Source organism: Marmota monax, unplaced genomic scaffold (genome assembly GCF_021218885.2).
Source record: "Marmota monax isolate L192 unplaced genomic scaffold, Marmota_monax_Labrador192_F-V1.1 WCK01_AAM20220418_F8-fsc00415, whole genome shotgun sequence".
Classification (NCBI taxonomy): domain Eukaryota; kingdom Metazoa; phylum Chordata; class Mammalia; order Rodentia; family Sciuridae; genus Marmota; species Marmota monax.
In genome coordinates this window covers 5992-66939 of record NW_026694342.1, presented here as the reverse complement: position 1 = coordinate 66939, position 60948 = coordinate 5992, and the positions used below count along the sequence as shown (strand labels likewise).

Below are 60948 nucleotides of genomic sequence, written 5' to 3'. Positions count from 1 at the left end.
CTCCTGGGAATTATATTTACAGTGTGTATGTGAGTAATTCCATTCCCCCCTCCCCACGCGCCCTGGGTAAGAAGCTCCATAGCCTTAATCACCATCACCACCACTTCTTGAGGATCTATTATGCCATGCTCAGCTCTTGACATACTTTATTACATTTAATCTTCAGGGAGACTGGATAGGTTACTATTTCCACTGTACTAAAGAAGCAGTTCAAGTTTCCAGAGGGGTAAGTCACTTGCTTAGCATCATCTCAGAGATTTGAACCCGGGTCTATCGAATCCTACAACCCTGGCTCTAAATAATCAAGATTACTTGGGCTTCTCAAAGAGATCTGTGCCCCCAGAAGATGAACCGACAGCAACATCCTATGGCCGGGGTTCTAATTCTCTGGGGACTGTGGGAGCATGAGACCTGGGCAGAGGTGGAGGAAAGAGCTGGTGAGCTGGCACAGGACAGCGCCCACGCCGGCAAGGGCTGCTATTTAGAGCTGCTCTGGAGCCCCCAAAGGAGGGTAAGGGGGCGGGTAGGGACGAGCAGTTGTAAGAGGAGCCGGGAGGGGGTGGGGGCCATCTCCTCCCCCAGCCCTGCTGCCTCCAGCTCACCCTGTCGCCTGATGTCTAAATAAGGCTTAGAGGCATACTCTAGGCAGCTAAAAATAAACTCCCGCTCCCCCTCCTGCCCTTGGGCTCTGGCGACCTCCCCAGCCCATCGGGGCTCCCCTTGGCAGGGCCAGCTCCCTGAGCTATAGAGTCGTTCCCGCAGGGACACCGATGGTGGGAAGACCTGGACGAGAAGACAGGACACGAGGGTCCTACCCTTAGCTCTGCCTTTCAAACTGGAGCGAGTCCCCCATTTCCCTCGGAACCTCAGTCTCCCCACATGCACAATGAGGACGTTAGAAGTATGATGTCAGGCTCCGGCTTTTCACGCTGGGGTCAAACTTCAACAGAGGGTGCCCAGTAGGGTTTTTAGGGTAGGTCAGTTCTACAAACCCATTTTTAATTTTTTAGCTCATGCACAGTATTTAACAAAGATTTGAATTAGGCGCTCACCCTTACAATTTTGGAGAGGTCACACAAAGTCTAGATGTTCAGTTTTTTAAAAAAACGGATTTGGCCACACTGGCTAGCGTGTCTGGCAACGTCAGCCGGAGTTGTGCAGCGGTCTCCCTCTGATGGCAAAAGGCATGTACTACAGGTGGCAGCAGGCATCTCCCCTTTCCTCCCAGCCCTGTGGTCAACAGTCTTAAGCTGCTGGACTCTTTGCATATCTGAGTGCAGGTAGATTCTGTTTTGCATTGCAGAGTCTGGGACACCGGCAGTGCTGTGCCTGGCGAATTTTTGTTGAATGAGTGAGTGACACAGTGCCCTGTTAGTCTCTGCCTGAATCCAGGTCCCAAAGCCTGAGAAGCCTCAAGGTTCCCATACCCTCAGATCCAATCCAACCATCTGTGGGAGTCATCGTACAACTAAAGTTCTCTTAGGCATTGCCTGGCCCTCCCAGGACATCAGCGGTACCGTTCTTGGGTGGAAAATCACAGAAACATTCAGGTCTGTTTAATGTACACAATCCTCATGAACCACGTTGGAAACCAGCAGAGGGGCAGGAAAGAAAAGAGGAGGGAGGAAAGAGAACGGGTTTCTGATGAGCTTCCTTGGATTCACCTAGTTCCTCTTGGGCAACTTATCAGAGCTAGATGCTTTATTGAGTTCAAGAATGCTTAATCTGGGCTGGGGATGTGGCTCAAGCGGTAGCGCGCTCTCCTGGCATGCGTGCGGCCCGGCATACAAACCACATACAAACAAAGATGTTGTGTCCGCCAAAAACTAAAAAATAAATATTAAAAAAAAAAAAAGAATGCTTAATCTAGATTGGTCCTCAGACATAGTGGAAAACAACCCCCTCACATTCAGTGGGGTGAAAAGGCATAAGGAGAAGAACTGGGAAGAAGTGAAACCTTGCCCTTCCTGTCCCATTTCAATAAGCAGAGAGGGAAGGAAAAGTTTCCCAGACACCTTCCTTGGGAGGAAATAGTGACTCCGTCTGTATCCCACCCCTGCCACCTAGTGACAGGGACTTTGAGTCTCCTCTGAACTCTTGCTATTGTAGGGGCTGAAAGATGGGATACCTTTCTTCCCCATCATGAGGGGCAAAGCCAACATCCCATAACGAGACAAAAGCATAGTACATATATTTAGTCGAACTTTTATGTGACTTGGGAGCCTTCAGATTGAAGAACTGAAGACCCAGCGGAAACCATCTATGCTTAGATTCAATAGAGAATGGACAGCCATGTAGAAATGAGATTGGACAAAAAGAGTGTGTGACCCATTAGTAATAGATTCAGGTGGGGCAGGGAACCCAGGAAGTCCAGCCTGCTTGGATTCTTCTTGGCCTCTTTATTTGGCATCCCCCCCTACCCCCACCCCCAGGTACAAGATCCCTTCTTGAATGAGGGTCTTATGATCTATTAGACAACATAGGTCAGAGAATTGCTTTATGGCCAGCTCCTACACAAAAAAGTGGGGGAATGGTAGAGTAATATTTCTAGGTCTTATGGCTGGATTTGGAAGGAAAGGGATTCTGGTTTTTATGATTTACCTTGGAGAAAGAGGAATTTTTAGTTTTGAGGGACCCTGCCTTGGGAGGAAGAGAAGGAGCAGGAGCAGGAGAAAGAAGAACAGGGAGTCAGAAAGAGACTTTACATCTGAGGCCCTTCCAGTATTCTTCAGTTCTAAGCACCCAGAATGCAAAAGTGTGATACTTTGGGATATCATTTCTGAGCCCCAACAATTCTCAAACTGGTGTTCTGCATGGATCTCAAGGGAGAGCTAGTTAAAAATGCAAATTCTTGGATCTCTACTCTAGACTTGATGAATCATTATCTGCATTTTAATAATCCAGGAGCTTAGCATGCACAGTATTGCTTCAGAATTATGGTTCTCAATATTAGTTGCACCTTGGAATCCCCTGGGGGACTTTAAAATATGCTAATTCCTGGGTCCCACCCTAATGTGCAGCCTGGAACTGAGCATTGTTTAGAGCTCCCCAGGTGATTCCTCTGGGAATCACAGGCTGGTGAAATATTCTAATGAAATGAGAGTCTTTGGGAATCAAAGCAACGTTTGCTTGCATAGAGGCCTCACATTTTAACCCCTCAAACCAAGCTTGGTGGGGAAGATTGTTCCCAAGGAACCTCCCCAGCCCTGCCTGGCCTGCCTGACCAGTTCCAGCGCTGCTCCCTGGGGCATTGTCAGGCCTCTAAGTGCTTTCAGGTTTCAGACTGGTAAGTTGAGAAAGGGATATTTTTCCTATCTTCTCTGCAATCCTGCCCAGAGCTGTGGATCTGAGCTAGAAAACCTGAAACTTGGGCCCCCCATCTCACCTTTGATTGAGCAAGGCAAGTTCTGTTTCTCTCAGAGCTTCAGTTTCTTTTTCTCTAAAGCAGAATAGTCAGAGACTATTCCACTGAAGAAATTACTAGTTTTCCCTCCACCTTTTTATTTTTCCCCTTGTGGTGCTGGAACCCAGGACCTTATGCATGCTGGCCAAGTGCTCCACCACTGAGCCACATTTCCAGCCCCCTTCCTGTTTTATACATATACAGATACATACAGACTCTCAAAGTTAGATGGGACTTTGAAAATGATCTGATTTGACCTTACCTTCTAACAAATGGAAGCACCGAGACCTAGAGAGATTACAGACTTTACCTAGTCAGTTGCAGTGGAACATGCCTGTCATCCCAGCTACTCGGGAGGCATCACAAATCTGAGGCCAACCTCAGCAATTTAGCAAGATCCTGTCTCAAAATAAAAAATAAAAAAAGGGGGCTGGGGTTGTGGCTCAGTAGTAGAGCACTCGCCTAGCATGTGTGAGGCACTGGGTTCGATCCTCAGCACCACATAACAACAAATAAAATAAAGGCATTATGGCCAACTACAACTAAAAATAATAATAATAAAAAAAATAATAAAAAATGAAAAAGGGCTGTCGTTCAGTGGTAGAGTGTCCCTGGGTTTAATCCATGGTACACGCACATACATATACATACAAACCACACAAAGACTTTGCCTAAAGTTAGAAACTCCTTTGTGTTGTAGAGAAAATAATTTGACTTTGATGGGAAAGTGTTCTTTGTCTAGAGCATACCCTTTCATATTATCTGCTTCTGGTTGTATGGGGGCTCTGTGTCTTTCATTGCCTCTGAAATTATTAGATAACGCAGATCAATGAAAACTAGTCTGCCTATAGACACGCAAAGTTTTGATTTCTTCAAGTTTAAATTGTCTTCTTCTATTGTAATGCTAGATTCGTGGGACCCCAATAGACCTCCAGGAGCCGAATCCCGATGCAATCACTTGAGCCTGGACTCATAACCGTTTCAGACGTGAGTCCCGGCCCTTAGTTCAGTGAGGATTTATATATATATATTTGGATATTCTATGCGTCACAACATCACACAGCAAATCATTTCATACCGTGAGAAAGTCAAACAACTCTTTTTTTTTTAAATATTTATTTATTTTTTTAGTTTTCGGCAGACACAACGTCTTTGTATGTGGTGCTGAGGATCAAACCCGGGCCCCACACATGCCAGGCGAGCGCGCTACCGCTTGAGCCACATCCCCAGCCCAGTCAAACAACTCTTAACATTGATTAGCACATTCACTGGCAGGAACAAGTTGGGTAGGGGTGACTGGTTAGTACAAGAGGGGGATTCATTTGAACTGATTGGTTTAGGCTGAGAGGGGTTGCAAGAGTCTATATGCTAAACTGCAGGGTGGCCTAATCACCACCTAATCACTCAAACTACTGGGAGGGTCACCTGGCATTTCAGAGACTGTCCCTGTCTCATGCTGCTTGTTGGTTGCTAGGGGATAGCTATGGGTTCTCACCTAGCGAAACTGAGTCAGGGCCACCTGGCTCCTCCACAGATCTCTCCTGTTATTTGTAGCAAACAACTCAGCAGGGTGGCTATGTGCCTAGGGGCACTCTATGGGTTTTTCCAAGGACAAGGTGATGCCCCCTCCCTCTGGACAGGCCTTGAGGTACAAGGTGGGTTTTCAAAAATGGAGTCACATCAGTTTTGCAATTTCATGGAAGAGGTCAGTTTTGCCTTCACATTTTTAATTATTCCTGATCTAAGAAATCTGACAAATCAGGTCAGGCCACTTTTCCCAAAAACCAAATATAAAAGGCAATGATACTTTAGATTTCCCTTGAAATGTTTGTAACATCTTACAGGTTCCCTCATTGAATGAGCTATATAAAATCTTTAATGTGTGTTCATTTTATCTCCAGATAAGAGCTATGATTTTATCTTCTTTTTGAAAACTGACTTTTAATAATGAGAGTAGCCAAGATTCAAAACCAGAAGTCCTAACTGAAGTTGGGCATCAAAGCCTCACAGAGACTAGGTGATAATAAAAGTGGGTGGTGCTCGTGGAGACAGGGTTTACCTCAAGGGTGGTGGCAGCTCCGTTTTAAGGCTCTTTCAGCCAATGCTGGGAATCTATATTGTAATGGGAAATTACTTTAAAAATTATACAATAAACATAAGTGAAAATTCCTAAGACACAGAAGACAGACAACTGCGTTTGAGGTTTTCATTACATGCAGCCTCTACATCTGAGGTAACGGCACCCTTTGAAATTAGAAGTTCAAAACCATTTTGGCTCTTGAACTTCCTCCTGTGGAGAATGGAAACTGAGACTCTAACCCCCAGCCCTGGCGAGCACCCAGGAAACTGAATCTGTGACATACTTCTAACTAGCAATGGCCTCGCTAAGACTACAGATATATTTCCCCTGCTTTTGGTCCCACTGTAACCCCTCAACTTTTACAAAAGCTTTTCATGCCCCTAAGCACCCGAAGATGGAGATTTGACACAGAAAAGGCCTCTTCTCTATTCCTGGGGGCAGAATTTTGAATCAACCTGTTTTCCTTCCCCAGCTTTAGCGGAACTATCACTAGAGCCCTAGGCAGAGACCTGACTCTGAGGATCTAATAAGTCAGGCATGGCCCCTCTCTCCAAAAACCAAAAAGAAAAGGTAATGGTAACAACATGAAGGTAGCCACACGAGGAAAACAAGTGACCCATGTGTTCCGTGCTGTCTTTGAAGGGCTGATAATGACTTCATTTTGAGGTTTTATAAAGAGAGAAATGAGGACATTTCATATTTCGCTGGGGGTTCACATAGCTGGAGGCTTTGCACAGCTCCAAAGTAAGTGATCTTGATCAGGTATGGTCTGTCTGTCTTTATCTCTGGATGGGTCAGGTGGGGACTTGTCCATGATAAGTGGCTGTTGCCACTTACATCATAAGATCATAAGATCAAAGATCAGACTTTGTTCTTGGAATTCAAGGTGACTCAAAGCAAAGGAGACAGATGCAAGTCTTTAATCCAGTTTTTATTCACTCATTAGACATTTGCAGGCAAAAGTGAAAGAGTCTTAAATCCTTGTTAAAATTCTGCTGTATCTTTTGTTCATTTCTCAATCTTGGGGTGAAGGATATGATTACCTATCTGTCCTCCCACCCTACCCTAAATGATCCCCCCCACCAAAACTCCTCCCAAGACCTGGTCCTGCCCCCTGCCTGCCAAAAGGGTCTCCCAAAAGTAGCTAACTTCTCTCATGGCCTGGCGTTGCTAAGGCTGCATATAAAACCCAGACCCTCAGGGTGGCACTGTGGCCATTTTGCCCCCCACCCCAAAATGTGCCCCTCTGGTGCTGAATAAAACATTTGTGGTCCATGAGGTTTGCCTTCATTTCTTCTTTTTCTTTTTTTACTTCCTTCCATGTACTTTCATGGGTAATTGGTATGGTGGCCAATCTGGCTTTGCAGGTTTCTTGGCCTTGTGGGGCACATCTTTGCACTGTAACAGGGGGTTCACTTGCTGCTTTGACTATACCTTTTGTGGCTTTGAAACTTACATATTTTTTTTTTTCCTGATCTTTTCCTAACCTTCTCCCGGATCCTCTTTTTCCTAAACTTCTCCTCCCTGATCTTCTTTTCCTAACTTCTCCCTCCTGATCTCCTCCCTAATCTTATTTTCCCTGATCGTCTTTGTTCTTCTTTTCCCTAAACTTCTCCTCCCTTATCTTCTTTTCCCTGATCTCCTCCTTCCTGATCTCTCCTCCCTAATCTTATTTTCTCTGAATCACCTCTATGAAAGTCCCTTGTTCCTGTGGATAGGCAGAATCACAGCCTATCCAGGAAATTGAAACTGTGACATACTTCTAACTAGCATGGCCTCTATAATCTACAGATATATTTCCCCTGCTTTTTGTCCCACTGTAACCCCTCAACTTTTATAAAAGATTTTCATACCCCTAAGCAACCCGAAGATGGAGATTTGACACAGAAAAGTCCTCCTCTCTATTCCTGGGGGAAGATTTTGAATCAACCTGTTTTCTTTCCCCATCTTTACTGGAACTGTCACCAGAGCCCTAGGCAGAGACCTGCCTCTCCTGAGTTCCTCCTTTGCTAGCAAAGCAATAGAGCTTCTTTTTCTTTTTTCTCAAAACTGTATCCTTGTTATTGGATTGGCACTGGGGACAAGAACTGAGCTTTTGACAACAGAATGACAGAAGTATATAAGTAGACAGCATTAAATGCTTAAGCCTAAAGGTAGAAGTACTGACCCCTCACTGTCTTGCCTTGTAATTGTCCATGTATGACCCTCAAATAGCATGTTTACCTTTGACTAGACTTCCCTGCTGGGTATTCAAGACCAATTAGGTGACCCCCAAATTAACCTCTTTCCTTCCTATTGTTAAGGTCAGCCAAGACTCCTCAGGGGTTACTTTTAGGAACTTGTAGTAGGCTCTTCACTCCTTTGTTCTTTTTAATTTATTTTTAAATTGTAGATGGACACAAAACTTTTATTTTGTTTATTTATTTTTAAGTGGTGCTGAGGAACCTAGTGCCTCACATGTGCAAAGCAAGCACTCTACCGCTGAGCCACGACCCCAGCCCCTCCTTTGTTCTTTTTCCTCTACCAGTTGTGTGATCTGTGGGGATAGTGTTGAGTCCGGGATGCAAAGTAAAGACCACTGACTCCAATTTTAAACCAAATTAAAGCAAGCTTATATTGTGTACCCAAAGAGAGCTGGCCAGCGGCTTCCTCACCCAAAATTTCAGGGCCTGAGGATAGCCCAGCTCTCAGGAAAGAAAAGGTTTTTATAGCACAAAAAGTTACAAAGGCGGGTGTGTGTGCCTTGGGAACTTACAGCTAACAGGGATCTGGCAAACGTACAAGAGCATATAGCAGATTAATGATCTACATGGCATGATATTTCAAGTTAGGAGTAAATTCAGATCCCAACATCAGAATTTATGACTCGCCACTGAGGTCTCAGATAGGGTTGTAATCTGGTCAAGGAGAGCCAGGCTTGGGTGAGTTCAGAGCATAGGTAGGAATTCCAAACAAGTTGAGAAATCTCAGTAATTTCTACTAAAACAGAAATGAACTTTTCGTGACTTTGTGATGAGATGGGGGCTCCCAATCTTAAGATAGAATTAGGCTGGGTTCATCAGTGCCCCTTTATGTGTCCCTTTCAAATCTTTGATAGGGTGGAGGAAGAACTCTGAAGGAATTTTGATCCCTCAGGGGACAATCTCCAACTTCCTGGACTCACTCACTCCTTGATCTAACCTGATTCGACTTACCTATTTATACTGTGTATCCAATTCTGGCTTCATTCCCACCCCCCCTTCTAATTTAGGAGCTTTTTATTGCTTTTGAGAACAAATTGATGTTAAGCTCCTTAATGAGATAGGCCACTGGCTGTTGAGCAGGTCCATTTCCTTGTGTGACCATTCCTAGGGTTATTCCTCCTCTCTCAGTTGCAAACAGGTTAAATCTTGCTCTAAAGCCTGTTCATAACTCAGGGGGTGTTCATAACTCAGGGGGAGTAAACCTTTTGATAATAGTCTGTTTAGCTATTTCTAAGAGGTCTAAGGTAAGAGGTGAGAAGAGAAAAGCTGGTGCTGGTATTCAAGGGGAAATTGACCTCTTGGCTCCCTATGGAGAAGCAGGAGAATCATACCTGGGGCATTTGAGGCTAAAGCTTGGCTAAGTAACAGCATAACATCTTTCCAGGTGAGGTCAAACATCTGGCATAAGTTCTGAAATATCTCAACATAAAAATATATTGAGTACACCCAAGCAGAGGAACAGTAATGGGAGATTTTAAACTGTCTTGTGAAGGCTAACTATTCAAACAAAGGGAACCCGGATATTTTCTTACTAATTATCCCATGTCTCTTTTAGTCCTACAATCTGAATTGCTAGTGTTTCTGATAATTCTTTTTTATCTCTGACAAATCAACTCCCAACTGTAAGATTGTACAATATTTCAGAAAACCATTCAAAGACCAAATTGTTACAGTAGAACATCATCTTTTTTTAGTCACATTTACATCTATAGGTGACCCATTTAGCCAAGATAATGCCCAAGAAACAATCTATAATATCAATACACTATTGCCCCCATCTTAAAGGGCCAGAAACAGATACAAACAAAAACACAATGACAGACAAACAGAGAGGAACCCCAAACTATGGTCAACAGACAGGAACCTTTAAAACAGACAGACCAGGTAGGGGAAAAATCTCCCCAATTTCCCATCTCCCACTTACTCATGGCTCCTACACTAGATGCCTCAGATGTCTCCTCGAGGGGACAGGATGCTCCCACAAAGGGGAACCAGAAGTGAAAAATCAAGGGTCACTGTGTGGTGACTTTACTGCATTCAGTTTCCTTTTTTCTCAAAGGAAACAAAAATAAAGCAATCCTTACAGTGCAGGGGAGGAAGATGGGAGTTCCCCATAGCAAAAGGGGCTTCAGCAGCTGCTGGGAGTCCCTCAGTCCCTCCATACTTACAGGAATAGCTCCTCTGGTTTGGTTCAACTTCAGGCACATTCGTTCTTCTCCTAACTTTCCAACAGTCAGCTCTTACAAAGTTCCCCTTACATTCTCGGCATGGAAATGCAGTTGTTTGGAGGGCCAGGCCTGCCCAAGAAAGCAGAGTGGAGGCTGCTCTGGGGTCCCACCCACCTGGGGTGCCAAAATCTGTAAAGTTCAGCCCCTGTTCCCAAAGCCAATTAATGCCAATTTAATAATGAGGACATGGTTTTGAGAAAAAGGAAAAAGAAGGTTTATTGTTTTTCTAGCAAAGGAGGAACAGGATTACAAGCATGCACCATTGTACCCAGCTGTTTGTTGTTTTTGATACCAGGGATTGAACCCAGGGGCACCTAACCACTGCCCATATCCCCAACCCTTTTTTATATTTTATTTTGTGACAGGCTTTTGCTAAGTTTCTTAGGACCTTGCTAAATTGCTGATGCTGACTTTAAACTCCTGATACTCCTACCTCAGCCTCCAGTGCCGCTGGGATTACAGGCTTGCACCACTATGCCTGGCCAACAGCAGGTTTTAATTTGAACTTTTATAATTTTACAGTTACACCTTCCATCTTATTGGGGTTGTAGTATTGGGAATCAGTGTCATATTGAACTGTCCTGTAGGTAATGGGTTACTATCTCAAATTAACCCAGGTTATTCTGTTAGAAGTTGTACTGCTGGCAAAATACTAATGGGAAACAGTTGTGAAGTTTTAGAAGGAAAATACAAAATCAAATTAACAAGTGCATATTCAGTATGTATAACACTTCTGAACCAAGTGATATGTATTTTATTTTTTTGGTAGTATTGGAGATTGAATCCAGGGCACTTTACTAATGAGTTACATCCCCAGCCCATCTTATTTTTTGAGACAGGTTCTTGCTGAATTGATGAAGCTGACTTTGAACTTGCAAACCTCCTGCCTCAGCCTCCCAGGTCATTAGGAGGAACAAAAATTTTTTTTAAAAGTATTTTTTTGGTTGTTGATAGATCTTCATTTATTTATTTATGTGTGGTGCTGAGAATCGAACCCAGTGCCTTATACATGCCAGGCAAGTGCAATACCACTGAGCCACAGTGCCAGTCCAGGAAACAAATTTTATAATGAAACTAATGTAGCTTTTATATCTGTTTATTTTCTATAAAAACCAATAAATAACTTGTCCACTCAATCACATAAAAAATCTCTTTCAAATTCCATTTAAAAAACTCTTTTGCAACTTTATAATTTACCCCCAAACCTTAGCTTTTGCATTATATCTCTTTCTATTTTGGGATCACAGTAATCTTTGCAACAAAAATTTATCCATCAGAACTTTACTTGGGTTTCATTTTAGCCTACTTTGAAGCCATCCTAACATTAAGTAGGCCAAGAGTTAAGAGCCTCATCTCTCAGATGAGGCTGGCCTTTTGACAAATCTTAAAAGTTTTTTTTTTTTTTTTTTTTTTACATTTGAGGCTAATATGCATCTCCTTTCTAAATGTCATTCTATTTAGGAACATAAGAAAACAAAGTTCTCATATATTGTTTCCTGAGCATATTTGTATGTCAATTAACATGTTAACATCTGAAACATGACTCAAACAGAAAGGCTAACAGAGCTCTTAGTTTCCTTTCTTTGTGGAAAAAGTGGCAAAACGTTTCTATGTTCCACATTGCCAACCTTTAAATGAACTAGGTTGTCTTTATTATCTTTTCAAAAATCCATTTAAATTTCCACCCAGTGTAAAGAGTAATTCTCTCTATATAATTTGTTGATAATAGGTTACTTTAATCTAATTATAAAATATTAGTTGACACAAATAAATCCCCATCCAAATTAGCTATCTTTGTATATGCCTGAAAAAGCCCATCACTATTAACAATTTTAGATTGGAGAATACCAGCTTAGTAAAGTGCTCTCCTCAACTTTACATTGAAGAAGGCTTATCACAGTTACACAGATGTCCTTTATATACTTATTAACTTAATTTTAAATCTTGAAACAAAATTCAGAATTCATGGCTTCATAGGACAAGTACAATTAAAAATCCATAGAGGTTAACAGCATTGACAAAAATTCAAGGATATTAACCTCTTATAAGTCAATGAACACAAACAGACATAGTACCTGATATACAAGTGCATCTCATATGTATAATAACAAAGTGCTTATTCAGTTAAAGCAGATGCAGACCAAATATAAATGGCAGAAATGCCAAAAATTTCATTGACCATTTTGAGTGTTAAGATTCAGATATAATGTATATTGTAAAGAAGAGAGCACTTATGGGTTACCTTGCTTATATTAAACCTATGTAGCTTTTTATATGAACTTTTGCATATCATTTAGACATTTAACTCTCAGATGTAAACATATCTCTAGTCACATATATTTAGGGTTCAAATATACTATAATAGACTAAGATTAGAGTTATTCATTTAACCAGAGTTTTGAAGTGATCATTTAAAAGACTTTAAAACAGACAGGTACTTAAATCCTAATTCTTTTAAGACTAAGTTTCCTTAAGTAATGGAAACTAATAGACATAAGACATTATCTTGATAAAATACAAAATCTTTATTTTTATTTTTTTATTTAGGTACCGGGGATTGAACTCAGGGGCACTCAACACTGAGCCACATCTCTATCCCTTTTTTGTATTTTATTTAGAGAGAGAGTCTCACTGAGTTGCTTAGCGCCTCACAGTTGCTGATGCTGGCTTTGAACTCTTGATCCTCCTGCTTCAGCTTCTGCAGCTACTGTGATTACAAGCATGTACCACCTTGCTAGGCCAAAATCTTTATTTTTTAAGCCAGTTCTTGCAAATGTTATTAAGAGCAGATCAATGATTTAAGAAAACCTTGTTGTCTTAAACATAGAGAATTAGATTCTGGTTTTATGTCAGTATATTAAATTTTGACCTTACAAAACCCTTACACAATCTTTTAATTATAGTCAACTTCATCACACAAATTTCCAAAGGTTTATCTTCCATAAACCTCTGTGACTTAATTGGACACTCTACAACTTGTTTCCATCCTTAGTTTTGTCCCCTCTCTCTTTTTCCCATCTTGAACTTTAGAACAACAACAAAAAAATCTCACTTTTTCATTCAGAAATATTCTCCAAAATAAATCTTCATACTCAAAACCTTTTTTAGGTCTGGGGATGTGGCTCAAGCGGTAGCGCGCTCGCCTGGCGTGTGTGCGGCCCAGGTTCGATCCTCAGCACCACATACGAACAAAGATGTTGTGTCCGCCGAGAACTAAAAAATAAATATTAAAAAATTCTCTCTCTCTCTCTCTCTCCCACTCTCTCTTAAAAATAAAAAACCTATTTATATCTCTTTATCCTTCTTGCTGATTCTTTTCTGCCTCTTTGCTTCCTTACTTAAGGTTATAATTTAAAACAGCCTTTATGAAATTTCTGAACTTAAGTCAAATTACTCCTTTTTGTCAAGAAGACAAAATATGCTTTTTACATAAAATCCTCAGAGGACTGCAATATGCAGCCCTGCCTGGGAACCATGGCCTGATGGTCTTGACCATGCTTGATTGTCACACTGGCTTCCCCCTCCCTAAAGGTTTCTTATTTTTCCCAAGGACTATTGAAGTTCACCTCCTCAGAGGGTTCTTACATGACTCAAAAAGGCAATTTATCCCCACTTTGTATTACCTTCACCTGATTTTTTTCTTTTTAATATTATCATTTGATAATATCATTTTGCTTATTATTATTTTCTTCCTGATTGCTCTTCTCTAAGTAATAGTGGAGATGTGGGTTTGCCTGTTGGGATAGGGACAGGGTCTTTATCTTGTCCAATTGTTGAATCTACAAGTGAATGAGTAAATAGCTTATCATTAAGAGGTAGTTTCATCATCATCATCATTATTGTTATTTTAAATCATCATTATTTTAAATCCTTGTTGTGTGAATGAGAAAATTGAGGTAGAGGGGTTAAGGTTCCTACCTAGTTTCTTCCAGCAGCAGGCAACAGGCCCAGGATGCAAGCTTGCGTTTACCTGACTCAAGCAAAGCACTCTCAACAAACCTCTGTCCTGTCCCTCCTTCCATCTATGTTATGGTCTTCGTTTTTTAGTCACTGGGTATGCTAACTTCTGGAAACTCTTCATATGGCGGTGCCAGATACACTAATCTGAAAGGAATGTGCTCACTCACTATGCAGTTTTCCAAGGTGGCTGGGAGAATGAACCTTTTACTGCTCAAGGCCGTTGACCTTGGCAGTGTAATGATGGAGAGAATCTGGGACTAAGAGAATGGAATCCGGCAGCTACCAAGATGAAGGAATGATGCTGGAAATACTTCTTTGCCTAATTCTGGGTGATGCTCTAGGGAGTTTTGCTAAGAGCCACAGCAGAGTAATATGATGCATGGCATTTTTGGTTGAAAGGTGACGCCAGCAAGCCGTTGAGATGATATGATTATGTTAAGATCTGCATTTATATGGATATTGGACTCCTGCTGTCCACCTAGGCCTGCTAGGGGCTCCTGGAGAGTTCCCATTGGTTGGGGAAGTGCCGTAGGAGGGAATTCCCGAGGAGGGACTTCCTGTTGGGGTGGGGGGAGAACTCCGCTTGGGTCAGTTGGCAATCTTGCCTGGAGCACACGGGGCATTGGCGGCAGTTTCAAAAATTAAGTTTGTTCCTGCTTGAGTGGCTCCTGATTTTGTGCCCAGCCAGACTGCCGCAGAGTTTCAGTGCTGACATTATAGCCCCCACCATCCACCTAGGAGCACTCCCACATGGGCATCTCTCATACAATCTACAGGATCAGCTGCAGGAGAAATGATTTCAAGTAATGCTTCTGCCATGTACCATTTGGGCAAGTCCTCTTGTCCCTTGGACCTCAAATCACACTTGTGTGTAATGAAGAGGTTCCCTAAGATGGAAGAGGGGAGAGTTTATCATAATGAGAGGATCATTAGAAAAATCTGGAGCCTAGTTGACAGTAAAGTACAGATGACATGTTCTTAGTTTTTGGAAAAGTGCCATGACATTTTAATGTTAAAAAGGGAATTGGAAGAGAGTTTCGAACTATTTCCGTAAACTTTTCTATAAATTTAAAATTCATTTCAAAATACAGTTTATTAAAAAAAAATTAGGTGACTTTTAATTTTTACTTGTGCACTCATTTACCTAACAATGACTATTATGTGTCAGGCACTGGGTATCCATCAGTGACTAAAATTTATGGTTTTACCTCTTGTGAAGTGTACAATCTAGTGGTTATTTGCTAGAAATAATATTTCTAATGTTTTTACTTAAAGCAAACTTCAACTAGCAGAGTCAGGTTGTTTCATCTCTTAGCTGTGTGACTTCCGCAAAGCTAACCTCACCGCATTCCCTCTGTGCTAAAACAGGGCTAAAACCTAGATGCTCTCCATAAGGCCTTAGCCTGCCTTAAAGCATTTATAATAAGAAGACAGTGATTCGTAACGTGAGCAGTTGTTGTCTATGCAGGGAGCATGTCATGTTTGAGGAGAAGGACTTGGTCGTGATAAAACTGGGTACGTGGGTCCTTAAGATCCCCGGGTGGTGACGGACACATCCCTGCCCCCCGCCCTCCCGCTCCGGTCCCCCTAACCGCTCTCAGTTCCCGGGCGCCTCACGCTCAGCTCCGCCCCGCCCTGTCTCCCAGTCTCGCCCCGCCCTAGCGCTCAGCTCCGCCCCGCACTGGGTTCCGCCTCCCCCCACCCAGCTCTCAGCCCCGCCCCTCTCTGGCGCTCGGCCCCGCCCCTTTCTCGCTCTAAGCTGTGTTGGGTTCCTCCTCCGGTTCAACCTCTGCACATTGGAAGGAGGCGGTTTATATTCGCGCTGGGGGGCGGAGCCGGGAAAGATCCTTCCAATTCCTACCCTAATATCTCCCACTGGGCGGAGCTGGACAGGGCAGGGCCAACCTGCTGGTGGCTGAACTCAGCTTTTGCACAGCGAAGCACAGCTTTGCATACCCAATGAAGGCAGGCATTTAAAGGCGCCGCTGGTGCTTCAATCCTTGTAGTTAACTCCTCGCGGATCCACCCTTCGCGATGCATTCCTTGATGCGTACTCTGCTCCTGATCTTCCTGGGCTTGCTTCTTGCCGGCCCTGCGGCCCGGGCGCGCGCAGTCCTAAACCGCGTGAGTTCCCCCTCCTTTTAGGAGGCTGCTTGCAACCTCCTGGCCCTACTGGGGTTGTGCGGGTGGGTGGCATATGGGGCTGTGGTCTCACTGTCTCTTAGTGTTTCCTTTTCTGCAAGCAGAGCCTCCCAAAGCGATCAAATATGGGACTCTGTGCAGTGATGGTGTAGTGCTCCATACTCTTTTGAAGGGAGTAATCTCGCTCCCATCTGTATTCCTGCCCTCTCCTAGCGCCTGAGCTGCATGCACAGACCCGCAGAGTTAAAGCACTGCTCCAGGCGCAGAGACTTGGACCTGTTTCTCTGCTCCATACCCATTATCCCTGCTTCCCGTGATGGGGCCTGGTGCCTCATGCCTTCTCTTGCCCAAATTCTCTGAATTCTTCCTGGGGAGTGGGTGGGAGGTCTATACTTGTCCAGACCTGTGACCCCGCTGGTTGTGGGCCACCAAGAGGACAGGCCTTCCCACCTTCCAAACTTCCCCCTTCACTTCTTTTTTATCCCATGCTGCAGACCCCTGGAAAAGGGAAGTTCTGTCATTCTGAGACCTAATTAGTCCCGTTCCATTGCCTCTTTGCTTCACAGCTGTGGACAAGACACTTCTGTGGTAGCAAAGGGACAGGTCAAATGCAGATCACTTCCCCACACCACCTTGGAGGTTTGTTCCAGAGAGAGGAACAGTACGGTGTAGGGGAAAGTGGGTAGGACCCATCAGAGGAGGCCTGGCTTCTGATCCCTCTCTGTTCCAATCCATGACTCCCTGAGTCTTGGTTTTTTCATTTGTAGAGTGTGATGTCTGGGTTGTTGTCAGGAAAGGAAACTGCCTTCTCTTGATCTCCCTTGCTCAGAGCAGGAAGACTATTTTGCCTGTTTCTTTTTCTTTTTTAGATGTTGCTAGACCTTTATTCATTTTATTTTATTTTATATGTGGTGCCGAGAATCTAGTGCTCACACATGCTAGGCAAGCACTCTACCACTGAGCCACAAACCCAGCCCCTATTTTGCCTGTTGAATGAAGGAGTGAGGACCTTTTGGCCTTATGTACACAAAGCCTTTGCACCTTGTCTCTCAGTGTGGTTGAGGCATGGCTACCCACTGTGGGGTCTGGTAGAGGCTCTGAGCTTGCTCTACATCCCTGTTCTCTTGTATACCTTGTGTATGGGTACCATCCCAAACCATTGGGGTCTTAGACTGGCAGTTTTAGCTAGGCTCTGAGACATCATAGAGGTTACCCACTTCACTCAGTCCTTTAGGGGCTCACTGAAGATCACACAGCAAGTGGCACTTTCAGTTTATATTTTCTTATCAAGTATATATTTTCACTGGGCTCATGTGATTCAGAGTCCTGGCAGGATTCTGTGACAAGGGCCAGATAAAGGTAGTGGGGTGACAAGTCAGTGTTTCAGCCTCTGGAAACCTGAATTCTAGTTCTGGCATTAATCCAACTCAGTGATTCTGGGCTATTAAAAAGTCTATTAAGCACCTTAGCTCTGTGGAGGCACATAGTAGGTGCTTAATAGACTTTTTAATGCTATACAGTGTTATTTATTGTACACTACTAGGTGTTATGCATTGAGTCTTTTGCTTTTTTTTCTAATACATTTTTAAATTTTGAAATAATTTTAGATTTATAGAAACTATGCAAAGATAGTATAGAGCTTCAATATTCACCTAGTTTTCATTGTTAGCATCTTATATTATCAGCATACTTTGTCAAAACTATGAAACCAACATAAGTACATTATGATTAACTAAACTCTAGATTTTATTTGTGTTTCACCAGTTTTCCATTAATGTCTTCTTCCTGTCCCAGGATCTGGTTTAGGGCACCACGTGGTATTGTCATGTCTTGCCACTGTCTTGTGGCCTGTGATATTTTCTCAGTCTTTCCTTGTTTTTTTTTTTTTTTTTTTTCCCACGAGCTTGAAAGTCTTGATGAGTTGAACTCTGTGCTTTGTGTATACAAGTTTCTTACCCTCGCAATAACCCTGCGAGAAGATATAATTAAGCCCATTTAATAGCTGAGGAAATTGAATCTTGAGGGATTCACTTAGCTATGGTCTCAGCAGTGAGAGCTGCTGAGGCATGATTTTCACCTATGTCTCTGATTTGCACAAATATTTCTGCCTCCATTGTCAGGTCTTTCCCATCTTCCATATGCTGCTTCTTCCCATGTATTGGTCTAGGATGGGGATGGCAGATGCCTGGTACTCAGCCTGGTCCTGGGTGGGCATTGCTAATTATTTACTTTCCCCAGGGAGCCTGGATGCAGCTGCAAAACCCCTCCCCATAGCTGCGGCTAGCCAGGTGGTACCTGAAAAGTACCTTATTACATCTCCCCCAGGACCTAGAAATACGGAAGGAGTTTAGGAGAGGGGAGAAGGATCTAAAGGGGTATTCTGGAAACTTCCCTCAGCTCAGAAATAATCCTCAATGTGAATCAGATTATTTTAGAGTTGGGAAAGCAGCCTCAGAGAATAGTGAGTCCTCCTACCTATTTCTTCAGCCCAGATCTTAACTCCAGGTACTTTTTCACTTGATAGTGACCTCCCAAATGATCCCCCCTTTCAGGTTGTCTGTTCACAACTATAAATCAGAGCCTGGTGTTTTTCTTCAGTGGGTTTTATTGCACCATGGTCAATTCAGCCTCCTGATTATAACCTATGAAGTCCTATATTAAATGACCTTGCCACCCCTCCAGCCTCAGCCATGTTCCTCCTCCAACACATCTAGCCTGTTGGCTTTGTAGTGAGTGCCTGGTGCAGCTAGGCTTCTTTCTGCCGCAGGGCCTTTGCTATATTCTCTCAGCACACACATGGCTGACTCCTCATCCTTCAGGTCTAGCTTTTCCCCACCACCCTACTTAAGTGGGTCCTTTGTTACTCTCAACATCACCTTCTGTTCTTTTCCTTTGTGGCACTCAAAAATTTTAGTGCTGTTTATTTATATTAGACTATAAGCTCCACAAGGCAGGGCAGGGGCCATGTCTGATTGTTTACCACTAATTGACACAGTCCTTAGGGCCTGTAGTTGTTGCTCCATACATATTTGTGGAATGAATATTGAAGGAAACATTTGCTGGCACCTATTCCGTCCTGCCTTTCTTAGTCACGGTGGGACTAGTCATTCCAAGGATTAGAAACCCATTCCAAGGAGCTCAAGTAAAGGGAAGTTTAACAGGTATACACGGAACTCAGGGCAGGAAGTGGAGGCTGGGATGTCTCATGGCTGTCATTTAGTGAGCCAGCGTGAATTTTGGCCTGGTGTTATGAGCTTGACATCCATGCTTGTCCCCTTGTGACAGCCTTGAGAGGGAGATAAAAATGCCTCCACATAAAAGATGTGGAAACTTTGGCTCCAGGGGGTTCTGACCTATGGAATTACTCAGGAAATGTGGCCGAGCTATGATTTCAGCCTGGGTCAGCTTGACCAGAGCCTTCCTTTGACATGCGTCGCTCCAAAGCCATGTCCCTCACTGCTTTGTACACAGGGTAGTCACTTTATCTTGTTCCCTTTTCCACAGACCAGCAGAACCCTTCATTCTTTCTCAACGTCAGTTTGGTCATGATTCAGGTCTGGATAGAATATCTTTGCCAGCTACTCTTCCAACAGAAGATTTATATCCATAATATATATATGGAGATACTTATTATATTATATTATTAATATAGTGTGTGTGTGTGTGTGATATATATATATATATATCAACACCAAAATAAACCCAAATAACCCAATCAGTAAATGGGTAAATGAACTAAACAGACATTTCTCAACATTAGATGCTTTGGCCCCAACCCCAAACTCATGACCCAAGAGCACTTAAGCCCCATGTTCCAGGGATGATACAGTCTTTTGTGTCCTCATTCTAAAATCAGAATCTGTCAATCTTTGGGTTAGGTGTTTCTTTTCCTCCACGCCCTCTTTGGTGCTGGGGATTGAACCACATGTTCTCTCTTGTCCAGTCAGCTGTGGGGATGTTGAAGATGGAGGTCAGCTTGGAAGCATGGGACTGGCAGGTTTTCTTTTTAAGACTGAGTGTGGATGGTGGGACTCTTGATGGTCTCATGTAGGTGGCCTTTGGGGGCTGGGAAAGGTGTGAGCAGGTGGGAGAGTTTGTACAGAGTGGGGTGTGTTAAAGATCATGAGGTCCTGTGGGAGTGAGAAGTGAGCCGGACAAGATGGGGTAGAATCAGGAGACCTCCTGGGGGATCTGGAGGAAGAATGAGAGAAGTGGCTCTGCAGAGGAACGGAGGAGGGTGACTCAAGTAGGGGGACGTGGCATGAGTGATGGAGTGAGAGTAAGAAAGCGCTACCTGGGGTGGGGCAAGTCTGTTTCCTGGGGATTGTTCATCAACAAGGGTCCCACGGGGGATCTTTGCATGTGTGTCCTTGTTCTCTTGAGGATAGGGCTTGGGGTGCTGTTATGTTTCCCACGTGCTTTGTGTTCTTTGTTGTTCCTGGCCCTGGATTGAGCATGGGGTATGATGTGAATAGGGTCCTGGATGTGGATTTCAGAGGTGAGTCTTCCAGGAGCTTGTCATCTACTGGGATCCCAAGGCTGGCTAGAGAGGAGTGGGCAGCAGGGAGGGGGCAGATCCGAGAAGGCACCTGCCAAAAAACAAGGTTAGTCGTCTATTTTGAAGTTCAAGGTCTTTTATATTGTGCCCTATAATGTTCGATATACTATATAAGGGCTATACTCTTTTATTATAGTCCTGCCTATAAAATGGGTAGGACAAATGTAATCCCAAATTTAAAATAGAGGGTTGCAGATGGCTCAAAGAGGGGAGGTGCCTCATGTAAGGTTGTACCATCGGTAGGCTCACACCATCAGCAGCCTGTTCTGTCAATTCTTCTGACCTGAGATGGTTCCATTGTTTTTTTGAGTTCAAATATTTTATGGGATTCATGTATGTAATTAAAATAACCAGTAGCAATGACAATTCTTTTATCATTTCAAATGCATACGTATCACTCCGAATTTTTCATATCTTGATTCATAAAAACCAAAATAATCTGTCAACTTCACTTTTTTCCTCTTTCTTTGTTACCTGACTGTCCCTAGCCCCCCCAGCTTGGTAGCTTTTCCTGGGATAACTGTGATGAAGGGAAGGACCCTGCTGTGATCAAAAGCCTGATGTTGGAACCTGACCCCATTGTCATTCCTGGGAATGTGACTGTCAGTGTTGAGGGCAAGACCAGTGTTCCCCTCACTTCGCCTCAGAAGGTGAGTTGGGGTAAGTGGGGAGAGGGAGGTGGTATGGGCAGCCATCCGAGGCCCTGAGAGGCAGTTGCTCAGGGAACTGAAGAATTTTCGAATCCAGCGATCCAAGAGCAGCACATAAGGCACAGATCTAGTGACTCTTATTAAGCTTTGTGAAATCTCAGGATCACAGGGTTGCAGGGAATCCCTGATGTCAGCCCAATGACTTCCTGAAGAGGGCATGGATGATTGATCCATTCTCTGGACGTGATGGTCCACTCTGGTTGGCAATTGGGTTTTGTTGTTGATGTTAATTACAAAGTAGTGACATATAGTTATAAAACCATGTTAGAAACTGCAGATGGTTAAAGGTCAGGAAATAATACAATCAATAAGTTGGGTGGCATCAATTAAAAAAGAACTTCTGCACAGAAAAGGAGACAAGAATGTGAAGAAAGAGTCTACTGGATAAGAGAATATCTTTGCCAGCTACTCTTCCAACAGAAGATTAATATCCATAATATATATATGAATCTCAGGAAAATCAACACCAGAATAAACCCAAATAACCCGATCAATAAATGGGCAAATGAACTAAACAGACATTTCTCAAAAGAAGAAATACAGTTGGCCAACAAATATAAAAAGAAATGTTCAGCATCCTTAATCAGCAGGGAAATGCAAATCTAAACTACACTTCTAAACTAGACTTCATTTTACTCCAGATAGAGTGGCAATTGTCAAGAATACAAACAGCCAGGTGTGGTGGCGCACGCCTGTAATCCCAGTGGCTGGGGAGGCTGAGGCAGGAGGATCGTGAGTTCAAAGCCAGCCTCAGCAACTTATTGAGACCCTAAGAAACTCAGGGGGACCCTGTCTCAAAATAAAATACTAAAAAGGGCTGGTGTGGTGGTGTGGCTCAGTGGTTGAGTGCCCCTGAGTTCAATCCTCAGTACAAAAAAAAAAAAATGCTGATGAGGATGTGGGGAAAAGGAACATTACTCTGTTTGTGGGACTGTAAATTAGTATAACCGTTATGAAAATCAATACGATGTTTCCTCAAAAGACTAGGCATACAGCCACAATATGACTTATCCAAAAAAAGTAAAGTCAGCATACTATAGTGAGTGATACAAGCATACCTGTGTTTATAGCAACACAATTAACAATAACCAAGTTATGGAACCATTCTAGCTGTCTGTCAAATGGATAAAGAAAATGTGGTATGTATACACAAGGGAGTTTTTTTTTTTTTGTTTTGTTTTTTTGCATTGAGGAGATGCTCTATCATTAAGTTATATCTCTAGCCCTGTCTATCTATGTGTCCTTCTCTGTTTATTTAGAGATAGGTCTTGCTAAGTTGCCAAGGCTAGCCTTGAACTTGTGATTTTCCTGCCTCAGCTCCTGACCTGCTGGGATTACAGATGTGGGCCATGGTGCCTGGCTGCTCTTTTTTCTATTATTTTACTAGTCATAAATTTGGACCAAGACAATGATGCCTAGCCTGTGAAGGAAACAGAGAGGTCATTTTTTTTTTTGAAACCGCAGGAAACTTTGACTCAGATGTAGGTCTCCTTGCAGTCGTGAGATCCACATACCTCACTGTCAATGTGAAGAAACAAGTCCTCAAGAGGGGAGAGGGCTTGTGAAGGGACCCAGCAGGTACTTGCCAACTTAGGGCTGGAACCCAGGATTCATCAGTGCCTCTGTGTCATGGAAGTGCCAGTGAAGTTGTGGAACAGAGAGGTTGATGGTACCTTCTCATCCAGCCCTGCTTGCTTCTCTTTGAGCAAATAGATTGAGAACTAGAAATAAGTCATAGAACTAGAAATGACCCAGCTACACCACTCCTTAGTATTTATCCAAAATAAGTAAAGTCAGCATACTATAGTGAGTGATACAAGCATACCTGGGTTTAGAGCAACACAATTAACAATAACCAAATTATGGAACCATTCTAGCTGTAATCTCCAAGTGGTAGGCATGGCTGTGACCTCAGATCTGGCTGTTGACTTAAGTTCAGTAACTTGTGCTGCTTGTCTACAGGGCCTTGCTGGTTTGGGGTGGGGGTAGAAAGGTGTAAGGGAAGCACTGCTCCTTCTGGCAGGTGCAGCCCAGGCAGGACTTGCTTCCCCCGTCCCCTCAGCTGGGTGTTCTTGTTCAAGGCATAACTGGCTCAAGCATTTTCACTGGGGTATTGGAGAAACAAGGAGAGAGCATCAGCCAAGGGAGAAGTCAGGCAGGCAGGAGATAGATGTGTCCCATCCCCCTGCCCCACTCTACTGGGGATTAAATCCAGAGCCTCGAAAATGCCAGGCAGACACTCTACCACTAAGTGACATCCTCAGCTCACTTTTTTTTTTTTTTAAATGATTTCCATTTAATTTTTTTTTTTAAATGTGTATTAGTTTCTTTTTTTTTTTTTTAATATTTATTTTATTTTTTTAGTTATCGGCAGACACAACATCTTTGTATGACACAACATCTTTGTTTGCATGTGGTGCTGAGGATCGAACCCAGGCTGCACGCATGCCAGGCGAGCGCGCTACCGCTTGAGCCACATCCCCAGCCCCGATTTCCATTTAATTTTATTTTGGGTCAGGATCTTGCTAAGTTGCCCAGGCTGGCTTTGAACTTGCAATTCTTCTGCCTCAGTCTTCTGAGTAGCTGGGGTTACAGGCCTAAGCTGCCATGCCTGGCAGGAGACAGTTTTTGCATTCCAGGCATGATGCTAAGTGCTGGACAGCTATTGTCCCACTTAGGGAGACCTTGTGAGAGAGACTGGAACTATAAAATACCCCACTTTTGAAGGTGAGGGAATGGAAACTGAGAGAAGTAGAGTAACTCCCCCAAAGGCATCCTACTAGAAAGGGGGAGAACTAACCTTCCAACTCAGGACCTCTGTCTGGCTCTTCCTGGTCAGAGGAGTAGGAGCAGGCTTGTCAGAGAGGAGGGAGGACTGGTGGAAGGGCTACTGTGCAACTAGGGGTTTGGTTAATGGTTGTGTCCTAGAGCAGTTAAGGCCAGCAAAGGAATTCAGTTTGAACTTGTCCATACAGGATACAGGGTGTTCTGACTTGTCCATTCTTGCTGGGCCTGGAGGAGAGGAGCCAATATTCTGATACTTGGAGTAGTTGGAAGGCTTCAGTTGGTAGCCTGAGAACCAGCCTGAGCCTAGCAGACTGTGAAGAAATAAGTACTTCTCCAGGATCTGTCTCTTAGAAACAAAATCCCCCCAAAGCAAGGCTGGGATTCATAAGTTGCTGGAATGTCGGAGTGGAAAGGGATTCTAAAAATGTGGCTTCCTGCCATAAATCTACAAAAAGTTGGATGTTTAAGAGCTAACTTCCTTGGGCTGGGGATGTGGCTCAAGCAGTAGCGCGCTCGCCTGGTATGCGTGCGGCCCGGGTTCGATCCTCAGCACCACATACAAACAAAGATGTTGTGTCTGCCGAAAACTGAAAAATAAATATTGAAATTCTCTCTCTCTCTCTCTCTCTCTCTCTGTCTCTTTCTTCAAAAAAAAAAGAGCTAACTTCCTGCTGCCTCTTCCTTACCATTTCCCTTAATAGCTTTAGTGGAGCATGAAGGTGGGGACAACTCATTTTGGCACTGGTGGAGCTTATGTAGAATTCATGCTCGATGTGTGCAAGGTACAGCTGGGCTGACTGCTTCTGGGTGAGCTCTGTCCTCTGGAACGGGAGCAGGACCATGACAGCACTGAGGTGTGAGACACATTCTAGATCTTCTCATTCAGCTTCTCAGGTTTTGAGGATCCTTTTGTGGCTTCCCCAACTGAGACTGGAGAGCCTGCCACTTCTGCAGATAGTTTCATCTGTTGTAACCCAGCTGTGATTAAGACCTTGTTATTATTATTTTTGATTATATGACAACAGAATGCATTATGATTCATATTACACATATAGAGGATAATTTTTCATTTCTCAGGTTGTACACAAATTAGAGTCACATCCTTCTTGTCTTCTTACATGTACTTAGGGTAATGATGACCCTCCATTCCACCATCTTTACTACCTTTATGCTCTCTCCCTTCCCTTTTCCCCTTTGCCCTATTTAAAATTCATTTAATCTCTCCCCCCGCCCCACATTATGGATCAGCATCCTTAAATCAGAGAAATTATTCAGCATTTGGTTTTTTGGGATTGGCTACTTTCACTTAGCATTATATTCTCCAGCTTCATCCATTTACCTGTAAATGCCATGATTTTATTCTCTTTTAATGCTGAGTAATATTCCATTGTGTATTTATACCACATTTTTTTCTGTTCATCTACTGAAGGGCATTTAGGTTGGTTCCACAGTTTAGCTATTGTGAATTGTGCTGCTGTAAACATTGATGTGGCTGTGTCCCTGTAATATGCTGATTTTAAGTCCTTTGGGTATAGACTGAGGAGAGGGATAGCTGGGTCAAATGGTGGTTCCATTCCAAGTTTTCCAAGGAATCTCCATACTGCTTTTCATATTGGCTGCACTAATTTGCAGTTCTACCAGCAATGTATGAGTGTACCTTTTCCCCCACATCCTCTCCAACACTTATTACTGTTTGTGTGCATAATAGCTGCCATTCTGACTGGAGTGAGATGAAATCTTAGAGTAGTTTTGACTTGCATTTCTCTAATTATTGAATATTTTTTCATGTACTTGTTGATTGATTATATATCATTTTCTGAGAAGGGTCTGTTCAGTTCCTTGGCTCATTTATTGATTGGGTTATTTGTTTTTTTTTTGGTACTAAGATTTTTGAGTTCTTTATATATTCTAGACATTAGTGCTTTATCTGTGTGTATGATACGAATTTATTCCCAATTAGTAGGCTCTCTATTCACCTGATTGCTTCTTTTGGCTGTGAAGAAGCTTTTTAGTTTAAATCCATCCCATTTATTGATTCTTGATATTAATCTTGCTCTATACGAGTCTTATTGAGGAAGTGGAGATTTTGGCCTACTTTTTCTTCTAATAGACACAATGTCTCTGTTTTAATTCCTAGGTTCTTGATCCACTTTGAGTTGAGTTTTGGGCATGGTGAGACATAGGGGTTTAATTTTATTTTCTTGCATATGGATTTCCAATTTTCCCAGCACCATTTCTGTCAGAAGTATAGCTGATAGGCTTCTCCTTGGTCACCAACTCCAGTCATTGCTTAAAGCTGTCTGAAGTCCTGTGTAGAAGAGTTCTGCAGACAAGATGGCCTTAGAAGGAGCCAGGAAACAATGCCACAGTGAAGCTAATTAGTGCAATTTCAGTGGCAAGTGTTAGTTTTAATCAATGGGTAGTGACAACCTCAAGAATTCTAAAATTGAGCCATGCTCAGTAGAACATGCCTTTAATCCCAGCCATTCAGGAGGCTTAGGGTAGGACAATTGCAAGTTTGAGGACAGTCTCAGCAACTTAGTGAGACTTGGTCTCAAAAAATAACAAGGGCTGGGGTATAGTTCAGTGGTAGAGCACCCTTAGGTTCAATTCCCAGTACTGGAAAAAAAATTAACATTCAATAATTAACGCCTACCATGAGCACAGGAAAGGATGTTGTGCTGGGGCATGTACCACAATATTGTCCTTCTGGGATCAGGCGTAGTGGTGCACACCTGTAATCCCAACAACTTGGGAGGCTGAAGCAGGAGGATTGTAAGTTCAAAGCCAGCCTCAGCAACTTAGCAAAGCCCAAAGCAACTTAGTGAGACCCTGTCTGTAGACAAAATATAAAAAGGGATGGGGATGTGGCTCAGCGGTTAAATGCCCCTGGGTTTACTCTCTAGGACCAAAAAAAAAAAAAAAAAAAAAAAAATCCTGCCCAGTTAAATATTCTATGATTAAAACTTAATACTGACCTTTAAAGAGGTTGGGGAGCTGGTGTGTTTGGCCCCAGATTTACATTTGTAACCTTTTTCAAATCCTTTCTCATCAGGTAGAATTAACGGTGGAGAAGGAAGTGGCTGGCTTCTGGGTCAAGATTCCATGTGTGGAGCAGCTTGGCAGCTGTACCTATGAAGACTTCTGTGATGTGCTTAACACTGTAATTCCCCCTGGGGAGCCCTGCCCAGAGCCCCTGCACACCTATGGACTTCCCTGTCACTGTCCCTTCAAGGAAGTACGTACTTAACAAGGTTGGGTGGTGGGGAGCATTACTTCTGTGGCTGGAGTAAAGAGGGGGTTTGGAGAGGAGAGTCTTCGCGTTCTCCTTTTAGATGTGTCAGTGTGGGGATATGTAAGAATTGCTTATCTTGGGGTGAAGTGGAGGACTTGAACTTAGCTGTGACAGGTCCTTTCGATGCTATGGCAATCTCTAAGATTGTGGGGACCCAGGAGAATGGGAGAAGGAGTTCATGGCAGTCCTCGAGGTGGCTCCAGGAACGAGAGTCCTATCATTGGGTTCCCCTGACCCGAGCTCCACTTCTTTCTCACAGGGCACCTACTTGCTGCCCAAGAGTGATTTCACAGTGCCTGACTTGGAGCTTCCCAGCTGGCTCAGCACCGGGAACTACCGCATCGAGAGCGTCCTGAGCAATGGCGGGAAGCGTCTGGGCTGTGTCAAGATCTCTGCATCTCTAAAGGGCAAATAAAGTGGCAACAGCCACAGCAGAATGAAGGGATAGAAGGAAGGCCTTTGTCTTCCTTCGTCTTGTTTGCCAAGGCTCAATTCTGACTCTCTGCTGTGTCTTCAAGCCCTTTTCTGTGATGATTCCGCTGCCCTCACTGAATATCCTTATGTGCCACTTATATTTCAAGCTGGTTCAAGCAGCTCTGAACTAAGGGAGGGTGAGTGTGGCAGTTCCCAAGAGCCCAGGATGTCTGTGGGCTAGCCACATCATTCTCCTCCCCATCCAGATAACTTTCTAAGAGCTTCTTTTATTTCCAAGGAAAGGAAACCAACATGTTTGGGGACTTTAAGTTCAGACTGACCCAGTCTTGGCCTCCAGAAGTACCTTTTTAACTTTCTCTTTCTTTTTGTCACTAACTGAAAAGCAGAGTTCAGGGTATTAACATTTTTCATCCTACTCCAAGCCCCTCCTATAGTAAAGGGGCTGAAGTAGTTGATCTGCATCTGCTCCTCCATTAACTTCTATAATTAATTTTGCATTCTTTTCTAGGTTTGCCTGACACTGGGACACAGTGTATCCTGGAGAGGAAGGGTGTATGTGGTTGAGGTTTCCTTGAAGGAGTTATTTTAGGAATGCTTTAGTTGTTTACAATCAGTCTCCAATTCTGGTGGCTTTAGGGCCAAGCAAGAGACATCGGTGAGCAAGAAGGAGCACTAGAAACATGCTGCTTCCAGGTGTGACCTTTGGATAAAGATAATACATGCATTGATGCAATAAGCATTCCTCATACTATACTAAATAAATAAATAAATAACTGACTGAACTGATACAAGGCAGCTGAGCTCCAGTTTGCAGTTGGAGATATGATATAATGGAGGATGTACTTCAATCCATAAGGGGCAATTGCATTCTAGCTGATGAGTGCCATATAAAAATGTTCTGGGTCCAGAAATGCCAGATAGTCACATTTTTCCCCCTAAAGAGGCCAAAAATGCAGATTTTTAAATATGAAATTTTACAATTTTTATGTATTGGCAACTACTTGTTCTTTTTTATACACTGTTGGGGCCAAAGGGGCCAAATGTACTTGTCTGGGGAAATCTGGCCCATGGAGGGCCAGTTTGCAACCTCCAAGATAAGACTGTCAAGACAACTCTACTACACCATTTCTCCCTCCATAGGCCCAAATCCAAAGTGGCTGGCCCCAAGGAGATCTGCCAGTGCTGGAAGAGGTCTAGGTGGCCTCTCAGCAGTGACCTGCATGGATCTTGAGGCTACCTGCTCCAGCATTGGAGTTCCTCCAGGTGAGGGACTGATGCTGAAGAATTGAGCACTCTGGCAGCTGCCTTGTGCAGCAGAGATCTGATGAAGAGAAGGTGGATTCTAGGTCAGGCTGCCTGGATTTGTCCACTACCCTGTTGTGCTGTGATAGCTTTCTGAACCATGGACAGCCCCACATGCCAGGCTTATTTGAAGCCTGAATTGGCAATAAATCTTTTTTAACTTGCTGAGAGTTCCTCCTTTGTCTCAGCCGTATGTTTCTTTGGGTATATCTGGGGATTTCAGATGCTTGCTTGCTGTGGGCTGTTTCTGCTGGAAGGGTTTTGTGCAGTGGTCCAGGTGAGCTGAGTTGAGGCATCGCTGGGGACTAGTTATTCTGCTGTTGTCTGGAGACCTGGTTTCCCTCTGCTAATCCCTGCGCAGCTTCACAGGGATGCTGTTTTTCCTTCCCGTCACGTCATGACCTCGGCGATCTTTCCCCCTGTCCTTGGATCTTTCTCAGTTGTTTACTGGTCCACATTACTGGGATCTCATTGACTCAGGTAAGATTTGTGTTTGCCTTGCTCGTGGCTCAGATGCTCCTTTGGGGTTTCTCGGGGGTGAGAAGTGAGAGGTGGCTTCTCAAATCATAAGACAAAATGGACTTTTTAATAAATGTTGCTTCGCCTACTGAAAAGTCATTTGGAAAAAGTTGAAATTAGGTCCATACTTTATACCAGTGCAAAAGGTTGGACTCCCAAATGGACCTGGCTCTGTAAGAAAATGAAACCATACAAATACTAAAAGAAAACAGCTGAAAAATCCAGTGGCCCTAGAAGGTTGGTAAGTAAGTCTGACTACATAAAGAGGAAAAAAAAGATGTTTGGCAAAGAACACCATAAAGTCAAAAGACTTGGAGAAAATATTTGCAATACATGTTCTAGACAGAGGTTAATATTCCTACTACATGAAAAACTAAAAATTAAGGAGCAAAGTAACAAAAACTTGATAGAAAAAAATGGGGAAAGAAATGATCACACTCAAATATATAAAAATGAACCATAAACATGAAAAACATATAAACTCATGGGTAGAGAAATCCGAGCTAAAATGATACTGGGAGGGGGCTGGGGATGGAGCTCAGTAGAAGAGCACTTTCTGGGCAAGTTCAAGCCCCTTGGTTCAGTCCCTAGCACCATGTAATACCATTTAGTATCTGTTATTGGGCTGCTGAAAGCTAAGAAAGTATGACAGCATGTCCTGTTAAGCAAGTCTGTAGAGAAGCAGCCCTTCTCATTGCTGGTGGAAATGCAAATGGAAACCACCTACCATAGTTTGGATCTTGAATTCCCCCAAAGGCCTGTGTTTTAAAGACTTAATCACCAGCCTGTGGCACTACTGGGAGGTGGTGGAACCTTTAGTAGGTGGGTTCTAGTGGACAGAAGTCAGATTGTGTGCCCTTGAAAGGGCTCTTGGGACCCTGGTTGCTTTCTGCTTCCTGGCTGCCAGGAGGTGAGCAGCTTTCTCTACTACATACTCCTCCATGACGTATTGCCTTGTCATAGGCCCAAAGGAATGTGACCAAATGACCATGGAATGAAACCTCTGAAGTGATGAGACAAACTTTTCCTCCTTAGAGTTGATTATCTTAGCTGTTTTGTCACAATGATGATAAACTGACTAGCATAACTCCTTCTGTAGGGGAATTTGTATATTATTTCCAGAACCCCCTGGGATACCAAAATTTGTAGATGCTCAAGTCCCTTATATAGCATCCTCTTGCATTTTAAAAAAATTGTCCTGGGGATTGAATCTGGGACCTTGAGCATATTAGACAACTGCTCTGTCAATGCCCTATGTCCCCAGTCCTTTTAAAAAACTTTATTTTGAGATAGGATCTTGCAATTCTGCTTCAACCTCCTGAATAGCTGTAATTATAGGCATGCACCACCACGCTGGCTTGCTCTTCCATATTTTATTATATTTATTTTTAGTTTTTAAATTTAACATGTGAAGACTTAAATTATAATGATAGGGTAGCACAGTTTTTTTTTGATACATATGTAAATTGTGTAATGATTAAGTCGGGTTAAATATTTATCACTTATTTATTTTTGTAGTTGTAGGTGGACAGCATGCCGTTATTTTATTTGGTCATTTTTATGTGGTGCTGAGGATCCAACCCAGGGCCTCACATGTGCTAGGCAAGCGCTCTACCACAGAGCCCCAGCCCCAGCCCCGGCCCCAGCCCCCATTTATCACTTATTTATGGTGAAAACATTCAAACTCCTAGCTTTTTGAAATATACAGTATGTTATCACTAGCTATACACATCTATTTATATAACAACATAACTGAAGTTCTTATTCCTATGATTTTTTTTTACCCATTGATCAATCTCTCCACATCCCTTCCTCTCTGTTTCTCTTCCCCAGCCTCGAGTAAACATTCTATTCCCAAGCAATCAACTTTTTTTCTACATTCCTATGAAATCAACTTTTTCCCTCACAATTGAGATCATGCAGTACTTGTCTTTCTGTGCCTTCCCTGCATTTTTTAAATAATCTCTAGATTGTTAATATTGCCTAATACATGTAAATGCTATGTAAAAAGTTGTTATCATATATTATTTAGAGAATAATAACAAAAAATCTATATGTTCAGTACAGACACAATTTTCTTTTTTTTTCGAAGAAAAATGTTGATATGCAATTAATTGAATCCATAGATGTGGAACCCATGCACATGGAGGGCTTGTATTGATAAAATTACAAAAACATCCTTTGACCCAACCTCTGGGAATTTTTTCTGAAGATACAACTCCAACCATAAAAAGTACATATGCATTCAGTTTTTCATTATCATGCTGTGATCATAAATAGTAAAAACAACATAAATGTCCCTATATAAGGGATTGAATAAATCTTGACAGTTCAATTTAGTTGCAAAGAAGGAGGAAGATCTTCATGAGTTCTTTTCAAGATACATCGTTAAGTGCAAAAACCAAAGTGTAATAAGTATATGTTATGTTTTGTGTAAGAAAGATAAGGATATAAGACAAGATACATGTATCTGCTCATCTGTGCAAAGTAAACAAGCACAGATTACCCAGAAATGAATGAGATTATTTACCTATGGAGGGTGGGTGGGAATAGAGGGGAAAGAAGGCGGTGTGTGTGTGTGTGTGTGTGTGTGTGAGAGAGAGAGAGAGAGAGATACCAGGGTATAAAGGAAGAAGAAGATGGGACACTACTCAGTATATCTGTATAACTATGAGTCTTAGAGCCACAGTAATGTTTCCATATGTTACTATGCATTTTTTGTAGCATTTATGTGTGCTAAATATTATATGTAGAGAAGATTTAAAACATGCAGGAAAGGCACAGAAAGACAAGTACCACAGATCTCATTCACATGGAATATAGAAAAAATCAAACAGGTTTTGAGGAGAGTTCAAAATGGAATTCAGTAATGAATGAATGAACTGTATTTCAAGTGAATAATACAACCACACTGGCGGGCGAAGAAAAAAATAACTCACTTAAGTTACAGCATTGTGATGGGCTGCCATACAGGAACTGCACACACACACACACATTGAGTCTGGTTAGTCAATTTGTTTTTCACAGCTGTAGGGGTTAGTGGTTTGGAAACTATGTTATGTGTACATGAGGAATGAGAAGATAAATATATTGTGGATGTTCAGATCGAAGATGGCGGTGAAGGGAGAGCATTACCCCCGTGTACCGCGTCACTGTGCGGGAGAATGACGAGTTAGAACGGCTAAAAGCTATCTTGTTAGGAATTTCCAGCAAAATTGGGGTGCTCCAAAACCTAGAGGAGGATTTCCATCACACGAGGATCAGCTACGGGGGCTCAAATGCAAGAGATTTGTCCGCACGGAGGGTCACGCTGCTTATTCAGCAAATTGCCCCACGGCTAGAGTCTGTGGTGCGCGCTGGGAAATGAGGAGATAGCAACACAAAGATACAGCGCTGCAGTTTCTGCGGGCTTCTGCCAGCTGTGCAATCACCATACTCAGTGCTGAATTCTGGGTTTGAGACGGGGAAGGAAGCGGTCCAATTCGGTTCTCCACACCGGTCAGACTACAGAGGAAGCCAGCGGCCACCATCTTGGAGAGCTGACGTCACCATCCCTGTTTTCGACTGATTGCAGCTCATTCAGCCATAGAACAGGTAATTTCAGGCTGCCATTCGCCTGCGTCTTGCAGACAAATTACTCAGGCTCAGTGCTAAAGAACCCACGGAAACTGCTTCCTGGAGCCTGCTCATATCAGAACATACACCGAGCCCGGAGCGGCCGAATTCCGGCTCCCGGAACTGCTCTGGCCCAGGGCTAAAGAACCCGCGGAAACTGCTTCTCGGTCTGAGTCCTGCTGAATACTGTGGAGGTAAATACCAACCAAGTCTTCATAGGCAGTGGCAACAGGATTGAGACGGGGCTTGTGAGGGCCGGTCAGGACTCACCCGTTGCTTTGGTCACCCGGCAAAGGGAACGAAATGCTGCCATTTGCATGGGATACCAACATGGCAGAGATCTGATGTCATCAGAAAGCGGCGGAGGAGACAACTTCATCCATATCAGCGGCAACAGAAACAGTTTGTCTCCTGGTAAAGAAAGTGAGTCACAAACACCCGAGTCTCTCTCACTTTGTCATCAAGCCAGAGGGGCAGAGCAGAGCCACCGCCTGCGCCCGGAACAGGCCCAGCGGCCTGCCAGTGTGGTAGTCACGTAACCCCAATTGGAATAGGGGCAGGGCAGAGCCGCCGCCCACACCTGCAAAGTAGGCAGACCTGCAACAGACCAGCGGATCAGGCCCAGCGGCCTGCCGGCGTGGTATACACGTCACCCCAATTGGAGTAGGGGCAGAGCAGAGCCACCGCCCACACCCAGAACAGGCCCAGAGACCTGCCAGCATAGTAGTCACAACACCCTAATTGGAGTAGGGGCAGAGCAGAGCCGCCACTCGCGCCCGAAAGGTAGGCAGACTTGCGACCGACCAGCGGAACAGGCCCAGTGGCCTGCCAGCACGACAGACATGTCACCTCATTTGGAGTAGGGGCAGAGCAGAGCCGCCGCCCGTGTCTGCAAGGTAGGCAGACCTGCGACGGAGCGGTGGAACAGGCCCAGCGGCCAGCCGGGGTGGTAGGCACGTCACCCCAATTGGAGTAGGAGCAGAGCAGATCCTTCGCCCGCGCCCGGAACAGGCCCAGAGGTCCACGGGTGTGGTAGACAAGTCACACCAATTGGAGGAGGAGGCAGAGCAGAGCCGCCGCCTGCGCCCAGAATAAGCCCAGCGACCTGCCTGCGTGGTAGACACGTCACCCCAATTGGAGTAAGGGCAGAGCAGAGCCGCCGCCTGCGCCTGCAAGGTAGGCAGACCGTTGCCCGACCCTGCAAGAGAGACATTTCAACTATACAAGAGACCTGCGACCTCACAACAATTTGAGGAGGGGAAGAGCAGAGCCGCCGCCCGCGCCTGCAAGGTAGGCAGACCTGCGACAGACTGGCGGATCAGGCCCAGCGGCCTGCCGGCGTGGTACACACGTCACCCCAATTGGAGTAGGGGCAGAGCAGAGCCTTCGCCCGCGCCCGAAACAGGCCCAGCGACCTGCCGGCGTGGTAGTCACGACATCCCAATTGGAGTAGGGGCTGAGCAGAACCGCCACCCACGCCCGCAAGGTTCTTAATAAAGGTGCTATGAAAGAATGTAAGACAGGAAAACAATTAAATATTTTTACTGTGAGTCACAGGTTGCTCTGCTGTGCAGAAACTGAGGATCCCAAGCAGGCCCAACTCCAGAGAACCAGGAAATGTTACTTTTATCATTCAGGGATATAGCCATTGATTTTACTGAAGGGGAGTGGGAATGCCTTCAGCCTGCTCAGAAAAACTTATATAAAGATGTGATGTTAGAGAACTATAGAAACTTTGCCTTCCTTGGAGGAGAAAGATCTCTATAGGAATCTTCTAAATAAAGAATTCTGGTTTAGCAGAGCGCAGTGCTGACGCCCAGATGGCACAGCAGTCTCAGAGCAGCGGCAACAGCAGCATGCGTCAGCCCGAATTCCCCCTAGCATTCCCCGAGACCCCAGCTGCCTGGGACCCTCACCCCAGACCCCCATCTTGCTTGGCCCGCCAGGCCCCAGCCCTGCCGCCTGGCCCCAGGCCCCGCTGCAATTGCTCCGCCTAGAGCTGCTGCACACCCGGAGCCGCTCCCCCTCACCTTGCCTTCATCTTCCTGGCTTGGCCCCCTGGCTGCCAGCCACCAACCCGCTGGCCACCATGTCAGTGGAGCTGGAAGAGGCTCTGCTGCCCACAGGGGCCAAGGGGCCCAAGAGGGCAGCCAGTGTGAGTGGCGGCTGCTGCAGTTGGCAACAAGGCCCGAGTCCACCCAAAGCGAAGGAGCAGAGGCAAGAAGAACCAACAGGGCAAGTCCAGCCAGTGGTGTGGTTCGATCAGTAGAACAGCCCACCTACCTCAAGTGCTCGGTGGGCACTGATGGAGAACGCAAGGCTGCTGCAGATCAAGGGCACAGGCGCCAACAGCTCCTTCAACTCAACCCCAAGAAGCTGGAGGCCAGTGAGCGGTGCACCCTCCCCCGCGCCTGCTGTGCACAAGCCCAAGAAGCCAGAGGGGGCCTCATTGTGGGGACCCTCGACCTGCCAAAAGTGCTACAGCCGACAAGCACACGCCCAGAAGGCTGCTGCCAAGGACAAGGGCAGCGGCGGTGGCGGGAAGAAAGAAGGTGAAGAAGGCGGCCAAGCCCAGCGTCCCCAAGGTGCCCAAGGGCTGCAGTTGAGCACCAGGCCCGCCCGCATCCAAAGTTGAGGAGGACTGTCCCTGCAGCAGTGTGGCCTCCCCTCCACTCCCCTCCCCCATGCGCTGCGGAGGCTGCTGTTCCCGGGAGATTTTTGAAACAGCTCCCAGCATACCCCCATTGGCTCTGGCCCTTGGCAAAGGCCATTGCCATGGTTACCGTCTCCCACCCGGTTGCCAATGGGCTGGCCGCAGTTGGCCCCCTCCCTCTACCCACCTCTGGGCTCACAATTTCTCTGTAAACAGGGCAGCTTGGCTCTCCCCTCTGCCGCGTGCCTCTGGGAAAGTGCAATAAAAGATTGTTGACCTTTGCAAAATATAAAATAAAAAGTATTCTAGTTTAGACAGAAGGATTTAGAAGTTAAACGTGGTGGGACACTGTAATCTCAGCAGCTCAGGAGGCTGAGACAAGAGGATCTCAAATTCAAAGCCGGCCTCAGTGATGGTGAAGCACTAAGTAACTCAGTGAGACCCTGTCTCTAAATTTATAGGGCTGGGGATATGGCTCTGTGGCTGAGGTCCAAGTTCCATTTCTCAGATGTTGAAGGTTGAACACCTGAAATGCTGAGGAAAGTGTAAAAAGCAAGTTTTATTTAAAGGATAGAACAGAGATAGACTTCTTAAGAGAGAAAAGGTCCCACGGAAGGGTGGCCAAGGAAGTGGGGGTATTTTGCTGCTTTTATACTTTTTAGAATTTCTTTGTACTCATGGTGTTGTAAGGACAAACGAGGCAAGGCACCAAAGATAGCAGGAAACAGTTTTATTTAGCTGCAGCCAGGTTCAGAGGGCACACCTTTTGCTGTAATTAATCAATCCCCTGAACCCCAAGTTCAGGGAGTTTCAGAGTTTTATACCCAGCATATAAGGGGAGGGGCTCAGAAGTTCAGAGTCTGCAGAAGTTCACATAAATCAGCTTTTTCTTTCACTGTTCTGGGCAAGTTAATTCTTCAAGGACAACACCTGGGAAGGGGAGAGCTTCTTCTCCCCTTTCTTTCCTCCCCTTGCAAGCTGTTACCATGGAGCCCTTTTGTAACTTATCTTAAAAATGTAGACATCTCTGTGAAGCCCAGCTCAAGGCCAGAGTCCTTGTTTGCACATTTCCTCAAAGTACTATACTGGATACATTTGTGAAAAACTAATAAGGGGGTGTCCAGCACCTGGAGTGCTGGTATCTTCTTGGTCAGTGGCCAAGTAAACAGGGTGACAGAAAAATAGGAAGTTTATCTACATTTAACTCTTTCGAAGAGACTCTTTTGCTGACAGTACTAAAATCAGCCATGGTGAAGAGGGCTTATCTGTGGAGAAAGGGTTTACCACTTCAAAATAATAGTAAAAATGTGCATAACACAGAGTATATCTGCAACTTAATTTATTTTTTTCCCTTTGGTGTTCATGGTTTTTAACCTAGACTAAACCCAGACATTTTTTGTTTTTCATGAAACAGTTTCTTGATATGAAAGCAAGAGAACAAGATAGATCTACTGGAAAAAAATACTTCCTCTACCAGCAGTTTGACTAAACACCTGAAGATATTAGAAGATCATTATTTTATTGTTTTCAACATGCCAAATCTGTTCTCTATAAACCCCCACATTAAAGGCTGAAGTGGACAAATCCACACAGCACAATAGAAACCACACAGAGATAATGCATTTTCAACTGTGAACCAATGGTTTCTGGCTCTTCTAAACTGTACAGTCACCTGAAGGGCTCTTTAATTTTAAAAAAAATGTATTAAACAATGTAATCCATATCCTTGGAGAGGAATCCAGGCATCAGTGTTTTTGAAAGATTTGAAAGGAATTATCATCCATAGCAAAACTAAAAGCCACTACTTTAAATAAACATTTGTGATGAATGAGTTGCAAAGACACATAAGGTATGTGCTCATGACTTTGGCCACCAATTTGCCAGTTTGTTTTTTAGTTTGTTTTTTAAATATGAAAAATAACCATGATAATCAACTAACAAATAAAAAATTTTATTTAAAAAAAAATAAAAAAATAAATATATTGTGGATGAGGGGCATCTTGAAAGGATACAAGAACCAACTTGCTTTTGATGGCTAAATCTTGGGCAACAAAATTTGAACAACCAAATAATGACAAAATGTGTTCTACTCCATTAAGTAAGAATACCCAGGAGAATCCTATATGCAGTGGAATCTCTGTGAAATGTAGAAGGCATGGTAGCAATGGAAAAATGATCAGTAGGCAACACCTGCCGCAGTCCAGCTGGCTGCAGCAAAATAACGGGGGGGGGGGGGGTGACGAATAACTTGTGTACGTTGATACAGCAGGAGTGGGAGCCGTTTATTGCAGGACAGGAGCAGTATTTATACATTCCACACAGCTTATCTTATTAGCATAAACTAGATACATCAGTCAACCAATAAGGAATCTCCACACTTAATAGCTCGCTTTTGTTACTTCTCAAACCACTCCCTCTGGCATTTTGCCAGGCACCATCCAGACTTGTTTACGAACTCTAACATTCCCCTGGCTAAATGCCAGGTGTTATTTTGACTTGTTTACAGACTCTAACAAACACCATAGGAATAATTTTTATAAGAATTATAAGAAACATTTTTGGGTGCCAAAATAGTGGATACAAGTGTGATAGGAAACCTGATTTTGCTTGGCTTAAAAATATCTCCTCACAAGATACTCACCAATGGCTAAAGGAAAAGTCGACTATGGTAGGGAAACCTGGCACACACCACTTAACCAAGTGACCAATTAAAATCACCAGTAATAAGACATATTGACCTCGTGTATCTCCTGATACGATAGACTAGGGCAGAATGTCACTTCTGTGGGATTCTTGTTGATAATGCATAATCTCAACCTAATCATGAGAAAAGATCAGACATAAAATAATTGCCGACTACTTTTCAAAAGTGTCAAGGCCATGAACAAGAAGACTGAAGAAGAGTCATAGACTGAAAGAAAATAAAGAAATATGACATCTGGATGCATTGTGAGTTCCTGATTTGAATTTTAGATTAGAAAAAAGGACCAGAAGTAGCATTTCACTGATGTGATTTGAACAGTTGTACTGTGGTTATAGAAAGTGTAAACATGAGTGTCAGGTGAAGGGTACACGGAAACTTTTATTTTTGCCATCCCTTGTAAGTTTAAAGTTTTCAAAGCAGAAAAGGTGTAAAAATACATCATGGAAGTTCTATTTTGAGGGGGATGGGGAACACGGTGTGAGCCAGCTTTTACGTAACTTCAGTTCAGGAAGGGAGATAATCTAACTGATGTGTTATAACAATAGAGGCTCAGGGGCCGTGGAGCCTGGGTCAGTGGGTGAGGTCAGAGAGGGTTATCCTGAGGAAGTGGTGATTGAGATCTGAAAAGGGGGAATCAAGTAGGTGAGGGGAGGGGAAAAGGGTTTCGAACAGGAATAGCAGAGGTGGAGGCCCTGTGTCACAGGAAGCATGGTGCCTTGGGGGAACTGGACCCAGGCCAGTGTGATTGGTTTAAGAGGCCGGGAAGATAAGCACAGACTACTTCACCCAGAGCCTTTCGGTTCATGGTTGATTTTTCCTGACTAGCAAGTCCAACTTCCTGTTTAAGGTCACTTGAGAGATTTCCCTTGACAGAGTCATATTATCAAAGCAGTTCCACTTCTAAATGGGGTTTGTGTGCCACAGAGATGGTTTTTCTTTCCCTTTTTTTTTTTTTTTTTTTTGGGGTAATACTGGGGATTTAACCTAGGAGCTCACTCGGGCTAAGCAAGTACTCTACCATTGATATGTGTATATATATATGAAATATAACTCAAGTCAATCCACTTGAAGAAAATTTCTATGGCATTTTATAGTCCGTATTTTTTAAAAATTTCTTTATTTCTTGGTGGTGCTGGGGATAAAACCCAGGGCCTCCTGCATGCTAGGCAAGTGCTATACCACTGAGTTACAATCCCTGTTCTATATATCCTTCAAAATCATTCAGTTATATGGATATGACTTATTAAGAAAAACAAAACAACAACATGGAACCATCCTCTATATTTTATTTTAAACAGTTTTATTGAGATACAATTGATATACAGTAAGCCACAGGTATTTCAAGTGTCCAAGTTGGTAAGTTTTGACTTATGTACAGTTCTGTAAAACCATCTCCACAACTGAGATAGTGAACAGAGTAACCATCACAACCAAAGGTTTCTTCACACCCCTTTGGAACACTGCCTTCTCACCGTCTGCTTTCTGTTATTACAGATAATTTTTCATTTTCTGAAATTTTCTATAAGCAGAATCACATAGTGTGTAATCTTTTATTGATCTGGATTATGTCATACAGCATAGTTATTTTGAGATTGATTCATTTTATTGCGTGTATCATGTTTGTTTCTGTACATTGCTGAGTAGTATTCCTTTGTGTGGTCATACATCACAATTTGTTTATCCACTCTCCTGTTGATAGAGTTTCGATTGCTTTCCACTTTTTACTATTATAAATAAAGCTACCACAAACTCTTGCATACAAGTATTTTAATGGGTGTATATTGTCCTCTTTTAAAGGTGAAGATCTTGGAATGGAATAGTTGGATCAAATGACAAATATATGTTCAACTTTTTTTGTGTGTGTGGTACTGAACCTGGGGTGCTTTACCACTGAGCTACATACCCAGACCTTTTTATTTTTTAAAATTTTGACACAGAATCTTGCTAAATTGCTGATGCTGGTCTTGAACTTGGGATTCTCCTGCCTCAGCTTCCTGAGTGGCTAGGATTATCAGTGTGTGTCATAGTACCTGGCTTATGTTTAATGTTTAAAGAAACCATAAGCAGTTTATCAAAGTGGTTGCACCATTTTCCACTAGCAATTGCAACATATAGAGTTTCAGTCATTCTGCATCTTTACCCACACTAGCATGATTGGTTTTTAGAATTTAACTGTATCTAATCAATGAATAGTGGTATACTCTCATGGTTTTAATTTGAATTTCTCTTAATGGCTAATGATATAAAATATTTTTTTAAAAAATTTCTTATTTGTTTTCATTAGTTATAAATGATAATAAAATACATTTTGACCCATCATATATAAATGGAGCATAATTTCTCCTTTTTCTGGTTGTACATGATGTAGATTCACACTGGTCGTGTAGTTATATGTGCACATAAGGTAAAGTTATGTAAAACATTTTTAAGAATATGCTTCTTGGACTGGGTTGTGGCTCAGAGGTAGAGCGCATACCTAGCATGCATGAGGCACTGGGTTCAATCCTCAGCACCACATAAAGTAAAATAAAGACATCGTGTCCACCTATAACTAAAAAAATATATATATATATATTTTTTAAAAGAACATGCTTCTATATCACCCATATATTTTCTTTGGTGCATTTTAAAAAGTTGAGTTGTGGGCTGGGGATGTATATCAGTGGCAGGGTACTTGCTCAGCATAGGCGGCCCTGAGTTTGATCCCTAGTATTGCAAAACAAAACAAAACAAAAAATTGTTTTCCTATTGTTATAGCTTAAGAATTTAAAAATATATTCTGGATGATTCTTTCATTAGATAACATGCTTTGTGAAGATGTTCTTTGATTATGGCCTTTCCTTTCATGCTTTTGGTAGTACTTTAAGAAAAGAAGTTGTTTTAATTTTGATAAAGTGCACTTTAGCAGTTTATTTTATGACTGTGCTTTTGCTATTATAGCTAAGCAATTTTTGCCTAAATGAAGGTCACAGAAATTTTTGCTATTTTTCTTAATATTTCATGGCTTTAGATGTTAGTTTAGGTTTGGTTTCATCTTGAGTTGATTTTTGTGTATGATATATGATATTGATCCAAGTTATTATTATTATTATTATTTTTTTTTTTAGAGCACAAGATCCAAGTTATTTTTATGTGGATAATCTGTTGCCCACATGTATATAGAGTTAATTTCTGGGCTCTATTCTGGGCCATTGATTCTTTGTCTATGTTGGAATCAATGCCATGGAGTTTTTCCTTTGGTTTGCAGTGCTGTGATCTAACCCAGGGCCTGGTGTATGCTAGGTAAGCACCCTATCACCAAGCTACACCCTCAACCCCTGCATAGTTTTTTTTTTAATTTTTAAAATTTGTTCTTTTAGATAAACATGACAGTAGAGTATATTTTGAAACACTATCCATACGTGGAATATAATTTTTTGTAATTAATATTCCATTCTTGTGGTTGTACATGATGTGGAATTATACCAGTCGTGTATTCGAGTATGAACATAGGAAACTTATTCTACTATCTTTTCTATTCCCATCTCCTCTCCCTTCCCTTCATTCCCCTTTTTCTAAACTAAAGTACTATTTTTTTTAATCCTACCCCCTTTTTGTGAGTTAGCATCTGCATAGCATAAAGAACATTTGGTCTTTGTTTTTTTGGGGGATTGGCTTATTTTACTTAGCATTATATTCTCCAGTCCCATCTATTTACTGGCAAATGACATAATTTCATTTTTTATGGCCGAGTACTATTCCATTGTGGATATATATATATATATATATATATATATATATATATATATATAAATTATTGCATCTTTGTTATAATTTTTGAAATGAGAGCTCCTCCAACTTTGTTCTTTTTTCAAAGATATTTTGTTTATTCTGGTTCATTTTCATTTACATATAAATTTTTGAATTAGCTTATGCAAAAGAACCTTCTTACATTTTTGATTGGAATTAGGTTGAAGCTATAGATGAACATGGTGAGAACTGACATTCTTAACAACCATCCTCCTTCTCGATGATGAGAAAGGTGTCTCTTCCCATTTATTTAGGCTTTGACTTCTTTTAGCATTGTGTTGTAGACCTATTGTATTTTGATGCAGTTCACTTTATTGTGCTTTGTGGAGTTTGCCATTTCTTGCACATTGAAGGTTTGGGGTAACCCTGCGTCAAGCCAAGTCGATTGGTGCTCCTTTTTTTTTTTTAAGACAATGTGAGAAAATTTGAATATTGATATAGTTGATATTATTAAAATAATACTCAATTTCCTTTTGGTGTGTTAATTGCACTGTAGTTATGTTTATTGAAAGAGTCAATTCCATTTACAGATAAATGCTGAAATATTTATGGATAAAATAAAAAGTATTTATAGAAATAATTACTATTTAAATTGATGCATTTAAAGCAGATCTGATTTGACTCCTGGCTCTGTTATCTTCTTCTTTTTTTAAAAACAATCTATTTGTTCTACTTAGTTGTATATGACAGCAGAATGCATTTCAATTCATCATACACAAACAAAGTGCAATATTTCAATTCTCTGGTTGTACACGGCATAGAGATGCACCATTTGTACAATCATACATTTTCCTATCTTCATAACCCCTCCCCATTTCTAGTCTCTGGCACATTTTGGCAATGGTTGCATTCTTTCAACCTTTTCCATAATTATTATATCTTTTATGGTGCTGTGCGACTGGAGATCTTTTATATTATTATTTTAATTGTTCTGGTACATCATGACTTAAATGATAAACGTGTGTGCATGTGACTGTTCAACTTACCAGCCATTCCTCTGTCTCTCCCTCTTTGGGGACCTCTCTATTCTCTGAGATACAACCATGTTGAAACTGGACCAGTTATTATCCCCACCACAGCCTCTAAGTGTTTAAGTGAAAGGCTGAGTTACACATCTCTCACTTTAAATGAAAAGCTAGATATGATTAAGCTTAGTAGAAGCCCTGCTGAAAACCAAAATAAGCCCAAAGATAGGCCTCATGCCCAATGGTTAGCCAAATTGTAAATGCAAAGAAATTCTTGAAGGAAATTAAAAGTTCTACACTAGCTTTATTGGTGATAGGAGAAAGTTTTTGGTGGTCTGGATAGAAAATCAATCCAGTCAGAGCAATCCCTTAAAAAACTTAATCCATAGAGGGACCCTAATTTCCTTCAGTTCTACAAATTTTGAGAGGGGCAAGAAAGCTGCAGAAGAAGTCTGAAACTGGTAGAGGTTGGTTCGTGAGGTTTAGGAAGCCATAGAAAGGAAAATGTATTTTTTAAAAAAAATTTTTAGGGCTGGGGATGTGGCTCAAGCGGTAGCGCGCTTGCCTGGCATGTGTGCGGCCCGGGTTCGATCCTCAGCACCACATACAAAAACAAAGATGTTGTGTCCGCCGAAAACTAAAAAAAAAAATAAACATTAAAAAAAAAATTTCTCTCTCTCTCTCTTACTCACTCTTTAAAAAAAAAAATTTAGCTGTAGATGGGCCCAATACTTTTATTTCATTTATTTTTTATTTTTATGTGTTGCTGAGGATAAAACCCAGTGCCTCACATATGCTAGGCAAGTGCTCCACCACTGGACTACAACCCCAGCCCGAAAATGTATTTTTTTCCCATAGCTGGAAAACATACTGGAGAATCCTGGAACCATCCACAAAACCAAAGAGGGGAAAACCCCCCCGGCAGAATCAAGACTTCAGAGACTGACACTGGGATTCAGTGCTACCAGGAGTCTATCTTTTATCTCTGTAATTTTTTAAAATAAGATATCATTTTGTGGATGAGGCTTCTCTACATTACAAGAAAAGATAAATAATGAAAGCCCATAGTTATGATCTAAGGAGATGGAAATCCTTTCTTCCACCCTTAATTAAAAATTATTAGTGACTAAAATTCCATTGTGTCTATGTACTGCATTTTCTATTATCTGTTGATGAATATATAGACTGGTTCCATAACTTGACTATTGTGAATTGAACTGTTATAAGCATGGTTATTTAGCCATAAAGAAGAATAAAATTATGTTATTTGCAGGAAGGTGGGTGGAACTAGACAGATCATGTTAAGTGAATGTTAAGTTCATGTTCAGTGAAATAAGCCAGACTTAGATCAAGGACCATCCCTCATATGAGGAAGCTAGAGAGAAAAGAGGAAAAAAGGGGATTTTATAAAAATAGAAGGGAAACCAGTAGAATAGAGGAAGGGAATCAGGAGAAGGGAGGTGTAGAGGGAAATAGGAGAGGAAACCAGAGAAAGAAACTGATGAAATCATATTACGTGCATGTATAAATATGTCAAGCTTGTCATGAGGCATAATTATGATATAGCAATATTTTATATTATTATTTTTTAAATGGGAAGGGCTCATTGAACAAGCCTGCATTACTATGTGTCCCTACTGTGGGGTTATGAAGCACAGAGACAGGACTCTAGGAATACTTAAAGTAAGAAATGGGTTCTCTGGGCCTGGGGGTGTAGGTCAGTGGTAGGGCATTTGCATAACGTGCACAAGGTCCTGGGTTCAATCCCTAGCATTGCAAAAAAGAAAGAAAAGATTATTTTTCTGTGGTAGGTTCAGGGTTCTCACAAGAAGGGACATTTAAAAAGTGTCCTGGGCACTTGCATGTGTGAACACCAAGTTGCCTATAGACATGCTGATGAGTAGCGGTCACCACCGCTAGCTCACTCCTGATTCCTTTATATAAACCTGATGTTTCCAGGGTGGACTGGCACGACAGACGCAGTGTGAGCAGCGTCATCCAACACCAAGCTGAAGAGCAGTGAACTGGAAACAGGGCCATGTGACATCTTCTGGAATCCATTCTTTTGATTTTTTTTCCTGATTGGCAGCAGCAATGAAAATTCTCAATTCTCAACGATGAAGAGATTGTTCAGTGGATAGAATCAACGAGAGAATATATACAAATGGGCTTTATTCCATACTGATTATAGAATAATGCCATGTGTGTACTTGGAATGAATGAGTGCATGAGGTTGTAAGCTTTTGTGTTGGAATTCTTCATTCATTCAGTAGTGTTTTTGACATTCTGCACTCCCCCTGAGTGGAGGAGCATATCTGATAAAAACAGACTCTACCAACTCCCTAAAAGGGCAAGCCTCATCTTCAATTCAATTCCACACGTACGTAGTAACACCTATGGATATGGTTTTGTAGGGGGAGCAAAAAGAAAGATGTCTTCATCTTGCCAGGTCCCATGATCTCATCTATCAGCCTTTCAATCCCATCCCACTCCCAAACATATAAACAAGGTACCATGCAAAGCGGCAGAATGTTTAGGAAGCAGTATTGAAATGTCAACCAAATGTGTGTACATACCTGTATGTGCGTGTACACATCTGTGTAGGGACTACATAGGGTAGCTTTAAAAGAAAAGGGGATATTTGAGGGATATAGTAAATAACAATTTCTGAATCTTTCCCCTTCTCTAGCCTGTCTGGTGAATTTCTGTGTGTTTTAGAAGATAATTTTTTGAGACATAAATTGAATCAGTTCTCATAGATTTACCGTTGGTATAAGAATGAAAAACAGTTTCATAGGCGCTTAAAATGTACTAACATGTACTTAATTGGTTTGACTTTTGTCACAGTTTAAGAAAACCATCATCTTGTATCGAAGTAGTAAACAACAGCCTACTTTCAGGTTCACTAAATTTTATCAGTGTCCTAACTGTGCCTACAGAACAAGCCTGTTAATAGAGTACCTACTTATGGAAAAAAGGGGTTTTCTTTTCATGCTGAAACTCCTCTCTGGGATCAGTGATTTTTCATCAAGTTCCCCTTTCTTCATCAGTTTTCTCAAGGAAAGAAGACACATTATCAGAAGCCAAGAAGAACATAACATGACCCACACCATTTCAAACCTAAGAAGAGCTAGTTGTAGGAGTTAAGACCACCAGGCAATACTGAATGGTTACTATGTAAGAGAGGACTCTGCTTTTTGGTGGAATAAAAGAAAAACATTATGATAAAATTTCTCCTGGGCATTTTCTCAATGACTACCCCTCCCACAAAAAGTGTTTTTGACTAAGGCAGCATTCAATGAGTCACAAAACCAAAAGGCTGTTGGCGAGCAGCAGAATTCATTAGGTAGTATGAACATTACTACTTCAGAATGCAGATGTTAAGCTGTCAAGAATTTTGGTGCACGCTGTCTGTGATTAATGAAAAAACCACCGACACACAGGCTGTGCCATATGATTATGATATTAAAAGATGTAAGTTTCTCCAAGGGTAAATAATTTAATCTGTTAGGAATAAGGCTAAAGTATTAAGAATATAAATCTCCCTGAAGAAATGTTCAGAGGGAGTGTTGAGTTTTGAATTCCGTTTTAAAATGTGTTAATCATTATGACATAACCTACTTCCAGGGAATGAATAGAGCTTAGGAAACAATGTCTCAGAAAATCATTGAAAATAATTTATTTTCTATTTTTTAAAATTTCATCTAATGATGAGTAATTGAGACACCAAGCATCAAAGTGACTTACAACCATTGAGCCTTGTAATATTATTACAAGTCAGTTTGGAACAATTAGATTCAAAGAGTTCCTGATTTTAAAATTCAGCAAATAGCAGTAACTAGGTGAATTTATAGTTTAAAATGATCTTTGCTTTTAAAAGTATTATCAATTAATATATTCTACATTGAATGACAATGGTATATATATACATTTTTTCACTTGTTGTTCCTAGAGATATCTTGATTATGTATTAATACAGCTTGAAAACAATATATTTAAATAACATTTCATTATAATAAAGCAAAATGATGCCATTAAATGTTTTCATATCCACATTCAAAGATATTCCTCTAGTTATTTTTGTTTATAGTGTTTTTCACTTTGCATATAGTTAGCATGTAGGAAAGTTTTTTTTTCATATTTAAATTGCACAACTAAAATTTAGACTTCAGTTATATAAACGGAGGACAATTTTGCAACATCGTATGGTCCTTAAAGACAGAAATCCAAGGTCTCCTTGCCTGAAGCGCCCAGATTGAAAACAGCCAAGCCTCTGCAGAGGCCAGGCCTGACCGAATTCTCACAGTTCAGGGGAGAGAGAATGTATTTTGCAGGCAATACTGAATAGCTTGACAATATAGTCTCCTAAGTAAAACAAAATAATGTTAGATTAAGAAAACCTTATTTCAGCTGGGTGCGGTGGCACACACTTGCAATCCCAGTGTCTCGGGAAGCTGAAGCAGGAGAATCATGAGTTCAAAGACAGCCTTAGAAACTCAACGAGGCACTAAGCAACTTAGTGAGACCCTGTCTCTAAATAAAGTATAAAAAAGGGATGGGGAGGTAGCTCAGTGGCTAGGCACCCTTGGGTTCAAACCCTGGTACCAAAAACAAACAAACAACCTCCTAATTTCTACATTAATATCTGTATTTTAGTATCTGAATAGCTTAATTACAAGTGTCCATATTTTTGAACACTAGAGGGAAGTATATGTAAAAGAAAGAAGAAAGGAAAGTCAGCATTGACATTATCTCCTTCCTCAGAGTTTTGTACAACATTAGGTCTCACCAAACTGCTTATTTCTTATGTGGAGTGATTAGAATGCATTTAAACAGTGTCCCATATCCCCTTTTGAATGTCATTTTTCAAAAATTTGAAAGGACTAATGGCAAAAAAGACAGAATACTTAATCAGGAAAAAGTGGGCAATGCTGTAAGTAGTGACATTCTATCCTTGTCTTAGTTTACATAGAAGAAAGAAGAATTATACCTGATTTAGGAGACATCATTCTACACAGTAAGCTATCCTTGTGTCTAAAGAAAACAATGGATACTCTCAAATCAGAGCCAGACTTTTCCTGATGGTGAAACCCTGAGATTCCCAGGCCAAATTTATGGTTTCAATAGACAGAAAGTCTTCAGAATTTCCATATGGGAGAGACAACTTGGAAGCCACTGGATGGGGAATTAGAAAGGTGAAGATTTCTTGAGTTAATATAGATACTTTTAAAACTCAGAACTCTTGACACATAGTAGGAATTCCCTGTATTCATTCTTTTTTTTAAATGTGTAAATATTTATTTTAATTGTTTCTATCTGAAGATACTTATTTTTGGAGAACAGCAAGTCATTTTATTATGCACCGTTTCCATTCCTTAAAGGCTTCCACAGGTTTTGGTAAATACACATTATTTTCATGACTATGTTTCAGAGCTGTTCTTGGTGTGTCAGCAGACACATCATCAATCCCCTTTACCAGTGCTTTGTGTCTTTCTGCAGTATTGAATCCAATGGCACACTGTATCTTGCCTAGATAGATAGGGCAAAGGTTTAGAGGATGGTGGTCAGCTTTCTCCAAGTGGTTGGAGCCTTGCGTTAGGCATGCGAGTCACTGGCAGAGTCGCAGTTCAGATATGTGTCCAATCTCATGGGTTAAAGTCTTATAGGACTAGCAGCAGAAAACACTAATGATTTCAGGAATAAAGTAGTTATCAAAAATGGAATAGCCATTGGAAGAATTTTTTTTTTCTGGAGCTTCTGCACTGTGCCTTCATTGTGTGAGCTACAGAATTCACTGCCATATCTCCTGAAGCTGAATAGCCCCACACCATCTGGCAAACAAGCCTGTCCAAAGACGAAATTCCAGGAACCTCTTGGATAAGATCAATCATTGTTATTTCCACAACACAGAAGGCATCTTCAAGTTTCTTCTTCTTTTATTTTTAAGAACTTCAGGATATGCCCTGTATGAATTTGGAAATTGCGTGTGTGATGGTTCACTCTAAAAGAACACTGTGTGGCAGAAACAGAAACCGGTTTCTAGGAGTTTCATAGTCAGTACACACACACACACACACAAAATGCTTCATAGTAGCCTTTGAGCCATTTAATATATTCTTCATTGATAACTCTGGTGTTTCCTAGAGATTCAATGGCCAGTATATAAATACTATGCTTCTCTGGAGAGGGTATCTTTCTGTAGGGATTACTGAAAAACTGTTCAAAGTCTTGGGGAGCCTTAGAATGGGAGGGGATCCAATCAGATTGTGAACGCAAAGTAGTAGGTCCAAAGAGATCACTTAATTGCTGTTCCCTAGCATCTAATTTCTCATAGTGTGAGACAAGCACTGACTGGGTTCTTAGAGATGAGAGCCATTTTTAGTGTCTGTTCAGAGTGACGTAATACTTGCATGTTCATAAACAAAGGCTCCCAGTGAAGTTTTTACGTTACCAGGACAGGCTTGTCTGGAATGTGCTGTGGAGGGTGCCTTCACCCATGACAGGTCTCGATGCTGCCACCCCAGCAGTATTCACTCTTATTGAAAGATTCTTTGATCATTTCAAAGGATAATACTATGGATTAGGTTTAACAGGTTGGTTTTAAGGAGGATAATAGATTATGAAATCAAAGCAGGGAAAACAAGAGCTCCCTCTAGCAAACTCACCCATCACTGCATATGTAATAGTCAGAACCCACATGAAATGTGCCCATTGTATGTTCATTCTCTGCAGATAGTGGCTATGCAGTGACAAGTGAGAGGTGATAGTTTTGGACCTTTAGATCTTTCAGATGATAAGTTTAAAGTTGGAAAAAATCCAATTATTTATTAATTCATTTAATGAGCACCTGCTGCATGTCAGCCACTGCTCAGGAAAGTTAGATGCAGGAGAAAACAAAACAGAGGTCACCAACCTCCAAGAGCTGAAATTCTAGAGGTGAAAATTCTAGAGTATCAGAAGCTGATAAGTATCTTTTTCCATCACACAGTCCAATTATAACTGGTTAAATAACTACATCTAAATAACTATATTGAAATTACTAATCATAAAAAGATATTCATAATAATTACACTTGTTGCTGGATAGGTTTTAGTTTTGTTACTAACTATTCAAGTATTTCAAGCAGCTACTACTAAGTTCAAATCGACCTTACTCTCTGAATTCAGATAACTGAAGTCTAGAAAACAACAAAATAAAACTTTAAAATAATACAAAACTTTAATATTGTTGGTGCAGGGCTTATGCAAAGATAAAGAACAGAATATTATAAAAATTGAATTTAATTACAATGAGAAAGCACAAAAGAAAAACAAATACCATATGGTGACTGACATAGTGATCTGGTCATAGCCAATTTTTAATTTTTAATATAGACTCCAAGTTAATTAAAGGTCACTATTAATTTATATAAAAATATTTATGGTATAGCATTGCCAATAAAGGAGTTAAAATTCTGACTATAACAGTTCATAGTTTCTATATATGATATGTATCATATATATATTCACATTAAAAGTGTCAAGTGATAAATTAATAGTAAAATTTATATTTACAAGTTAGAGTCTAGAAAACGTCAAACCTTGTAGTTTATAAAGCTTTGGTTCTTCAGAACTAAATCAAAGGCATGTTTAGTCACATATGCAGTATTATCCAAAAAAGATAGATGTTGGACAACAGCAAGATGTCATAGGTTAAACATGCTCTATAAATACTTTGTTCTCAAAACAACTCTCATTCATATTAGATAAATGGCCAATGTTTTTAGAGACATTCATAGAATATAAGTAGCATGTTCAAACCTAGGATGATGTCAACACCAAAGTAGACAACAATCGCATTGTATTATTTATCATGTATCATCCTTTATCATTCATAAATTTCAGTTTCATGCTGAGATTTTTTACCTGAATAGGCCTTGCAATCAAAACTTCCAAACAACCAAATAAAAACTTTATCTCCAGATCTGCCAGATATCTTCATCTACTTGTGTATTACTTATGATTTTCTTTTTCTTTTCTTTTAGGCTTACAACTATGCAATTTTAAAGGGTAAGAAATCCCAAAGCAATTTCATAGGTTTCAGTGGGGCCACACTCCTTCCAGGGGTACAGGGGAGAATCTGTTTCCTTGACTTTTCCAGTGTTTAGAAATGTTTTGCTTGCACTCCTTGTAACTTATTATTTTCTGTTCTTTGTGAACTACTGTTTCCCTAAAGACACAGAGGGATTAACAGACTCCTTGAGTTACATCTTTTTGATTCTATCCAAGAACCAGAGGACCTTAAATTTTCCCCATAAATCTATTTGATCTACTTGTTCTCCAAACTTAGATTTGTGAGCAAAGCAGAAACAAGGTCATACTAGTTAATTGCCATTTATTCTGTCCAAAATAGGGCGTGGACTGACACATGATAACAAAAGGACCTATGGCCCATAGACACAGATCTTGACTTTCTCTTAATCTCAGCCTGGAGAAGACAATGAGTATGCTACTGTGCTGCTTTAGGTTTTTCTCATCTCCCACTTTAAAACCTCAAAAAGTATAAGCATATTTGTAATAAAAGAAACAGGCCAGATTTATTCATTTTTATAAAGTGCCACAATGTTGCAAATGAAAACACAGCCTGCTAAAGGAGTCAAGTAAAAGAATAATAAACAAACAGTGAACGCTATGTGACCAGCATTTTCCTTTCCTGTTGGGTTGAGGCTCCTTTGGTCACTTCCAAGTGATCTGGCTACATCAAAGTGGCTGTAGATGGTGGCCCCATCTTGAAAGTTGTAAAAATGCAGCAAAATGTGTCCTCATGCATAGACATGCCTTCCTGCAACCCCATGGGTGGAGCTACGCTCACCTGTTCTTTTGTGATATTACCCCCTTGCCCTGTTTGGGATACAATGTTCCATGGAAATGCCCTTTGTGTGTCCCCTTCTCTTGCATTGCCTTTAAGTATGGTCTTCCTAGACATCAGTCTACCTGCTGACAGCAGACATCATGAAGCTATACTCAGCCCCTTGAAACCTGATCCCTTGCCTCATTTGAATGGCTTCTCCTCAATATAAGGGGGTCAGCAGGCTTGCTGCTCTCTCTTTCTGTGGAACCTTAAGGACGGAAGAGCCGTTACAGGACACCCAAAGAAAAAGATATCTCTGGCTTTTGTCACAGGACACCCAAAGAAAAAGATATCTCTGGCTTTTGTGTGGTTATTTTGGGTGGCCCAGTTCCCCTGGAGTGACCCTGAGTGGTTTAGTCGCTGGGAATGTGACACATTTAGACTTGAATTTCAGGGCAGAACCCCTCCATCTGTCAACCACGTGTGAAGCAACAATCCTAGAGCAGTCTAGCAAACCGCAAGTTTTCTGCCTTGTGGCATCTGTTTCAATGGCCACTCTCAAGACCTTAGTAATAAATGTTCTGTTTGAAGAGCAGCCTACAGTAATGAATTTGCAATGGGCAAAACAGACCTTGGTGATAAATGGGCCATTTAAAAAAATTTTTTTAAATATCTTTAATTTGTTCATTTATTTATTTTATGTGGTGCTGAGGATTGAACCCAGGGCCTCGCACGTGCTAGGCAAGCTCTACCGCTGAGCCCCAGCCCCATCCCTAAAAGGGCCATTTTAACAGACCTAAATTTGGTAAAGGTGGCGTTCAATTCATAGAGTGAACGGGGTGGAGGAGTGGTAGGGGAGACTACTCAAAGGATTACAAATTAGGGAGGAGAACTCTAGAGGCCAATCATCCAAAACAATCCTTAGTCTCCTCCCCTTGGCTTCGGAAACAGAGTTACATTTTGGAATTTGACTGTGAATGCCCAGCCCCTTCTCTCTCCACTGCCTGCATTACCACCTTGGATGTTACAGCTGTCCTAGCACAACTGGAGCTGGGCACGCCCTCACCAAGAACCGCACCAGGAGTCCTTTCAGTAGTGGAACAGCGTCCTGGGTCTCCAACACCGGCTCTGGGACGCCACCAGCAGCCAGCCCTGCTCAGGGGAGACCCTCTTCCTTGCCTGTCCGGCCCCGCCCCCGCCAGGTGCCGCCGCAGAATTGTGCAGCCTCAACCCAGACATCCCCTTTGATTTTAATCTGGATCATTGGGTCGGGATGAGGGTGGGGTTTTGGAGGGTGTGGGAGCGGGTTGGTGGGAGAGAAGCATCAAAAAGGTTCCTGTTCCAAAGAGCCAGGAGGAAAAGTGGCAAGACCCCATCTCCGGCGTAGACTAGCTTCCCTGTCCTCCGCTGCCCAGTTCCCCAAGTTCAATGTCTAGTAGTAACCGAAAGAAAGGGAGGAGGGAAGGAAGGACAGGCAGGGGGCAGGGTGCAAAGATCCAGGGTTACTGGGAGGGGCATTCGGAGACGAACAGGGAGGAATGTTTTAGGAACTGTGAAAATGAGAAAGTCCCAGGCCCTCTCCACATCCCCAAAGCTGGATTCTCCTGTTGGCAGCCCAGGTCGCCTTCCTTCCATTGGGGCTCCAGAGGCTGGGAGGACATCCTGAGCTGAGACTCTACACATTGTCTTCCATGTCCTGGTCCAGGACCCAGAACCCCGTCGCCTTCACTCCAGCTTAGGGAGGCTTCCGGGTTTCTTGCGGAAAATTCTTAAAGGGAGCAAGAGCGGGAGAGAAACTCCTTCCAGATCCCTGTCTGGTTCCCCAGGTCTTCCTCTGCTGACACCTCCCACCCCCGCAGGGAACCCCTTCCTCCCAAGCTACACGCACTCAGATATAGACATGCTAGCTTCACCCTCCCATCATCCCAGGTCCATTCATTAAAACTCTAGTTGATTTTCTTCCTGATTGAAAAAAGGAAGTGCAGCAACTCTTCTCAGGAGTCTCCAGAGCAAAGAACATCCACCTGCAGACGTTTTTCAGCAATTTCCCAGGAGCTGGGAAATCTGGAGGTCTCAACCAAAAACAGACCAGAAAGCCCGAGGAGAGGTATATTCCTGCTCCTCTCACCTCCTTAGGTTCTTTGACCACGACCTTCCAGTTGCCTGGGACTAATTCGGGATCCTCCACGATGATCTGATCATTTCTCTCATCTTGGTTTTGGAGGCTGCCCGGGATCCCGGGTTGGAGTGGACGAGGAGGGGCTCCCTTTGGGTTTGGTGGCAAGCGAGGAGGACCAGGACAGGCGAGCCGAGGGTGCTGCGCATCCCAGTCTCTGGTGCTGCTAGAGCAGCTTTCACCCTGGTGCCCCCACGTTTTTGGGCGCTCCAGGGTGGATGGCCAGCAGCCGCACTCGCACTCTGGAGGTGTGCTCACCTGCTCAGATGCTGCCTTCCTCACGGGGCTGCAGACTGGCGGGCCGCACACCTGCCCCTTCTGCCGCTGCCCGCATCTCCAGCTTTCTCGTGTGATCTCCAGGTGGTGGGGATGGCATAGGTTAGCCGTCCCCACTGGGTGTGAGGAGGCTGAAGTATCGATGATGGTCCAGTCAGAGGACAGGAACTAAGTTGATGGCAGCCAAGAAGCAGGGAAAGAGGAACCCTGGACAAGATATAGTCCAAGACCACACACCCAGTGACCTGCTTCCTCAAGCTGCCCCACCAACCACCGTTGGCACCCAGCTGTCCATTCAAATTATTGATCATTCAAATGGACTCATCCAATAATGAGGTCAGTCTCATGACCCAATTTTCACCTCTGCACATTGCTACCTTGCCAACACATGAACTTTTCAGGGGACATTCTTAGATCCAAACTATAATATTAGGTAATGCAATTGAATGTGCTTTTTTAATTGATGTTTTTTGGTTGAAATTTACATCGTTATCACCTAATTAATCATCACTTCAAGTTTATCTTTTGCTAAGAAGAGGAAAGCAAGATAAACATCTTCATGAGAACTATTCTACCCCCTCAACAAATAGGAAACTTTTGGCAATATAATGACATATAATTAAGCAAAGATATCCCCCCAAAAAAGATAGTGCTGAGCAAAAGAAATGCTAAACAATGCAAAAGTTTCTTCCCCAGAAAGATATTTGTACTATACTGAGAGCCATAGCCAAGTAGGAATGATGCATGGCAATTTCCTTGTCAGCCTACCCAATGTTGCTTAGAGGGAGGACTCTCCATTGTGGAAATGGGCTTGCCTTTGACCCAGGTCATTTGCAGTGACATTGCATGAATGTTTGAGAGTTTTGGTTGAAAGGTGACCCTGCTCAGGGTTTAGGGTGGATCCGGGTTTAGGGTGGATCCTGCTGGGAATAGGGCAGTTCCAGGTTTAGGGTGGATCCTGCTGGGAATAGGGCGTATCCTGCTGCCTCAGGCACCCGCTCCTGGAGTTCCCCGTGGAGTTCTCACGGGGTTCTGAGAGTATTTGGTACGCAGAGCCCGGTGGAGGGTGAATTTTCCCAGAACATGCATGTAGAGTGCCTGTGAGAGTTCGGGAATAAAGAATTGCTGTTTGAATCTACAAGGCGGTGTGGTGGCCTGGTTATTTTGTGCCTAGCCAGACTGCGGCAGTACTATTTTCTTTTGCACTTACCATGAAGTAGTGACTTTGTACAATTGATACATATTAAAATATAAATTTTAAAGTTATTAAAATTGTAAATTTAAAAATTACTCTCGAGCTTCCTACTGAAATGCAACCTTTCTGAACACCAGTTAGATGTCATCCCAAGTGAATATCATAATTGTACCTATGTATAGAAGGCAAAATGGAGAACTGAGCCAGACTCGGCAAACTGTTTTCATGAAATATATAGATTTTATGCATTTTAATTACACATTAATAAAATTGTTACATTTTATGTATGCTTGAAGAATAGATGATGGAAAGAGAAATATGTTATTTTCTGAAAATTGAATCATACCATAAATATTGATATCACACATCAAATTCCATAATTCTTGAATTCAGAAAAAAATAAAATGGAATGAAACAGTGTTGTCAAACTTCAAATGTTTTATAGATACTAGATCATCAATACTTAAAATCCCCCCTGTAATTAAGAATAAAGACTTAAAATGCTGAGATAGGTCTAGTGTTAAGTTTCATTCTCAGTAAAATTAAATCCTGATACTGAAAATGAAGAAATTAACACATCTACTCTTTTCCTCTGTCCCTAGATCATAGTTTTTGTAGCTACTTCTATTTGTAAAACTTTTGAAAATTTACATTCTCTTCTCTGATAATTTCTACATTTGTCTTGTTTTTGTATATGCATGGATTCAGTGCACACTCCAGTCCTTTGGCCATGTAAGATGCTTTTTAAATCATTTATTAGTTGGCTGGATTTACAGTCAAGGTATTTTTTTTGGATGCATTTTTACATGAGACTCATGGGCACTGAATTGCTTTAGCTCTTTCAATTTTATGATGATCCCCTTATGTCCATTTTGGTTAAAAAGGACACTGGGAACTCAGGACAATGTGCAATCAGGTATACAAAGATGCATTCATCAGAATTCCTGGCCTATAGAACTTTTAAATTGAGCAGTCAACACATACTGCACCCAATACAATAATAACTCACCTCAGGATGTTAAGTGAGTTTTTCAGACAGAAAGAACAGATAGGACAAAAGTCCAGAAGTGAGAAAAATTATGTGGAGATACCATGAGAACTGAGATGGTGCTGGAGCCCCTGGTAAGACAGAGCAGGATGGAAGAAGGGTCTGCAGCAGCCGTCCCTGACCAGGGCTTAAAGGACCTGAGGACAGAATGTTATTCCTGGGAAATTATATAATGTAATTGGATCAATCAATTTCACCCTGTCCCTTCTACATGCATTCCAGGTTGGTTCTGGTCAAGGTTCTACCTTCTTCTGGCATTGAAAGTTGGGTTCATATTTTTTCTTGACATTACCATTTATTTTTGAGTTGGTATCATACAAAGTTGTTAACCTATTTACTTCAGAAACAGCATTTGTTAAATTCTTCATCATTTGGTATTTTTTCAAATTTATCATCTTTGAATTAATTATAACTTGGTCTTGTTCCTTCCCCTTAGTTTATATGAATTTTATATGAATGAATAAATTCAATTATGAATTTTACTACAGGGGAAATCACTTTGATACACTCTTCATATTGGTGTCCTAGGATGAAGAGTAAACCCTCTTCACCCACCATACCCTCACCCTGCCCCCCACCCAATGCCAACCTCCTAATCCCTGAAAGATATGAATATGTGACCTTGCATTGGTAAAAGAGACTTTAAAGATGGGATTAAGTTGATAATTTTGAATGAAAGATTTTCCTGGATCATCTGGGTACAGCTAAGGTCATCACAATGGCCTTTATGAGAGGCAGCTAAGAGGCTGCTGGACAGAGGGGAGCTATAATATTAGGTAAAGTTATTGAATGAGCAGGTGTTGGATTGATGCCTTTTGAAGATGCAGAACAACAGCTAGGAAGGCAGGTAGCTCTGGAACCTGGAAAAAAAGTAACGGGAAAGATCCTCGAGTAGAGCTTCCAGACAGGGCAGCCTGCTGACACAGGGAGGGCTGAGGTCCAGGGAGGGCTTTTGACCTTCAGAATAAATTTGTATTTTAGTCCATAAAATTCTAGGAGACAAATATTTTAAGAATAACTTTTTTCCCCTTAGATCTAGGCTTATGAGAGTCATTTTGATCTTGGGTGAGGTTTTTTTTTGTCCTGTTTTAAAATTATAGATGATTGAGTTAGTAATATGCTTAATACATACTAACCTGTTCATGAAGGCACTAGTGCTTATTTCTTGGAGTTATATTTTCTTTGATCCCTGATCACCAGTCCCTTCCTGATGCTTAGGAATAATTTACTCAGCATGACCTCCATCTTCAGAAATGAATTCTACAGAAATCATCCACCATAATTTGCTTATTCATTCTTTTATGTAGGAAAATAAAAATTCCAACTCTTGAAAAGCAAACATCATGTTACAATATCATCCTTGTAAATGTCCCTATTCAATGTGAAATTGTAGAGTTGCAGGTTATGTATTTTATTTTATGAAACATTGAGGAATTCTAATACATTATATAGAACAATACTTCATTTAGTTCATGAAGATTCCTTATTCCCTTATATCTAAATCACTATTTGGTAGAGTTTGACCTCTAAGTTTAAACAATTTGATACATGAAAAATAGTATTTTAAAATTTTTATTTCTGTAAAACTTACAAAGCTGAATATTTGTTGATAAATGCGCCTGTCAGTTAGTGTTGAAGAAGAGAATACCCAGAGTAATGGGATTATTATGGGTAAAGAGGATGGAAGAAGGCTGGGTCATGGTAATTATTAAGATTTAAAAATAAACACATGTTCAACTTAAAAGATTAAGTGGAATGTACACGGCATCTAAGGTCCAATACAGCTCCCTCAGAGCTGAAAATCTGTATGGGATCTAAATGTTTCCAGAAGACAGACTGGAAAGGCTAGGTGTGGTGAAGCCCAGGGTTATCATCTCCCTACCAATGTGGACGTGATGAGGAAGCGTGGCAGAAGAGACAAACCTGGCTGTAAAGATATAGGAGGCTGTTGCCAGCAGCAGGGGAAATAAAGTAACTGCTGCGGGTGTATGAATGGAGGAGATGTTCTCAAACTCATACCTGCATTCCAACATGCCTCTCACCTAGGTTTCTACATAATGTAAACAGTACTAATAAGATAAAGCCTTTACAAAACAAGCATGGTTCTGAGCCTGACCCTTTCTGACACAGCCATATCCTTACCACTTCTGCCCAGGTTGCATAATGTGGTATCTCTAGACATAGAAGAATTTCCTTTGTATAATCCATACTGGCTCTTTAATTTTGGTATCAAGTGCAATCTTGGAAAGTTCAAATTCATGACAAAATTTACACTCTATAAATGGTGCCTTCTGAGGTGTTGGGCTTTAGCAATTCTGCTATACTGTGAATACTGCCTGGGTCCCTGGACTCTGCTGATGTCATCATAGGTCATAATACACTTCTGAGGCTTTAGTGAGAGCTAGTCTCATAACAACCTTGACTGAGCACTGCTCAGGATAGCAATTTGGCAAAATAGATAGACTTTCCTCATATTTGTTGTTTTTAAGGTATAGATTTCATTCTCAGTTATCATCAACTAACTCCTCTAGAAAGTTACCTGGTCTGCGTAACCTCTGAGAGTTGCACCATGAAGAGAAGGTAAAAGAGAAAACATCAAGAAAACACCTTTATCACCTGGACAACAAAAAGTCAAGGGGTATGTGTTGGCATCTTCCATGGGCCTAAAGTAGCCAGGAACTGCCTTCTAAGGAAGAGAGAAGGGAGCATTGCTAGATTGTGATGGGTGATGTGAGGAAAGGAGAAAGCCCAAGAGAGGTGACTGAAGAAGTTACAAAGGGATGTTTGTAGAGTTCTGAGGTCTTCCTGAGGGCCTAGTTTGTCTGAGAGTGAAGAGAAGATCGAGATGATCCAGGTCTTGTCTGTGTGGCTTTGGGCCCAGGCCACACACACCAAATCACTTGTGTCACAGACATGGTGGCTGGTCCAGAAAAAATTTCGTGGACCTCTCCATAGGGAAATGGATAAGTAAATGTTACAAATTTTTATAGTACTTTTTCCTGCTAATAAAGATGAAAGTGTGTCTCATAGAAATGAGAGAAACATTGAAAAACATTTAAACCCTTAAGAACTGGTTGTGCAAAGATGAAGATAAAGTCATAGAGAATGTGTATGCTCAGGGACTGGGGATTGGCTCAGTGGTGGAGTGCTTGCCTAGCATGTGTGAGGCTGTGGGTTTGATCCTCAGTACCACATAAAGATAAGTAAATAAAGGTATTGTGTCCATCTACAACTAAAACATTAAAAAAAATAAAAAAGGATGTATATATTCAGAAGTGAAAAGTAATTGTTCTGTTTCAGACGATGAAGATACAAATGTGGGACTCCTATGTGAAACGGAAAGAGTAAAAGAACAGATATACACAAAACCAAAACAAAACACTATTATGATTGCAAAATTGAAGTGATCAGTTTTGGCAATTTATGGGAAAAGAGACAGTTACGATCAACATAGAGATTAAGAGTAAACAAATCACTGCTAAAAATCACCAGTGTTCAATGATGTTGTGGGAATTTCGAGACCAACCCTAACATTTCAAATTATTGCTTAAGTCTCTGAGGATAATCTGATATTTCCAACAATGTTTGGGTCTTGTGTGTTCTGATGGTCCCTTGTACAGAAACCTGGAGAGTGAAGTTGTCCTCATTCACCTTCAGTAAAATCAATTCAAGATGTTATTGCGTATAAGCTCGACATGCCCAGCACATACACCTATTCATAACCACTTGTATGTGTGTATGTGTGTGTGTGTGTGTGTATATATATATATTTACACACACATATACACACACATACACACACACACTCAAACACACACATACATAAACATAAGCACAAAATATGTCAGGGGATGACATTTATCTACATCTAAGATAATTGAACATGTATGATATACCTGGAAGATTATTTGCTCTATAAAAAAACTTATGAAGACTTGGAAGATGGCAGATAGGAGCTAGGCAGCAATTCCCCATCCCCTTCACAACATAGAAAAAGACAGTGAAGAAACAATAGCTCTGAAAGGTGGGTGAAAAA

The 60948-nt window shown here is 41.9% G+C and overlaps 1 protein-coding gene and 2 pseudogenes across 1 annotated transcript; 2 read left to right on the top strand and 1 right to left on the bottom strand.

Annotated features, from left to right (window-relative positions):
- Window positions 1-15808: 15808 nt before the first annotated feature.
- Gm2a (ganglioside GM2 activator) lies at window positions 15809-29308 on the top strand. The gene is made up of 4 exons (XM_046467711.2): window positions 15809-16038; window positions 21103-21264; window positions 27167-27349; window positions 27666-29308. Exons 1-4 carry the CDS (start codon window positions 15949-15951, stop codon window positions 27819-27821), a joined length of 591 nt encoding a protein of 196 aa, XP_046323667.1. The 5' UTR covers window positions 15809-15948; the 3' UTR covers window positions 27822-29308.
- Window positions 29309-35097: 5789 nt separating this feature from the next.
- LOC124109165 (histone H1.10-like) lies at window positions 35098-38109 on the top strand (annotated as a pseudogene).
- A 10605-nt stretch (window positions 38110-48714) lies between these two features.
- On the bottom strand, window positions 48715-49800 carry LOC124109157 (archaemetzincin-2-like; annotated as a pseudogene).
- Between the last annotated feature and the right edge of the window lie 11148 nt (window positions 49801-60948).

Bases quoted from the DNA above. Each gene is read 5' to 3' on its own strand.
- Gm2a (XM_046467711.2), top strand. From the start codon at position 15,949: ATGCATTCCTTGATGCGTACTCTGCTCCTGATCTTCCTGGGCTTGCTT. The intron at 21,265-27,166 runs GTGAGTTGGGGT...CTTTCTCATCAG, and splicing joins CCCTCACTTCGCCTCAGAAG to GTAGAATTAACGGTGGAGAA. The intron at 27,350-27,665 runs GTACGTACTTAA...TCTTTCTCACAG, and splicing joins GTCACTGTCCCTTCAAGGAA to GGCACCTACTTGCTGCCCAA.